Source organism: Formica exsecta, unplaced genomic scaffold (genome assembly GCF_003651465.1).
Source record: "Formica exsecta isolate Colony F162 unplaced genomic scaffold, ASM365146v1 scaffold47, whole genome shotgun sequence".
Lineage (NCBI taxonomy): Eukaryota > Metazoa > Arthropoda > Insecta > Hymenoptera > Formicidae > Formica > Formica exsecta.
The window spans coordinates 1,052,708-1,108,200 of record NW_021851936.1 but is presented as its reverse complement, the minus strand read 5'-3'; the positions used below and the strand labels follow the sequence as shown (position 1 = coordinate 1,108,200).

Sequence of the window (55,493 nt, the reverse complement as noted above, 5' to 3'; positions counted from 1 at the left end):
TATATATATTTAATCTTTCTCTTTAAAATTATGATATAATGAGATAATGAGATGTTAAATATGAGTAAAACAATAATTTAAAGAATATTTGCTTTTCTATTAATATTGCAAAAATCTTGGACATTTGTTATAATAATTATTGTTGCTATGATATTGATGGCGCAGACAAGATGTCGGAATCGGGCCAAAAATGGGGGAGGGAGACGCGGAAGCCATGAATTTGAACCCGTATATTTCTAATTTTAATTGAACGACGATCTGCTGTTCTTATTTTGATAATATTCCAAAAAGCCATAGAAATACAAAATCCAAAAATATCAATAAAATTGTATTTTAAAAATTAATATAATTTGAAACAATTTTCAATAATCATGTTGTATGAAATTTTATATCTTGTTTTATATATTCAACAGAACACACGTTATATTCTTACTGTATAGATATTTCACGTAAATATGTTTTTATCGATACATATCATCAATGTTTTCAAAATGTTTTCAAAAGTACATTTCCGAAATGATATTAATAGTTTAGAGTTTTTTGCAAATTTGAGATTTTTAATCGAGCCGATTATCGGTCTATCGGAGCACGCAAATCAACGTCAACGCGAACTTATCCATTATATCAAAATGTCGCAGAGAGACAGACATACGGCAATCGTGACATTGTATGCATATCAGACAGTTGGGCAATGGGAACTTGCATTTGTATCCACGCAATGACTTATGTACGCTTCCGATACATTTGTTAAACGAATACTTGACCGTGTATGTCGACTTGCTTGGCGCATTATTAGATATGGTCAAAGTTACATACATTTTTCATTACATCTTTGTTTTATTTAAACATTCTGGAAAAAAAATGTATTACTTAATTTTATGAAGATGATAATTAGAGTCCCAACTAATGGATTCCAACAAGTTGTAACATTATTATACAAAGCTTATACTGACTGATTTGTAGACTGATGTATCGTGTTTATATTTCTACGTTAATTTTCTTCGCATTATCGTAAAGACGAATAAAGTCTCTCAAAAGATCCGGAAGTCGTTCAAAGATCGCCGCCGACGACTACCTCGGGCTACCGGTTTCCTCGTGAGTTCCAAAATAAAAAGGTACGGAAGGGGTAGAGAAGAGAAGAACGGAACCAGTGAAATGCGTGAGAGGATCGACAGAGAGGAGAAAAAATCGACGATATAGACGAGTAGAGGAAAGGACGCCTTGTAGCCGCACATTCGGGACATCGTACGTCAGAGGGGCCCGAGCTCGTGGGAACACGAGATGCCTACAGGCCTGACAACGGGGGCCTTGCTCGAGGCCCCCCTGGGCCCGTGCTCCAGGTAGATAACAAGGGTCTGCCTAGACGAGTCGGACGACGAAGAGAGCACGGAGCTACAGAGGGAGACAGAACGAGTACACATGGGGGCGACAGAAGAGTGGGAGAAGGAATAGCGAGCCCCCCCCCCCCCCCCCCCCCACCTTCTCTGAGGTGACACCGCCGAAAAATGCCCGCCAGCATTCCTAGAGATTTTTTCGGCCTTTGTCGAGCGCGCGATTGTATGACGTCGCATCACGATCGGATCGAGATTTGATCATAACTCAATGTTGAGTTTCGCGTTGAGCTTAGAGAGAGCGTATTTTCTGACTAATACGGAAATTACTTTTTTAAAGTACTACGAGAAAAATTGAATGAAACACATAATTATTAAATTTATATCGAACATTAAAAGATTTCCGCGAAAGAAACTGGGATAAAGCGAGTAGAGAATTTTAATCGGACCCTCGATTTAATAATGCAGTTGATCTTTGGTGATTTTTCGCGAATCACTGTGCACCCGCCTTCTCGCGAGAGGGTTTTAATGGACGGCGAACCCTAACGATACGCTGAATACGCCAAATGAGACGTGACCGGAAAAACGAGTAGGGATCGAGCTGCTTGCCCATAGTAGGACTTTTAAAAGGAACCCACGTGCGCCTGACGATGCACCCGCGTAACTATTGTTATGCCGATGCGCTTCGGGAACAATCACAATGAGATAAATCATTTTGCTGCTTTAGGATTCTCTTTTTTAATCAAACAAATAAAGGCAACAGTCACTCGTTTATCCTCCATTTGGTACTCTTGTTTTTATGATATGTAGAAAATTAGTATCTAAATTAATTAATTTGCTTTTTTAACTTTTAACATTTAAAATATTATAAAAGATAATAATAATTGATTATAAAATATTAAAGTTAGGTTAAAAGTTAAATTAAATTAAATTCTATTTCTTCTGCAACTTTATAATTATTATACAATTTAATTGTATAATAATTATAAAGTTGCAGAAGGAATAGAATTTAATTTAATTTAACTTTTTTATAATTTGTAATAGAAGAGAAAATAAAATGATAAACAGTCTCTTACGAATTTAAGCAAAACTTAGAAAATGTGCTAGATCCTATGTTGTTCAATAAACGAAAGCGTCTGTATCGTTAGAACGGTGTAAGATGGAATCAAAGGATGCCCGCGAATAGAGTGCGAATCTCGTTGATGTCGGATCCATTCGCGAGACGCTCACCTCGTTGCGTTTTTGCTCTGCATAAATGATGAGCCCGAGTATTTTAATGAAGACATTCCGCAGCTGCTTGCCGGCTCCTTGGCGCACGAGAGAAAGAGGAAGGACAATCCCCTTGACTCGGATAGACATCATCTCATCGACGTCTCAATGACTCAGTAAACAATAACAAATTATAAGAACGACTTTTATTGATTGACTTTAATCTTCTGACAATTATAAATATAAATATTAAAGAGAGCACATAATAAATTACGAAAAAAATTAAATAATAAAACTAAAAATAAATTAAATCAAAGTTAAATAATATTGTTGAAATGATAAGTCATAAGTAAATCCTTTCTGATGACTGCGAATTTCTTTGAGTGATGCTTTATGGATAGATGATTTATTATAAATATTTGATTGCATAAATCTCATTAATACAAAAAATATATTACTTCTATTCTAGATTTTTAGTTTATTAATTGCCATTGTACAGTTTCACAAAATCTGTTGTAAGATAATTCTACCGTAATGTGTAACGAGCTTAACGGATATACCAGTGGCTTCCGGACTTCCGTCCTTGGAAAAGATGTCCTGCCGATCGCAGTTGACCGGCTGCATTCCTCGATTCGAGGATCGCGACGCCGTGGAATGCTCGAATCATGCTCCCTAATTCCTCGATGATCCAGGCCGACTATACGAAGATCTACCGCGATCTTCTACAATCTAATGCTTGAAGAGACATCCCGCGCGGCAGGTAGCCTCTTGCGCGAGAAGGAGGGAGAGACTTCTGTCAGCGTGGTCGATTATATCTATACGTTTATCTACGCCTATGTCAGCCACGAGAGATAACCGAATGTCCCTGTTCTATGTACGAGAGAACATGCGGCTCGTTTATGTAATAGGGGATTCCTACCGTGGACAGCATGCTGGTGGCAGGAGGACGGGGGAGAGGAGAGAGAGAGAGAGAGAGAGAGAGATCCTATATATTTCCCTGATCATAAATCTACCTCGTGGGAGAAGACGCTGATATCATGTGGGGTCCAGGGTGAAGACGAAGGTACATTGTGGCTGATGGTAATTTTGGGTAAAATAGGAATTTAAGTAAATCTAGGAGGGAAGCTTCCGATATTTTTTATTTCTTCATCTTTGTCCTGGCCACGTGAAAACTCTTAGAGTTATCAGTTATTAATTATAAATATTTCTTAGAAAAATTTAGTAACATCAAACGAAATAGTTACATAAAAAAAAAGCAGAAAAGTTATAGAAAAGATTATTTCTATAACTAAAATTGATCCAAAGATTGGAGATACGCAGCTTTTTTAATTCCGTTGTCATCAATTGCTCGATTTATGCAGACGGTAAATTTGGACTTTGACAAATGGTCGACAAATTCAAAGAAAAATTAATATTCATATTCACGGTCGAGCCATTTATTGTGCCGGTGCAATATCAACGATTCTCGACCCCCTTATATTATCCCAGTGAGTTACAATAAAGAGGGGAGCTCACGTGTATTTGGTATTTAATTACCGCGAAGTTTGAGGGGTGATTCGTACAAGAGTATTTGATTATTTATCCCACAAATATTTTGGTGTTTTCAATGTTTCAATCACACGAAAATTTAAGAAATTTTATTTTTTTACTATGTGTGTGACATTTTCTTCCAGTTGTAATTTCTTCAGAATAGTTAAATAATTTTAAAGATAATAATTTTAAAGATAAATGAATTGATGGACATAGGAAGCTGTTATTTATTTCAATATTTTAATTTCTTGATTTCGTTTTTAACGTCAATTTATGACGTCGTAGAAGAAAGTTCAATAGCGCGCTAATAAATTTGCATATGCGATCCTATCGCGGGCGTAATAGGAACAGTGAATAAACTATCGACCAAACAAAAGCCAGTTCGGTAATTACAACAGCATAGTATATTCTAGAGTCTGGCAATAAATCTCGCTTCTACTCTCCTTTCCTCTCTCCATCTTCCTTCAGAGCCTTCTCATCTTCCGTATATATACGGTGTTTCCACTATTATCTTTCTCGTTCATACTAAATTTCTTGAAAAATTTGGAACTTATTTATACTATTGTAAGTTATATTGCAAATAGCATTAAATTAATTGTAATTTAATTATTTATAATTAATTCTTTTATTGAATTTTTGCTAAGAAAATCAATTCCAATTATGTAAAGAGAATTGACACCCTATATATATTGGTCGTTCTCTTCTTATCCGAGAATCGAGATTAGGAACTCTCTTAGTTGTTGCCGTGCGAAGATTTATTTTATTATATGCTAGATTTAGTGGCGGCTACCGTTTATTGAAATCAAATCCCGATCTTAGATTACGAGGCAACAACGGGGCAACGTCCGCCGTCATTACGAGGTGCTTAATTACCACTAAAGCGAAACAAACTCAACAAAACCGACACGTTACAAAGGATATTTCTTCGGTAAACGCAAAGTTATCTCGCGCGCGATAAGCTCAGCAAAGTTTAATTGCATTCCAAAAATCATGTCTTGGAATTTAATTGTCATATCAATCTTGCATACAAAAAGATAATGGATCTATATTAATTGCGACAAATCAATCCTTTAACGATATAGATTTTTATAAAATTAATTTTTATTTTGTTTCATTAATCTGATAGATAAAATAAGATAATTGAAACTAAGATAATATTTTATCATCGATGAAAAATTAAATTATATATATTTTCTATGTACAAGAATGTCTATCTTTAAATATTTTTATAAAACTGTTAAAGATTATATTGTATATAAATATAATACGGATTTTCGTGTTGCAATTAATTTTAATATAATTTATATACATAAATTTATCGCCACACAAAGAGGGAAAATGAAATTATGCTAGTAATATATGTATCTAGAAATATGACAATGAAAACCAGGAAGCTCGGCATTTCGCCGTTCTTCACGTGGGTCTCACGTGGTTTCCGGTCGGTAGTTTTTCCGCGTCTAGCCACAGCATATGTACGATTGCGTAAGAAAACACGGGGATCATACGAAATGGTAGAAGAAACGGAACAGACTGATTTATGTATGTTGCCGGAGCGATGTCCCGACTAAAGTCGACGATGTTAAATTGCCGGATAAAACGCGATCCTTTACAGAACATTTATAGCATATATAAGCTGACATCACTGCTATACATGACACACTAAAAATATTCGAATTATTCTTTACAAAATATTCATAAAGTATTTATGCACTCGAATCTCAAGATATAATATATTTTTAATATGTCGTTTTAAATTATTGATTTGTTCTACCTTTTTGAATTATAAAAGAAAATTAAATAAAAACAAAATTGCGCGTATCTCAAAAACCGACTCTATTCTTGTATTGAACATGTTAAAAAGCAAGAGGTTTATTTTCTCTCCGGTGAAATTGAAATTGACTAGTTTCTTATAGCAAAACCATCCTATAAAGATTCTTGTTTTGAATGTAATATCGCTGAATCAAATAATGCCCCATAAAAACTCGAGATAGTAGTGATAATTTATTAAAGGCTATAAGACATATATGCACACACTATTTGTCTTAAAGCAGACGCGGACTATGAACGGCATATGCTTTACACGTGATAACGCGCGCGTCGATCATCTGCGCGTTTCCTTCTCGGTCGAAGTGACGAAGTTAATTGCTCGTTTTCTCATCTCGTTAGCGTTACTTCCGCCTGCGTCGGGAAAACAAATGCGCAAGCCCACGTGTTACGGGCTTAAATTAATACCCTCGAGTTATTAAGCTGCATGTAGAACATCGCGTTTTCTCTTAGAACCTCGAGCAGACAAAACGCCTCTTAGCATCTTCTTTGTTAATCGAAAATAATTTCTTCGAAAAAAATGCAGTATAAATGAGTATAAATTAAAATTTTAATACCAAAGTTTTAATAGTATACTTAATGTTATAATTTGCAATAATTTGCTTACCTGCATTTTTCAAGGCGAGATGGAAAGCCGTTGGACAGAAAACAAATTAAACTTCCTGTTCTTATTACGTGCTCGATTAACTTTCCGTGCCTGGAGCACCACTAAATCCAACGATGTGTAATTAACCAGGGTGAGCGTAACGAACCGCGAAAAACATAAAATCTTATTTCCCACGGCGGAAAATTGCTTTTAGGAACTAGATGATTAGAATTAATAAAAAGAAACATAAGAAATATATAAATTAATAAAATTAAATTATAAATCTCAAAACATATTTCTAGCCAAAAATGACAAATGTTATTCTTATTGATATTAATTTAATAAAATAATTGCAGAACGCAAGAAAATTAAGGATGTGAAACTCTAAAGATCGAAAAAAGTTTGAAAAATCGATCTTCGTTATAATGAGAAAAAAAATATGATATCGACGGTAAGTGAAAAAGAAGCAAATGATGTGATATGTGAATTATTTATTTAACAATTAGGCAGGCGATAACATGAGATGGATACGATGTGCTTAATGTAAGTAATACGATAGTGATTATACCGGACAGATACTAAACGGTGAAATAGCGGCCGAGAAAGATTTGAAAGATGAAGAGATAAGATGTACGTGGGGTGTAATTGGGGTGCAAAGAATAATAGTTGACTCGTCGGATAATAACTATTTTAATTCGCTAACTCTCTCGAGAAGATTTCATATCTGCAACGCCCATTGTTTATGATACATTAATAATAATAATAATAATAATAATTAATAATATATTTATATATATGGCAAGATCATTGGTCAATAAATACTTCACTTAAATCGGCAGCTAAATTTGCCAAATAATCATTTGCTAATCTTGAGTAATGTCTCGATTTGAATTCTAAAAGAAGAATCTCTTTCTCTCTCTCTTATATTTTTTAAATTCTTACCTTGCTTTTAATAAATAATTTATTGAATGCTCATAGGCTCTTCTCATTTAGCCACCGCATTCTTAATAAATTAAGAAATCCCAAGGTAATGTCTTATAGCAAAATCAAAGACATATTATATAATTATTTGGAAAATTTAGGTGTGCCTTGACGGTCTAGATCGCGCTACGCTATTGTACCAGCTGAAGACGATTCTCGGTCGCATTCTCACGGCCAATCTCTCTTTAATGTCAGACAGCAGTCACTATAAAGGTAATAGTGCGCGCAAATATAATTCGTCTAATACTATCTTTTTTATACTAGTAGTAGATCCTTAAAAGACGTAGGTAACATTATGTACAACGATGAACAAACGACAACGCGACGAACGCCCGGTCGTCATTTTTGCTCAACAATGTCCTCGTTCCTCTTACATTTGTATTTTTATACGATCTAATCGCGTCATTAAATTTTCTCATTAATCAAAACACAATCGTTCAGTCGTCCTCTGAATTTAAGGAAACCGCATGCCTCCTGCCGATCTCCATCGCTCGATCCTAGAACCAGTAGAGGTCCTTGGAATCCTGAACTTGAGACTCGAGTCCTGTAACACGGAACAAGAGAAATGTTCTTAAATATACAATCTTTTTTTAACCTATCAATATTTCTGATCTGTTCGTATAATAATTGAAATTAAAATTTTATTATGTGCTTACAGTGAAACATCCTATATATCTACAGTAAATCACACAATTCAAACACAGGTCTCTCGCATTTCTTTTATAATTACAGATAGGAAATATAGAAAGAGATTCTCAACCGTTTAATAATGCCTGACTTTTTATTATTTTTAAGTTAATTTCCAGATTTTTATTAAGATAATCATTAAAAATGACTATTTTTCACGTGTAAAATTCATGTCCGTGAATAAATTGTATAATCGCTTAAAAAAGATTGCACTTTACCATATTTCCGTTTGTCAGAGACATATTTCATTCGTCATAAGATGCTCGAATTGTATAATTCATCTTGTATACGCATATGAGAGTATTATTTGCTTAAAAAAAAAAAAAAAAAAAAATAAAACATTTCTCTATATTTTTCTCCAGATTTTAAATCAGCTGTTAAAATGTTTCATAAATTGTTCGAAAGCAACATTACCAAATAAAAGATCGATCTCATATAAAGAGGCTTCCGGCATTCCAGTGAGAGATTCCTAAACGTTATACAAACGATCAGCTGTTTGAAGCTGCTTTCTGATTTGAAAGGCGTCTCTTGTCGTTGCTTGAAATTATTTATCGGCAGTAATAAAAGGAGAGACAACGTTATGACGGATGCGAAGGTGCAGAACTGGTGATGGCACCCGCTGAGCAACACGGACGAACAAACGGACGGACGAACGAACGGAATAGACAGATGGGGCCCGATGTCACGAGACCGGTCAGTTAAGATCTCATGTCTCTTGCGACCGAATTTATCTCTTATCTCGATATACCGAAGATTGAAACGACAGATCATCGTCGCCGATACAGCATCCTTATATAGTCCGCATAGAGGATGCTCTATAATCGTTGAACAATTTCATGCTATGAATATGGAACACTTTGCGAAATACTTTTTTTATTTTCATTTGAAAGAACAGATTCATAATTCTTTATAATTATTTAAAAAAGAAGAAAGAAATTGAATTAATTATTTTAGAAAAAGATTAAAGATTGAATATCTTTTTTAAGAATATAAAAATGTGATATAAAAAGTCGTTTACATATATATATATATATTAAATTAAGTCATTACAACGATCAAAGGCATTAAAGCTGCAGATATCTTTTCAATTTCTTCTTTAATATTTCTTGATCGGATCAAGCGAGCTTCGCCTTCGATTATCGCGCAACACATCGACGTTTGATATTGTGAATTGCTAGCACGTGATACGGGAGATTGAGTTTGTATCCATCGATACGCACGTGTCGGCACGTGGACGTATCTACCTGCTTCAAAGTCAGCGTGCGACTCACGGAGTGTCACCGTATTGGCGCGCGAACGTATATGCACGGATGCGAGCACAAAAGACGCGGTCGTATGAGTAATCGTCGCATGGAACGCGAAGTATTATTTGATCGAGAGTCACTGAGCTGGAAAATGATCGAGAAAAAGGCATTGGTGGATAGGAAGGAAAACAATCTTCGAAAATTATCGCGACAAATCGACCCTCTATTGCGTACAGAAATATATGGTGACAAATTATATTTAATAATTAGTTATTACCTGAAATTAAGTCGAAAATTTATTATCATTTTGTAATTCTAATCTAGTGACTGTAAAAAATATAGTTTTATCTCAAGAATGCAATGAAATCATGATAGTCTCTCTTTTATGCAGACACATAATTATACTGCACAAATTAAACGCGATATATACATATATATATACACACAGACATGCATTGTGTGATCTTTAATATCATTAATTTGTGTGTATGTGTGTACATGATTTCTCTAAGTAATTTATAAATTATTGTGGCGTATTTGCAACGTTAATTTATCTAAAATGTTATTTTCTAAGATTAAATTTTTAGTAGGATAGAGTGAAGAGATTCTTGGCAATTTCCGACAAAACGTTTCGTTTCGCCGGTTTCCTTGGAGTTTGTACGCCTTCTTTGTCGGTAGGACTAAAGGGAATTCCTTCGCGCGGGATCTCGCACTGCTCTTTGATATCACGATATTGAATGTTGGAACATTCATAACAGGTGCGTCCGTCCGTAACTTTGTATTCCGCTGATTTGTGTGTGCGTTTGAGGTTTCAAACGGAAACATCCCGTTCTGCATTTCTTAAGAATATGATAAAATGCGGTATGCGATTTCTTCGCGAAATGTTACCCTAAACTTTATGCAAAAGTCAATTAGAAAATAAAATTAAATAACTTTATATTAATATTTACTGTCTTATTTTACACAATATTAGAATATATATAATTTACAAAAATTGTTATTAGTAAAATGTGCGCAATAAAACAAAGTATAGAGTATTAGAGGTGAGAGAAACGCGTCAATAAAAAGCTATGAATAATTAAATTAATATTACGAGATTTTCTGAGTAGAAGAGAGAATCAAATTTCATTCAAAATCATAAAATTCTCGATCATTCTATTAATAATGGGAATTCTCCTCGAGAAACGCGATAATCCACAGTGGTCATCAGTGTGGCGATCCCTATGACATCATTAATCCTTCACGAAAGTCCTAAATGGAAAGGCCAGCGTATAATCTTCATGGGAGAATGTCCTAATTCAATACGCCCTGCGATATCGCGAATGCCAAGCATAATGCGCCATAAGTGTCACCGGCTGGGACGATTTATGCGAATCGAGTATATACGCGCTTTCGCCGACGCACATGCGAAGCCAATACGACAGAGGGAAAATGGCGGCGCAAAGGGTGGCTTGGTAAATGGTGTGTCGAATAACCCGAACAATATTGCCCGATGTTTGCCATATTATCCTGAAGTCACCCTCCGATGTTTGCGACAAAAGAGCCACATGAGAGATCCCTAATTTCGAAGTGAATGTTTAACAGCTAATCGTGATTATCGGTTTTAGTCACGCTTAGCAGGTAGAAAATTTATTGTACATGGAAAAAAGTCCATGTAAAAATTTTGAAAGCTGTCTCTTTGATTCATAATATTTTAGACTATGATTGTATTTAAAAATTAAGATTCTTAAAAACAATTCTAAGGATCTCCATCAAATAATAAATCAAACAAGTCGCTTTCAAAATTTTAACTTCTTTAGACTTTTTTACATGTATAATAATTTTTTCTATTTGTTAAAATAAGAAAAATGTGTTACAATTGTTTTAAACTCAAGGACTGTTTTGCTTTTAGGAAATGTTTTATTTTTATAAGCACAGGTAAGCTTTCGTTTTCGTCTAAGAACGATGTGAAAGAAGGTGATTATTTCAATATGTGCAATATTGCGTCCGACGCACGTCGGTGATCCGGGAGAGATTTGGAAGGTTTAATTTGTAATTAATAGTCGCTCATCGATGCATACGAGCTCGCGAGGGGTGCCGGTCGACCAGGCTTACAACGAGTTCAAGTATATTGGATTCCAGAGACGGCGAGGGGTCTGACCCTTCCACCCCCATTGATAAGGGTCATCACAATACTCGCCCCGTGTGCGCGCATCTCCCGCCGGTGAAGGGATAGCAAGGGTCGACTCCTCACTTTTTGCAGAGCGAGGGTGTTCGATTTAATTTAATTTCGATGCCCTTGTTTCTGTATATTCGAGCGCATTCTTTACGCGGTGAGAAAAGCTCTCGTTTTACATTCAGTGTAAAAAGAGACGCAAAGAATTCAGAAAACAAGAAGATAACGAACCGAGAAATCGATAAGTCAAGATTTCTGGATTTAAAGATTTTTAATTATAAAAATTTAATATCTTTTATTTCAAAGCTAATATTTGAAAACTAGAGAATTCATGGAATAATCATCTCTATGAAATCTAGAAACCTAGATGAAAAAAATGAGAAAAAAATGCAACAATGTGTCGATCCACTTCCAAAATCCTAGATCAGGAAATTAAAAATCCGCGGCGAAAGGGGAACACCATGAATCTCTCTCGTTCGCCAATGCGGCGACCTGTCTGGTTCGCTTCGTTCGTAGCAAAGCAGAGCCGAGTTTGAGAGATCGATAGAACCAGCAACTGCTCGACCACTCCCTCCGTTCGCAGGCTGACCAATCGAGGATGGTCATCCCCGGCTCTGACCTGAGTCTGGTCTCTCTTTTCCCTTCTTCTCTTGGAACGGTGAATTACGTGACGTCATTGTACGACGCCATTTTCGAGGCGCGTGCCAGAAAGCGTACGAATGATCGGAGCACCCCGACGGATTACGTCGCGCGAGAATGTTCTATGAAGAATGTCATCCTAGACGCGAAAAGAAACTTATTATTCTTAAATCCTAAATTGGGCCTTAAATTTTTTGGATTCTAGATTTTTACATAGAGAGATATTGTAGATTTCTTAATTTTTCCCCCATCCTAGATTTCTTATATTTTGAATTAAAAAATTCTCATTTCTTCTTTTATATTTTGTTATCTTCTTCTTTGATTAAAATTATTTAGATTAATCAATTTTCCTAGATTAAAAGACCGCTTGAGAGTCCAGACTATATGGTTCCTGATTCGATAAATGCTAAATCCATAACATTCTTTGAACTTGCCTACCTTAGAACCTTGCAACGGTTGCTAAATGGATTAAAGCACAGCATCTTTAGATCCTGCTTCGGGTTCGCTGCATTCCGAACACAGTTCATTTATCAGAACAGTAAGAATGTTGAGCGTGTTTATCTAAAACCAGACTACACAGATTAGAATCGTACCTGTGTTTGTATTGCAAAAAAAATAATTCGTTTTATCGTATATTTTAAAATTAATTAATTTTAAAGCCCATCGAGGTCTCTTTTTATATCAAATGTAATTAATCTTTTAGAAAAGTTGCGCTAATTTATTTAAATTCAAATTGTAAATCTCAAAGTTGTGTACACGTGACAGAACGAATAATTCTCCGCACTCCATATCGAATTTGTCAATCTACTCTCTAAAAGTAAATTAATGGTAACTTCATAGAGAAGAGGTGTTTTAGCACACAGTTGTTTTAGCATGTTATTTATTCATGTTCTTCAACTGTGTATTCTAAATTCCATGAAGAAATGCAATATTCAGATTCCTTCAAATTTATTTAGACTTGAATACGAAAGATAATAATCGTCAAAATTAATCATTTCAACTAGAGCGATATACGTTGAATAATAGCTTAAATATAATTAACTTTATCGAGGAAGGAAATTATTAATAATAAAGATGGAATTTTTAAATCTTGAATATCTCAATGACGTGATTTATTTTAACAAAATTTTCAAAACTGAACTTAAGTTGTTTTCAAACCAGACAATTCAAGTAATTCACTCCACTATTTGACAATGTCAAACCGTTCTCCAATATTGAAGCTAACGTGACGGCGTCTCACGAGACGAACGGCAGGCCGCGAAATAAAAGCAGCATGACGGACATCTCGCCATGTTAAGACGCGGACGCGTCATCCGGTAATTGCGATTTATTTCTCTTAATCGTCGCGTAAACGGCAGCCGATTTATGCGATTCGAGTTAATTTCGCGCAATTATATAATTACCGAGCGCGGCGGCCATCGTGCGGGCAGCGAACCTAATCGGTCTGAATCGAGCGAAGCGCCGTAATGGCAGCACTTAAATTTAAAGGCATTTTGACGACTTTGCGCAACACTTTGCAACTCATCCCCGAGTGGTTTCAACTCGGCGCTAGTTTCACCCTCTATTATCTTTCGCGAGACCCTTGATCTTTCAAGAAGACGCGAGTTTCTGTTAAGTTCTTAACAGCTGTGAATTAAACTTTGTTTTCGCAAATTGATAATAATCAACGTTTTTCTTTGCAAAATTCTATATTATATACATATTTCTTTGAATTTATTTATATGTTAATTTCTAAAAATCGACAATTAAAGAGTTAACTTGTAATGTGTTTAATTAGTTACATAAAAAAAAAACTTAATTCGGAGACTTAATTTTTGTTAAATAATAAGACTATTCTCCCTTATACAAAGTATTTCTGCTGCCTTTCTTCTAAATTCTTTTCTCGTTTATGTACATATTTCTTTTTTAAACGTGCGAAACATTATATTTATTAACTTTTAGTTTTATTCCATTAGATTTTCCATCGTTTGAATGAGAGGGTATAGTAAGAGGGTTAGTAGAGGGTTGGGATTCATTTTGCGGCGCGATGCTTGGTCTCGGCGTATAGCAAAGTGAGGGTACAAAATCGATACTAGACCTCCTCTCCCTACTCGGGATGGATGTCACTGTTTCCGCGCTTGGCAGCCATGCCTTTCGTCTAAGGAGAAATTCAGATAGTCTTAGATCTTGACAGTCGCATTGAAGTTATATGGGATTCAGAAGATCTAAGAATTTTTGCAAAAGTAGAAATTACTTTCACATTTCATCGTGGAATAAAAATCCAAGCAATATAAAATTGAATCAAGAATTAAAGAAATTCACAATTCCAGAAAATTATGTATCAAGGAATATGCAAAAACTGTAGAAAGAGAATCTAAAAAATAACTAAAGCAGTCAATAAAAAATACGAAAATTATTGTATAATCCTTATTGAAAGTACAAGGTCAAAGAGAGAGGGCTAGATGTAGGTATAAAATCATGAAAATATAAAATAACGAAAATTCCAACATGTCGACGTATCGCAGACATTTCTGAAGACTATATGCGAAATTATGCGACTGCATCGAGGTGAGAGAAAGGTATACAAATGGGCGTGGTTTTTCACGGCTTGCTGCATCTGCATCCCATGTGCGGACAATTCGAATCTGTCACTTTTACCGAGGAATAAATTATTCGATTCGATTCGATAAAAGAACAAAAAAAAAATCAAATAAATATTTCTCCCCGATTTATGCAGGAATCGCAATATTATCGATCTGTTCTTTTCAGAATATTTCGCATATATAACTATACGAAGAGACGAAATATTTTAATAATATATTAGATTTGTTTCGGCTACGAATACGTCGGCGATTTTTCCTCGCAAAAAATTAGATCGGCGATGGAGAGAAATGCCATTTTTCTATGCCGCATAATTTAACGCTATTTTTCTGCCTCGCATAATTCACCGACAGAGGAGCGGCGCGTTCAAGGAACGAGGATGCGAGCGGCGGGATCCTGGCGGCGACAGGAGCGAAATGTTTTGCAGACGCGTCCGCGGCTTTTTGTCCTGCGGACGATTTCGGTGGGTGAACATCGAGCCGAAGGAGGACGCCGTATGGATCGCGGCTCCCATTAAGCCCTTATTAATTGCGAGCATCTAAAGGACCGACCGATCTTTCTTGCGCTACCTGCGTACCATTCCGTTGGCCGCGTAAAGCTCGTCCTGCTGTCGTTCGACACAGTCAGGACATGGTAGGATGCTTTGATGTACCGTCGATATGCCGACGATTCGTACGCGAGTATATCAGATGAAGTAATGAGGATTTGTGATAAATCAAGAATAAATCGGGAATCGCGTAATTTTCTTCAAGAATAAGTACTTAATTTGAAAGTTTTTCTTAAATAATTTAATTTATTATTTCATGGCTTTATACGAGTTTTGAATAATCGCGGTACTAAATTAAAAATTATAAATAATAATATCTTCTTTTGTTCGGTTCACGTAATTAAATTATCACACTTACGTTAAAATTTCGTTTATCAAGTTTATTCGCTGGCTCGACAAAGAGCTTATTTTTTTATTTTACGGTAAAATTAATATTAAAAATTCAAAACTCCACAACTTCTCCAAATTCAAAACAAAATTTTAATTTTAAATTACACGCTTTTCGAATATTCTGTTCTTCATTGTGCTAAAAGCAAACTTGACAATTTCGCGGTCAGTTTTTTTAACGACAAAAGACTGCCATTCATTTAAATAGACAATTACTTTTAGGCGAATCGTAAAGAGATGTGCTCTTGGAACGGAGCAGGTTTACTCTCGGAATCCATTCGCCGTTTGGTGAAACCAAAAGTCTACTTACTTACCGGAGAGGGGTGCGTAGTGGCCGTGAGGATAGGGCGGCGCCGACGAAGCGTCGACAAGGGACTGCGACGGCGTCGTCGACGTCCACTCCTTGTAGGATGCTGCAGCGTGCGCGTGATGCGCCGCATGGTGAGATGTGTGGTGGCCGAGGCTGCGTGCACCACCAAGCAGAAGGCCACTGTAACTCGCCGCCGCCGCCATATTGTGGTGGTGGTACTCGTGTACAGCTCTAAAAATAAAAATAAGAAAAAAAAATAAGGGAAAATTCGCGACCTGAAATGAGAACTGTGGATGATGATCTGCGATGATGCGAAGAAAAAGTGCTCCGAAATGGAGGACATACAAATTTTTGGGTCAGAGATAATTAAAATTAACCACTCATGACGTATGGAGATAGAGATGCGTTGCATCAAAGTGATATAAAAATAGTATCGCATACCTCGGCGTGCCAATATGGTTGTCTTAATTAAAGCGTGACTAGTATTTAGAAAGCAATGAGACACAAATTAATATTCGCCATCAGATCCAAGATGATTGTAAAGTTATATATATATAAAAAAATATGTAAAATAAAAAAAGAATCAATGTAACATTTTGGATAAGGGGCGCCCTAAAGAGGTGAGATGAAAGGTAAAGAAAAAAAGAGAGAAAAAGAGATGCAGCGAAGAAGAAGGATAGCGACGCGGTTTAAAAGCGAAAAGAAAGAGCACGAGCATGTGAAAAATACTGAAAACCGTCGGGAGCAGGTAACGCCGAGATCTTTAACACTGATCCGACTACGGCCACTCGTATAAATTACGAGTCTCTGTCACCGTCGCCGTAGGAAGAGGACGGAAGATATTGGCGACTTCTTTTTTTTTTCCTCTCATACAATTTTTCCCTCTTCGCTCCTCTTTCCCACGTGTAACTTTCTTTCGGGATTTTACATATCATGTATTTTAAAAATATTTTTATCTCGACGAGCATTTGCTTCTTAATCACATGTAGTACGCATGTACTAAATGTGATCGTCGGATGTTGAATTTGATTCTACTAACGGAAAGATTGCATTCAATTTTATCACATTTCGAGAATGTAGAATGGAAATATAAGCCATAAAAGACGGATCAATTTGCAATTGTGAAAAAGAAAAAAGAAATAATGAGTTATCAAACAATTAATCCGACTGAAGATTGTATTTAAAAAATGCACATGACGCATATCATCTCATTAATTAACGTTCGAGCTGCGTAGCATTTAATGGCGAGTTCGCTAGAAAAATCTTCAGAATGTGATCCCGGTTTTACGTCCTTACGGTGTGGTTGGATGCTGGGAGTCACACGCGATTACTCGTCGCACGCGTTTAAGAATCAATGAGACGTCACGGAACACGGCGCCGATATTCACGCAACATTGTAAAGAATGCTTATTAAGGGACGGAAAAAAAGTTATACTATTTATGTAAAACGAAGGATAGAGAAAGAGAGAGAAAATAGAGAAAAGCGACAATGATCGGTAACACTGACCTGTGGTGGTACTGCGGGTAATGCCACGGATCCGTCGGATACTCGTAGACATCACCGGGATGCTGACTATTCCAAAAGGAAGGGGGGAAATTCCTCATGGACATGGGAGAGATATTTTCTGCAATAAAAAAAGAAAACACAGTTTCAGCGGCGTGCGCTTTTAATGGACTGTGCGAGAAAACGCGTGCCTACGAAAAATCTTCAAGAAAGAAAGAGAGAAAAAGATAGAGAGAGAGAGAAATCTCTCGCCTCTCTTTATTTTCCTCTCTGGTGGACATTCTTCGTCTTCAGAAAATGTCCCAAATAATTAAAAGGTTTCATCGATTGTTTCTGTGTAATTTTAATCCTTTCCTCCCCGAACTCTTTGACACTTCTCCGGAATCTGATTAAGAAATATGTTACTTGCAATTATACAAATATCGCACCATTACTATTTTTTTTTTTTTCGATTAGAAGTCGATTGTTAAGAGTAACGATGTCTGGAGCAGGCAGCGTCATAAATACCGGTAACAAACCGATGATCCTTGAGTGATGAATTCTACCGATAACTCGTCGTGTTTCTTTTCCCCAGGGAGAGGACGATCTTCTCCCGGAAAACGGGTTCTCAAGCAGTCGCGCTTCCACCAGAAACCACTCGTCCTAACCGGCGGAAATAAATAACGCCGCTGGCCGGCTAAATCATCGTAGTTTGTAACGACGGAGTAAATTAGCAGCCGGTATGCCTCTCGTAGCAGATAATCGAAGTGACTTAGCCGGAGATGAAATCGCGCGCGCGCGCGCGCGCGGGAAGGGAATTGGAGGGCATAAATCGTGGACCGTACGGTCGACCTCGCGTTGGTCCACAACCTTCGGGCGCGCGTTTCGATTGGCCGGGGGGGATGGGTAAAAAAAAAGAGAGAAAAAAAAATAAAAAGGAGAAGAGGAATCCAACGTGAGCGAGGACCGCGCGAGAGGATTGCGGGAGGATACACGACAAGCTTCTGGCTTCAGAGTGGCCGCTTGTAAAACAACCGAGCGGTACCCTTCTGCCTTCCGCCGATTCGATCCCGTGGGATTCTGCTTGCCCGTTTAGCGAGGTCCTCTAAAATCCGTGGGAACGACGCGGAATATTTTAATAAAGCTTCATCAATCGATCGAACTATTATTGTCGTGATTATATTAATTAATTGCGTGAAGAGTAATATACGATTAATGCGCGATTTATATTAAATATATGCAATTAGATTAACATACATTTAATTTAATGTTACCAAGTTTTTTGCTGAAAATTAATTGAAAAGATTATTAGAAAATTAAAGAGTTATATATAAAGTCACCGAGAAATGTTCTTTAACAAAATTGAGAATACAGATATATTTCAGGAATTAATCGCAATTAGATTAACATACATTTAATTTACTTTTAAAGAGTAATTAAATGACAATTCAAAAATTCCATGTTGTCACCGTAAGTATGATACTTCAATTCTCGAGAGACGGAAACATAGCCGGGAACCTCGTGGGACCGATTGCGACCCCTCTCTCCTTTCCCGCCTAGTATCTACCTCGGTCCCGGTTGGCTGACTGTCCTTTATTTATTAACGCAATTAAAGAAACAGAGTGTCGACCGTCTGCGGCCGGCTTTATTCTTTGCCGATGCCGCGACCAAAGAGAGAAAGGGTATCGTTCTACGTAAAGGGGAACGAGGGGAGGGCAGGGGGTGGACCGGGTAGAAAGGGTTGTCGATGTTTGGTTCGCCAATAAGTATCCGCGTGTTCTTTAGAACTTTAGAAAACGCCGACGTTTTAATCGATGACTTGCGAATCTCGATATCGCTCTTGCAATCACACATTCTTAAATAGCGGAATCAATAGTAAAATATTCTCTCAGAGATTACGCAACGATAATACTCGAAAAAGACACTAATACACGTATATATAAAAAGTTTTACATTAAATTTATTTAATTATGAATTAATATTATTCTCTCGGTCGTTCACAATCCCAAAAATAACTGTCTTTCAATAGAAGAGTTTTTGTTTACTTCAAACCGGAACCCCGCCGTATTTTTTCAAGCCAATTATTCGAATTCCTTTTTAATTCCAAGAGCAAACCTTTCTCCATCCAGCCATCCCTCTTTGTTTTGGCAGTACGCGCGTTTAAGCTTAAAGCCGCTTCAGTCCTTGTACGTACGTTACCCGGCATTCCGCGGCTAAAACTGTCTCCCGCGATGTCACCCCTCTATCCCTCCTCCTTTTCCCTCACAATGTCTTTCCTCAGCCCTCCACCACCATCCCTCTTTTCCCAACGCAGAAGCTCTTAATTTACCTTTCGTACGAGAGCGGTCGCGGGAAGTTAACGCGCATCAGAAGAGAGAGAGAAAGAGAGAGGACGAAGGGCGAGGAAAAGGGGCGGGAGGGGCAGGGAAGTGGTGAGCCGTAACAATTAGGTCGTGTTGTCTTGAATTCTAAGCAGGCTACTGAACTGATCCTCGGCACCTCGTAGCCGGGATAAATGCGGCCTTAAACGACACCGATATAGACGAGCTTGCCGATCGCTTGCCAAACCCGCTCGCGTGCTGACAATCCTCCCTCCTATCCCGCCCTGCCTCCAATCCTCTCTTCGGCGGTCGGGATGTTCCCTCTGCTCTTTTCTCCCCACTGCTGTGCCCTGCCCTGCCCGCGTTTTAAGCTCGGCGCGAGTACGACAGGCGAGTTACAATTGTCACGAGGCTTGTTAGCCTTGTCGCCGACTAATGGCGTACTTTATTACCCGCTTCAGAAACGTTTGCTCGACTTCATCGAGATCGAAAAGATGGACTCCGATAAACAATGCGAACTTTAACCCTTTTAGAGCCCCCAAGGTAGCCACATATCCGTAAGTTTATAATATAAATATATAAGATACGTATTTTTTTTTAAATCAATTATCTCTCTTTCCTTCAATACAGAAATAGATAATTTTATCTAGATACCATTTATTTACTCACCCTTTAACTTGTCGTGAGCGAGGGCTCTCTGAAAGTGCTCCTCGACTTCCGACGCCGCGTCGCCTCGATAATGCGTGAACACGACGCAGTTCGCGTTAACGTATTGCGCCCTGCTCTCGCCGTCGTCGGAGTCCTCAGTAGCGGTACCAGCACCTACGCCTGCATTGATAGCATGATGCATTAAAATACATAAATATTAAACCGACGAAACGCACGTCGCTTCAAATTGAAACAATTAATCGTCCGCCTTACCGTCCGCCGATCTGTCATCGTCCAGTGTTCGCGAGGGTTGCGAGGTGGTGGTTGCGAGGGGTGGTCGCGGTTGCGGCGTTGGCCTTGGGGATGCGGGACTCGGCGCGGACCCTACGGAACCCGCGCTGCTCGGCTGACCTTGAGGGACGCTTCCGCCGGTGCCGCAGATCTCGATACCAGCTGCTTCCAACGACCTTTGATGAACATTTAGCTGCAATGAAACGCGATTCATGACATTAATCTCAGATGCAACGTTATCGATCCTTAAAATTTTATTCTTTACTCAGATTTGTTAGTCCGTTTTTACATTACAAAGATTTTTTGATCTTATATGCGAGGATCATAGTAAGTTTGTTAGTAAAATTCTGATTTGTTGACGAGAGTTAATAATGATTTTTAACTATATTTTGCAACAGAAAATAATGTGAAAGGTATGACAGTAAATTTTGGCTTTCGAATTACAAGTATTATTAAATATGATAAACACATCTATATGTTTCGAGATCATATATATTCGATTATGTACATATATCTTGATTATATATATATCCATATATTTTTATATTTCATTATTGATTTTATATCTCATTATTTTTATACTTGCTCTTGTTCTTGCTTTGTTTTACGAATTCCAAAGTTCTTGTGGTTGCAGTTGTAAAATTCTATCTCATAGAGTTAATTTCTATCAATTCTAATTCTCTCTCTATATCTGATATACTAAATTTCTTGATTTCACGCCATAAAATAGCATAAATTGCGGATTATCCCTTTAGTAAAATACAATGAATGACAAAATACAAATAAAAGATTTATCATAGAGAAAAATCATAATTGCTTATGATATGGAACACATGCGATCGCGCTGTTTATCGGTTATTAGGTTAACGATATCGCTTAACCGGTTAGCCACTTGACCAATCATTAATGATGACTATTCAACCGGTTTAATTAGTCGGTTGATACAAATTGCACGATCATTATGACTTTATAATTATTAAAGAGCGAAGGAAAACGTTGGAAAATCCGCTACAAATTTCGAATTCTGGAATGAGAGAAATTAAAAATTGCTTTAAAATAATATCCGGGACTTTAAATCGTTTAAATGCCTCTTCGATTTTCTAAATTTAATTTTCTCGAATCTCGAATCTTCACATCTATAAGGATATGGATCAAACTTTTCGACGATAGCAATGATACAATAATTTCTGATGTACACATCGTCTATTCGCACGATAAATGTTCTAAATTTTCATCTTCCTCGGCTTCCTCGATCATTCTGTATCTTCTAGAACATCAAGATCTTGTCACAGCCGATCGACGAAATTCTCGAACGGCAAATCGTGCGAGCCAAGGTGAAACGTGGTCGACGATCGCATTGCTCGCGTGACGCAGTGATCGCGATGATGGGACGACAAGAGAAATACGAGCGTGTAAATACCGGTGCGTTTTAACGGCGATAGCCGGGATTTTCCGCGTGACATCGAGGCCATGCGTTTTCTCGTGCGCTATAAAGAGAATGTCGACGACGGGAACGGCGACGAACGGTGGCCCATTGACTTCCACATTGTCGGCATGCTCACAATTCGACACCGCAACGGCCTAATGATTCAAGCCTTCCGGTCGTTGCGCGCATTCTTCAAGCGAACATTATTCCTAAAGATTAGATGGTGGCATATACAAGGGATGCCTGACGAAATCTGAAGTCGATCTTTCTTTGCACGAGGTTAATTTAAAAAAAGTTGAGGGACGTTATAAAAATATTTATTATCGGAAATCATAATCGATGGATTAGAGACTCGAGGAATTAAATAAATTTCTCTTCCGTCATAAATTAATTTTGATTGATGGGCATGTAAATTTACATTACTGTTTTAATACTGATTTTATCGCGCAGATACGTTTTTTAATTAGTTCCCCGATATGTTGCTGGAGCAAGAATGCGTATCGATGTCCAACAAATCACTGCGAATCGTGCTTTTCCTGCCCTCTCGTCGGCGGCGGGAACGACGAGCCGAGAGTTTCGTTCGCCACCCCGCCAATTACGTGCATGCATCAGCGATGCACGGAAATAAGCTGACGCTGATGTATGCGCCGGTCGGCGGAAGGGTGCGCGGGACGAGGGTAGAGGAAGCGATGAAGAAAAGGAAAAAGACAAACGACTACGCCTCCGAGAGAGAGAGAGAGAGAGAGAGAGAGAGAGAGAGATGCTATCGTTATCTACTCCAATAAACTCGGACTCGACGCGCTTCATGGTGCAGTACATCACCGTCCTGATGCACAAAGTGATGACGAGCGATGACCCGGAGAATAGGCGGGTCGTCGAATAAAACTATATTCGCTTGTCGTCTGCGGCCTTTGCGACTGCTGATTGGTAGGCGGTTCGCGATGAAAGGCGGAGTAGCTTTATAAGCTCGGCGCGCATAACATCTACGAATATTGTCGGACACTAGCGCGATTCGTTGGCGAACGGTCGATGGGTATTCCGGACGATTGCGTCAGAAATAACGAGCATTACATGATTCGCTTGTGCAACTATTAAAGCAATCGATGAGGCCATTCGATTTGAATTGACAATTGGGATTTATCTGAGATCAGGATGTAGGATTCGCGATTCTCCAGATCATATTTCACCGAATTTAGATTTCGCTGAGCAAAGTTATAGCAGAATGAACACAAAAAAAATCTCAAATCGAAAGATTATTATCTTCCGTTAATTTATCGAAAGCTTCAAGTATTTTTTATTCAGACTGACGCCCGTTCGATCGATGCCCGTTCAATCGCGCCGCGCGAAACTCACCTCTCTCGCGAGGATGAGAGCGCGCGTAGGAGATTAAATCAAGGGGAGCTGCGGGTCTTCCATAGATTACCGTGCACGGCGGAACATCCAGCGCCGGTCGGCCGGACGACAATGTGGTAATTAATTGAAGCAAGACCGTCCCCGACAGCCCCTCTTCCTCTTTTGCTTTTTCTCCCTTCTTCGCCTCGCAGCCAACAGGCAGCTCTAGTCAAGAGAGAAAGAGAAAAGGAAAGAGAAAGAGAGAGAGAGAGAGAGAGAGAGAGAGCTGCTCGCGGCCTTTCAAAGCATTCCAAAGCGCGAGTCCGCCCGTTCCTCTCCACGGCCTCCGCTCGCTTCTTCTTCTTCTTGCCCCTTCCCTCCCTCTCTCCCTCCCTTCCTCGTTCCCCTTCCTGCCGGTGTCGAGTCATTTCACGAAAGGCCCGAGAGACCGCATCTTTATTTCTTTCCCTTTTGTCTTATAGATCTCTGAGAGACCTACGATATATATCGTAGGATCTCTTAACTCTCTCACAGATCGTAGCTCCTGATCCTAGGCTCATTGGTTTCGAGAGTCCTTATATTTGAGGTTCACTGAACCGAATGTCACTTGATTCCCCTGATTCTCGATTCGTTAATTTCCACGGATGTTCCACGATTCCCTTCATCGTTCAGAAGTTTAAGACTGAGAGTGAGAGGGAGGAAGGAGGGAGGAAGAGAGGGAAGGTGCAAGCTGATGCTATTTATCGTCTCGCGCGGGTACGACGGGCAGCCGAAGGTGGTAACGAGCAGGTAAACCCTTTAGTCAAACCTGGGCCGCGCGTTTGCATTTATATCGCGAGCCGGCGATATTATTCACGGTGTGTATCTTTGCGGCGGGGCCGCATTAAGCGGATACCGGCGCGCTTCTTTCCTGCGGCGGAATACCCTTATCAGCGGGTGGCACACCGTTTACTCATTTGTGGACGTCTGGTAGCACTTAGCTGTTATTATGAAGCGAGGTCCCGCGGGAGATAAAGCGAATAGTACACGCTCAAGCCAGACGATTAGCTGGTATATCGCGAGGCGTGCAGGAATAGCGAATGTGGGAAGTAAAGGAGGAATAGGATGTAAAGGGTGTAAAGGACTCTCTCTCCCGGGATCTGGGAAAACCAGGGTCAAGGTTATTGAAAATGTGAAATGCCGAGTGTTCAACGATCACGATTCTAATACTGAATCTCTCATCCGGCACGCTGAAGAAGTTTTGAGTTTAAGAAACTTGAAACATGGAAAGTATAAAAATCGAGAATAATTCAGAATATATAGGATTTAACGTAACAAATAATATAAAAAATATATAAAATAATAAAATAAATACAATAATAACAAATATAAAATAGGTGAAAAAAATATTGTTAATTTAAGTTATAATTAGTGACAGGATCGAAACAGAAAGGACTGATGACCGAAACATAGTAAGCTCTCTCGTTACTCTGAGGTAGCATCGCGCTCATAAGATCCACCGCAGTGGCGATCGATCAAATCAGGAATCAAATAAGGAATTTCAGGCATCTAGCGACATGATGTTGTTTATCTCGAGACGCATTCGCAATCGCGGAGACCTCGCGTTGACACCGAGGGAAGGCTGTCGAAAATATTGTGGCGAGGAAGCGTTACACGCGTTTCTACGTTATCTTCTTGGATGATCGGCCGATGTTTTAGCATTCGCGTAAGATGCTAATTGAGACGAGCGATAGATACCTCCTAGAGGAATCCTTCGATTGACGCGTTTACCGTCTTCGCCAACACAACGTTAGCCGATAACTGTCCGCAAGAGTTTGTAAATCGTTGAATTAATTAGCGCGAGGCGCAAATATGATCGAAATTATGCGCCGTTAAATCCTGGCTGGAATCCGGCTCTATTTATCGGCTTTACGATTATGCTACTGGGCGAAATTCATAGGGTCAGTTTATTCGAACAGCGTCGAAATTCCCGCGAGTACGATACTTTCCGCGCGAACGATAACGATTATCGTCGCGTTTGCTCTCAATCTGAATTATTGTCACTCAGTTTAATTGCTAATTTTTCCCACTGCATACGATTTCCCATCGATAACAATGAGCTTCAATACATCATTTGTAGATTAAGAAAAATTAGATGCGGTTCAAGATAAATAATAAGCTTAAAAAAGAAATTAAAAAAAAAAGTTGAGAAAAAAAAACAAGTAGAATTTTTTTTCTGAAAGAGAGATTTAATTATTGGAGAAACAAGTATGTTTAATTTCTTACTATTAATTTTTCGTTTCTTTTATCAAGTCTAGTCCAAATAAATGTCTTTTAATGTTGAGGAATTTCTCGAGCTGGTGGAATTGCGTCGCATCGACATAGTGACGTCTGGTGCGATTTCGCTGTAATTTGTCGGCGAAATCGCGGCATCGTCCACCTGGCACAGCCGCTAATGAACTAAATTTAAAAGCGAAGGCAGCCCGTTCGCTCGGTGGCGTGGCTTATCGATAGTAGCAATCCCCACACTCGGGACGCCTCTCATCTTTATGGAAGATAGGAGAATCGCGTCGATGAATGGCCGTGTCTGGCAAACAAATTGCAAGATACGCCATGGCAGCTTGTTACCGGCTCCCTACTCCGAACCACTCGTCCTTCATCTTCTTCATAGAATAATCTCTCTCAGCCATTTTGGATTATTTCCCGATAAAGAAAGAGAGAAGGAGCCAACAATATAAAATATAAGAGATTAAAAGGAAGAGAAAATATTTCTGCCTTATTTTTTCAACGAATGGATAATTTTGAAAATTATTTCAATCTTGCGATTTCAATTATCGTTAACATAGTCTCTTTTATGTTTGTACTTGGCATCGGATCCTTTAATCTTCAAAATATCGAATGATTTATAGATTCAAGATAATATAAAGGATAAAAATAATATAGATATAAAATAATAGATAATAAATATGATCAAAAGAGATAAAAATCTGCGAGGATATAAAAATATAAAAGTAATATAGATATTAGGATGTTGGACTTAGGCATAAATATTCAAAATAATTAAAATCCTAGATTTGGACGTACTGTCAATTTTAGAGTTCAGATAATTAAAAATCTAGGAACGCCGAAGAGTCATAGCGGAACGCAGAAGAGCGCGGCAAGTTTCGCGGCAACGGTGAGCACAGCTGGGACGTAAACATCGCGTTTTTATTAGACAACATGCTCAACCGCGAACTTTCAATAAGCTGCCGAGGTACATAGTAATAAGCTGGTAATGGTCCTGGTCGACGAGAGTATAACCCACGGACGCTGCGGTAGGTAGCTGTCATTACTGGTCACCGTATCGGATCAGGTCTGATAAGAGAGCGTTAAAAGCGCCTCGCATCTCGGAACCTTCTCACCGTTTCTGTTCTTTTTTTTTTTCTTATCAGACATCGACCTTCGACTCAAAGTTCTTCGTTATATTTTTATCTATTCTACGGCCAGAATTACGAAACTGATGGTAGCTCTTAAATGGAAGCTTTTAAACGATGTTGTCCGAAAGAAAGTAAATCTGTCGATCTTAATTATCGGAAAAATTATTGAAATTAAATAACGTTCGAGTTTGATTCAATTAGAGAATCAAAAATATATTAATCTTGATTTAACGTGTTTTCGAAGTCATTACATGTCACCCGGAAGTGAACAATGGACGCCGAATACCGTCAAGAAATTACGAGTATGTGCAAATAATAAACTGCCGGATACTAAGACGTAACCGATCAGATTTCACGAATAATTCTCATCGATCGTGCCGGCGTTTTTCTCGCGTTTTTCTGATTCATTATAGCGAGGAACGAGCCGACCCGGAGATCGAGGAACGCGATTCACGGCGGCGCGACTCGATTAATATTGAACGCTCGACGACGGCGCGAGGCTACTGTCAATCGATCGAACCTAACTTTTCTCGCATAACTCGGAAACTTCTTCATCGCATGCTGCGGATCAATCATTTTTTTTCCGCGCATCCCATTACCCCCGATGCAAGGATATTGAGGACACTCGCCCGACTCGCGTCTCTGATGCAGCGAGGACTCTTATTACATCGAAGACAAGAAAACTCATCTGTCTCCCCCGTGTTAATAACTAGTTAGGTGTCTTTCTATTAAAATGCAATTGGAAGAACGTTTTAAGAAAATGAGTATTTAAAAAGATTTGATAAAGACACACTTTGTGAAGGATCTTTATCATTTCTTTTTCGATTTTTTTCCATAACATCGAGAGTGAAAATCAAGTGTCAAAAATGTTCACTAGAGTAAAATATCGATATCCTAATTCATCGTGAATAGATCCTCGAGTCTTTCCGTGCGGAATGCGTGCTCGCTGAGAGCGGGCGCGTGCGTGCGTGCGTGCGTGCGGAATAGCGGACGCGAAGCGTAGCGATGCGCGTGTCGCAAAGAATGGCGATCCTAGACTAAAAACAGAACAGCTCCAAGGAATGCAACGCATTGCGGCACACCTTGCTGCCGGCAGTTGACAGCGAATCCAACACTCGCGCGGCGACGGTCTTACGACTCGATCATCACGTGACGCGCGTGAGATATGGCAAAGTCGCGCCAATAATTGTCGCATATCCCGACAATTCCGACGACTATCTTGTCGACCAGCATAACATGTTACTTTCCGCAAAATTCCAGCAACGAACGTATGAGGACTCGAACTGATAAAGTTTCATAGAAAAATTCGATAAATAATTTAATAGAGTTTCCACTAAATTTAATTTATAGTCAAATTTATAAAACATTTAAAATAACGGAATAATGCGTCTGTTTAATTATATTGTAAGATAATACAACGTTTTACACTCTTTTCATAATTTAATAGAATTTCCACTTAATTTAATTTACAGACGATTTTATAAAATATTTAAAATAATAGAATAATGTGTGCGGTTGTTTTTAATTATACTGTGATATGATATAATGTTTTACATTCTTTTATAATTTCTTTTTGAAAAAATAATTATTGTAAAAAATTCATTTATAAATATAATTATTCTTTTTTGTTATGCGATTATATCTATGTGTCATGTACGAATCGCGTGTTCTTTTTCAATTGCCATTTCAATTACGTTCCGTGTGCGATACGTCAGTGTTCGACAATGTGGAGGCAACTAGGTTGAGAAATCTGTGCCGGGTAAATAGCGTCCGGTTGCCGATCATAAATAACAACAGGTCGCGTGGCTTCCGCGATTCTGCGAAGCGTCGGCGCCGATTTCGCTGCATAAAGGCGCGCGACGCGCGGCGATTATATTTCGCAGACACAAATCACGCTCTCAAGGATTGCCCATCTGATCGATCGATCTGATCGAAAGTCAGTACGGTAAAACGAAAGTAAGCGGCCATAGATGCCGGCAGTTCAATGAGAATTCCGAGCTGTTTGCGTGATGTTCAATGTTTGCGATTCTGTTATTCACTTGCCATTATCATCATGTTTTAATAATTATGATATTTATATTTACCAAACGATTATGGTAATAAGAATTTTATTGGAACAATTTGCAATAATGGATTATGACTTTCGAAATCGTTATATATGTATAAATAAGCGTTATATTATTTTATATTTTTTTATATATCTAACTTTTAACTTTATTAGCTTAATTTCATTTTATAATAGATTATTCATTGTTAAATTAATTAATATTAAACGCTCGCGCATGATGTGGATTGTATCTCAACTTCGAGAATTTTATCTGAAGAATTTCTCGCAAAAATGTTTCACAGTCGACGCCTATGATCCTAAAGGGAAGGAAAAAAGGCAAAAGGCGTCTCAATGGCGACACGAGCCCGCTCCGTGGAAACTGGCTCTCGAGGAAAACCTCATTCAATTCAATTCTAATGCCGCAGCAGAATCGAGTACTCGATCTCGAGATCGCAGCCTGCAGGCTATTCCGCTCGGCATTTACGACCGTTCCGAATGATGAGAGTATTCTCACTACGCGAAGATTGACGACGAATTGTAGTTTTTAAAAGGAATCCGGAAACTAGATTCCTGGAGAAGCTATGAAAGGTTCACTCTTGTAGAGTTCGCGGAATATATATATATGAAATATGCAAAGCAAATGCAAAATTCAAAGAATCTAAGGATCAAAGGAATGTTGAATTTTGGGATGAAGTAGCTTCCGTAAAATACTTGTAATAAATGTTAAGGCATTTATGACGTTTATTGTAGTATCGTAACCGTTTCAGATAGCTCGCGTCGAATCTGGCATTCGGGAAATGCACGGTCGCGCGAGTCTTCCCTCGAGTCGGCGGCGCGTCTCATCGCCTTTATTAACATTAACGTATACATTCATTACACCCACCGCACGCCGACGAGCAACATTGAGGCTCGTCGACATATTAGCGAATCTTGCGGAATGCTTATGATTTTACGAGCCTCTTTAATGTGCGTTTAGCTTCCGCCGGTAGCTCGGGCTCGCGATGCCTCCGGCTTTCTTCTCTCTCGTCGCGACCATCTCCTCCGACTGCCGCCTCCTCGGCATGCCTCCGTACGACATTTTCTGTTTAACCTTTGAACCCCCTCGAGCCCGGGGCGGCAAGTGCATTCCAGGCAGAGGCGGCGATCGTTGAAAAATCCGATCCACGGGCCCGGAAACATCTATATCGAATTCATGAGGAAAAAGAGAGCGATCCAATCGTAGTAGCTATATCGGGCATTACGATCGCGAAAAGAGATATTTTTTTGCGTGGAGAATTATATACTTTTCAAGTCTATTTTATAAATTTTTTTTCCTAGATTTTTCTTCGGTATTGTTAAGTCACTGAATCGCTAAAATACGTAAGAAAACTTTTAGTTCCCTAAATTTTTCGATCCTTGAAAAAGTACGGATCTCCCCGAATATTTGCCTCCGTAAAATTCGAAATGCAGATATTCAAGCTAAGTAGAAGACGCTCTGTCGTCTCGTTTTCAGTAGTACGTAGGCGACCACGGTTCACCATGGAGGAATTATGGACGAAATGCCGAGACTTTTCGCGGATCATTTTTCAATCCCGTAATCGCTCGTCTCATCTCGGCACTCGTGACATTGCACTAGCTGACAGTGACGAATCGACAGTCCTCGAGTCAATCCTTGAGTCATCGAGCAGCGCCAGTGTCTTTCTGTCCGTCGCGTCTCGTGACTAATGAAAATGTCCTGCTAGATCGGAAATGAGAAATAAGAGGGATCATTCTCATATTGTCTTTCGCGCGATTGCGTAGCGCGATTGCGTAGCGCGATTAACGATTAGTAATAGTAAAAAACATTGAAATAAATTTGTGCTTTGTGCCATTTTAAACTGGACAAAAGACAAAATAATATACGATATATATAAATATTATGCTCGATTTCTATAAATTTAATTTTTTTACATCCGACAATGTGATAATAAAAACGCTTATCAAGTTATAAATGTGTCGATATTTTTAATTATTTTAAACATTGTATCTCTGAAACCAAAATTTATAAAATAATGTTAAAATGCAGCAAATTGTTTCAATTAGCATTAATATCGTAAGATGACCTCCGCCATCTTTTTGGAATAAATAATTCTATCAAAAATGCAAGTCGCGGCTGCCATACTTGTTGAAACGCGCAGACGCGGTAATTGTGAGACACACAATATAATTGCACAATGTAATTGCCCCTTTGTTTCTTCAATTACACGTCTAGACCAACGGTTGGCGCGTATGTGGCTGAAGGGGAAAAAAAGGGAATAAAACGCCTCGTCGCGAAGAAGAAAAGGCGAGATACGCGGCCGCTAAAAATTTATAATGGCTAAAATTTTTTATAAAATTATCTTTCCCCCTTTTCTTTCTTTTTCCGTATGTTAATACTTGCGCGAAAAAATGTTACAAAAATAAAGAGAATATTATCTGTTAGCGCAAAATAAAAATCTATAAGTCTCAAGCCGATTCTCTTAAATGCTCGAATCTCACGGTTATGGCAATTTCATGTTCGAGATCTTATATTGTTATCGATTATTTATCTTGTAAAACACTAGCAAAAGTTTATTTAAAATATTTAAAATATTTATATATAAAATATTAAAAAAAATTCATCTCTCTCTCTCTCTCTCTCTCCACAATAAATGCTAATTTTTATCTAAATAAATAAAATTTGATCGCTATTTTAATTACAACGACTATCAATATTTGTTAATAATTTTGCAGCTTTGCGCTTAAAGCTCGATTCTTCAGATTCTTGGAATATTGGCTCTTTCGGTCCACGACTTGTTGAGTCCTTGAATTCTCGGATCATCGTATCCTAACATGTGCAGTAACTCAATGAGTTAATCTCCGATCAATTAACAGTGAATTCTGTGTTTGCGCAGGTACTTAGGTAAGAATTTCAATTAGTGGACGAGGGAGATGGAGAGGAAGGGAGGAGGAGGGACACGATCGAAGACTAAGACAATTAACGGAGAGTTCGCCGAACAGGGTCGCGCTTCCGGGTTCTAACGAATCAACTGCAGATTAATCGGATTCGCAATTTTCTTTGCACGCAAACTTTCTTTTTCTCGATTAAGTGTCAAACGAGCAGCCGCATAATTGAGCCATCGTCGGCCTCTCTAACCGCATTTATTACGAGATATGTCGAGATACTTTCATACGCTTTCAGGTATGTATCTCATCTTTTTGTATTACCACACTTAAGAGATTTTCTCAGATCTAAATAATTTCCAACGCAATAAAAATTCTTTTGCTTTTTATTTTTCTTATTATACTAGAGAATAGCAGAAAAATATAAAAATTAAAATATTTTCATATTAAATTATTTATTTAATTGTTTGTCAATAAAGAATTGTATCGTTGATAACTGATAAGGCTGACAGAGTTGCCTCGTTCTAGCAGTATTTTTATGCTTCTTACCAAATTATAAGTTGCATCGACAGGCGGTAAGGGTAAAGAAGACGCAGAGGAAAGGGTGCTTTGTGGTAAGTTTTTCGGCGAAAATGGGGAAATTTGCTGGCTGATGAAGCGAGCGGAGGAAAGTTTATGAGTCCGTCCGGATGGGCGGCTAATTTTTAAACAAAGCCTAATTTCCGCAACTTCATAGCATAGTCGCGGTCGTTATTACTTGCCGGGATAATAAATGATTATTACGCCGTCGCGAAGAAAGGGCAAGATGGGGATGTGGGGGATAAAACGAAGGTGGGTAAAGCGCTTTGATGTATTCTCGCTCGGATGAAGGCAAGTCGAGCGACAAACTCTTCGATATTCGGACGATGAAGAGCACTTTCTCGTCCTATAGGGGGAAGGCGAAAGATCGCGGCGCGGATGCTTAGAGTCCTTTCCCTTCCCCTTCCCTCCCATCCACCCTCTAACAACTGATTATCCCTTCCGCGATCCTTCGTGGCAAATATTTCGGAGTGTACATTGTCAGATTGCACTTTCATTGTGCTCTCTTTATAATCTCGATGTTCCCTTGCGCGATTTCGTTCCCAAAATACACGGTTCTGTTCCCCCTCTCAATCTCTCTTTCTCTCTTTCTCGCCCTTTTCCTCGCCGACAGGTCGTCAATGAAATAGCTGCGAGCGGTGCTGCGAGACACGTGAAATTGATGAAAGTATGCGCTCCGCGCGCATTCCGCTCGGGTTTGCCGTCGAGCGGAGCGAAGCGGACTCACGCGAGCACCTACGACGACGATTCCCCAGTGCTCTCTCTTTCTCTCTTCTCTCTCTTCTTTATTAATGAAGGAACATTCCCGGCGAGATTCGCGGCTGGATGAGCGAATCGCGCGCGAACGAAGAGGCGAGGAATCTCGTGCGCGGAAATCAACTCGTTCGCGCGAATGAATGAAAAACAGATGGGTACGCGAGAACCAAAAAAAAAAAAAAATCCATCTCTCGCTCTCGTCTTTTGATCCTGAACGGGGGCGAGACCAGGCGGGGCCGCCATACGCATTTTAATGTCGACGGCTTTGGATACATCCAATTACGAAGAGCATTGCGGTCTCGCGAGTTATTCGCGTCAGCCAGAATTTGCATCGATCATGTCTCGCAAGCCGCTAACAAAAATCGAACGCCGACCAAGTATTTTGTCAAGGGCCTGACGTGACGCGTCGCGAGCATCCGCGTTAATTTCCTCCTGTGTTATTATACGAATAATTTCAAACGAAAATCGTACGATCCAAAAATCTTAACAGAATTTTTCTTTTCAATCGAAAATATTTAAAAAGACAGAATTTAACAATTAAGATACATTGAATCTAGTTAGAAGAGATTAAGAGCTAGAGGTAATTTATTATCTAAAACGCAACATTTTCTCTGTTTAAGCAGAGGTTGATGCATTCACTTCTCTCACTTAACTTCAAAGGTGAAGGGTCAAAATTTCACGGCGAAAGAGTCGACACTTCATCTTCCTGGGACAAACTGGAAGGAAAGAGACAAAAACCAAAGAGAGAAAGAAAGATAGAGAGAAAGAGAGAGAGAGAGAGAGAGGGAGGACGCAGTTTCGGCCTTCGGGCCTCGCGGAGACCCGCTGCGCAAAGATGTACGGATAAGGGGATATAAATGGGTCCTCGCCGCAGTCCGAGGGCAAATATAGACCAGCATAGGACATCAAGGGGAAAAGATTCCCGATGGGCCAAACGGGACCGAATAGCACCGGTATGGAAATGCGATCGGCCTTTAAACGTCGAACCGCGCGCAGCTATGTTAATTCCCGCGCGTGTTAGCCAAGGTGTAACTTCTGTTTATCTTCGTATCGGTCCCCGGCCAGATTTAACGAATACGGACAGACCACCTTCGAGAAACGAGAAAATCAGCCGCACCGTTCTCGGTAAAATCGCGTAATTCCTTGTCCATCTGTAGTATGAATACATCTTACTTGTTTGACGCAAGATGTGAAGTTTTCAGAGAGTATGCTCAATATATTTTGCGTTTATTCTTCTCCGTTACATAAATTTAGATTTCAGAGTTGTAGAAAAATCAGAAAGTCTATCAATAGGCTATTAAAAAGTCTATCAATAGGCTATTATAAAAATCAGAAAGTCTATCAATAATAAAAAATGTAATAATCTACGAAATCGAAGATGAACGTGAATTTCAGATACTAAAATAGATATTAAATCAATTTTTTAACAGAAAAGATTTCAAAATTAACTTTTGCCGAAAAATAATGATATGCAACTATTATTAATTGATAATTGATTAATTTTTTCAGATCTTTCTTATCTGTTTTAAATATCCTAAAATTATGTGTATAAAATATTGCACGAAATTTCGAAATATCTCGGAGTCGTGTGTGACACATGAAAAATGTCAGCTCGTACGATTCTTGCATCCGGATCTTCACGCGCGTGCTCATTCATTGTTGCGGGCTCGGTGGATCTCGCCTACCGATCGGATCAGACGTGATGGATTCACTTCGCGTGGAATGGAAACGCGAGTGACGGCTACGAGCGGCGACTAAGAACGGAAAACGAATACACGACAATCGTCCTTTTTCTCGCGTGTCTCTTCAGTACACGGCTCGCAAAGTATAACTTATGGCAAAAGGAGGGAACTCTCCTTGTAAAGCAGATACAGCTAAGAACCGACATTAATGGCCCCATTTGTATGCCGCGTGGCAAGTACTTTGCGATAATACGAGATCGTCGAAATACATAATCTCGCAGAGTTGAATTCGGATAATTAATTGTTGTTCATGCACCATCATTCATTAACGACAATCGACAATCTCTCTCTCTCTCTCTCTCTCTCTCTCTCTCTCTTGTGTAACGCATTCAATGTAGCGAAAATACGGTGTACAATGTAAACTTTGTTTCACGTCTCTTTGATCGCTTATTGGGAAATTATTTCACGCGCCCTTGCAAATTTAACGTTATCTCTCTCTCTCTCTCTCGTAATACCTCTTTAAACCTGGCCGCCATTTTAACAATCAATTTCACAAATATCATCCAGGCTAGAAAAAACGGTTATTTAATTGTTCACCGGATAGCCCCGCGCGGTCAAGCGGAAAACACTAGCATCTGATGTTCACGTTTTTGCGAGTGAAAATTCAATGTAGCGCGAATTATCGATGCGCAAAAATTAAAAGTAACGCATAAAAATAAAACGCGTTTTATTTGGAAACATTTATCGTAAAGTTGTATTTACCGACATTTCGCGAAAACTAGATAAATAAAAATATTGTTTTTATTGCGAATTAACAAAATGCAAAGTCGCGTGAAACGAGATAATGAGATATTGCTTAATAGGAAGAATTCAGTGAAAATAAATATAAATTTAGTCAATTTTTTCTGCATCATTAACAAACTTCTTTTTTTGATCAATAAAATAATATTTAATATTAAAATTTAATTTACATATTATATCTGTAATAAATGTTTAAATGCAATAAATTTAACGATAAAATAATATTTAATATTTAAAAAATATAAATGTAATATGTTTATGCTTTTATTAAAAAATCACCAGTCGATATAAATTTATCTAATTTTATTCAATCGCTTTTCTAAAAATGTGTATCAATCTCTTGTAACTAAATCTAACTTAAATGATATTTATTTAAATCATATATTTTTTTCTTTATATCATTAGATACATTTAACAATAAGATACAGATATCGTATTTTAATTAACATTTTATTTTGTATACAAGAGAAAGAGAAAGGGTTTTAAATTGTCCTATGAAAGAATTAATTGTTATTGTACCCTATCGGTTTCCCACAATGCATGGCCTAACTTACGTAAACGCGAATGCCCGATAAACACATATCGTCATCTGTTGACTGCGGCGACTGAAACGGATATATTTTCGGCGCGTTTCTTTCTATCATCGACGTTAACGAACTTTTGCGGTTAGGCAATTACAAGCCGGCTGACCGTGGACGCGCATAAAAAAACATCATATTATCTTTTTTCTCCTCCTCTCTCCACCCTCCACCCCCCCAACCCCCCTCCCCTGTCTACCGTTGCAAAACTGCTGCGACATTGAACGATCGAGTGTATACGTAAACCGGTATGCGGAAGCGATATGTAATACGTACATATTCACATATATGTACGTATATACGCGCGCCAGTTATGTATAGTTGTCCGCGAATTTGCACGCGTATATACATACATATATCGCGAGGATAGTCCACGAGAGCCCGCCCGCAACCCCGTTTTATCCCGCTTGGAAAATTTTGGGTGGTGCTGCTGGTGACCGCTTTAAACCTTACTAAAGCGACTCGACACTCTCTCTCTCTCTCTCTCTCTCTCTCTCTCTCTCTCTCTCTCTCTCTCTCTCTCTCTCTCTCTAATTGCTATAATTTTGATAATATTTTTAATTTGAAGACTCGAATCTGAGAACGTTAAATTCCACAAACATGATAAATTTGAACTCTAATGGAGTGAAGAATCTAAAAATCGGATTTACGAAAGCGAAAGTCTAAAAGATGTGTAAAAGCAAAAGTCGAAAAACTGGAAATCTCAGCACAAGAAATATTGATGATCCAAGGAATGCAGCATCTAAAGAATTTAAATATATATTTGTAATTTGACGGAAGTTTATATATTTTATGGAAATATTAACAAATTGCAAAGTGTCTTCTTCCACGTAGGAATTATTGTAAAAACAGCATTCCCTTTCTACATAGATGTTTAAAAGTGATGTACGCTATAATGTGTGTGCATATCGGGTCGGTAACGGATTTATTAAGAGAACGTAAAAAATGAAAATGCTTCGTGCGTGAAGTAGGCAGCTGCTGCGACTATTTGAAAGGAATTTCGAGATTAGAGGAGATGCCGTTGCGGCCGATGAATCATGCCGGGCACGCGATTTCTGGCATTCAAAGGAGGCGTTAAGTGATTAAACGACCAGTTGTCATCGGTGACATTAACATATTACGTTCTCCGCACGTAGAGTTAATGTCTTGTATCCATCCAAGCCGTCTGCCGTCACGCGGGGAAAAGAATTATATATGATGGAGATGACAGTTCTCCAAGAAAGCGTCGAAATGATTGTCAACAAAGAGAAAGGGAGGTCTGATACTGGTAAAAAGCATCGGGCAGCTAGTACACATTCTTAGGCAATCAGATAAATAACTTTCTAGCTGAAGGTACATACTCGATGCAATTTGCATATGTAACTTAGCTTCTCAAATGGGTAATAATGGTCAAAATGAAAAGTTTGTAATCAGTAGATAAAGACGCGATATCAGACTGTGTGAAAAATATCCATTTTATATAAAAAAAAATTTCAAAGTTGTTCAAATAAATTTATTATTCGACACCGTACAAATTCTATAAAATATGTTACATAATATATTTTTTTTTTTTCCAGATAATATCATGTCATTTTGGCGCTCTCATAATACGTTTTGAATAAACTATTTTATAACAAGACAACCGTTCATATAAAATTCTGACAAGAAAAATTTATAGGATGAATTAATTGCAATTTTTGTTTTAAACATGTCAAAATATGCAGTTTAAATTCACGAGCAAGTATCGATGGATAAAGGGAATACTGCAAATAAAGATTCAATGCGTTAGAAACAAGAGTAAGGCTTGTAGCAAGGCTTGGACTTAATTTAATGGAAAGCACGATGTTGGCGTAAAGTGAGTTAATATAGAGGTCCTCCTTCTATGAGGTGCGAACGCTCCTCTCTAGTTTCTCGGGATAATACAGACACCGCACGCTACGATGCGTGCAATTAAGGGCACACGCGAGAAGGATCCAAGGAACTTGTAATCACAGAATGTCTAGTGGAGGATGTCAACTTATTGCAAAGACTCATCCAATATTATATGTACAAGACGTCACACTAAGATATAAAAAATATCAACTATTTGATAAAAAAAAATAAAATAATTAAAAAATTGTTTTCAATAATAAATTTTATACGGATCATTAAATTACTTATGAAAACCTGAAAATATATAATTATCGATCGCAGATTTGTACGATTTTTAGTTTAGAGTTCAGCGACATTTGTATCTTTTTGCTTCGATCTTGTTCATTTATGAGATTAAAGAAGACTATGAAACACGAGGTGACAGCTTATCTCCCGAAAAGTGATTTATGTCGACATGACTAGTTACCGGCTAACTTATGGTGTTTACCGATTCAATTAGGGATACAACCGGCGGTCCCTTAAAACGAGATACATTTGCTTCGACATTAATTTACGAAAACGACCCGCTGTCATAACAAAACTATAATAGACCTTTGGTCGGTTGGCGTACCGCCAAGCTTTAGTGGTCGCATAAAATGCACCGGAATGTTTGCCCACTACATTGTCCTCGACCACATCGTATTATAAATTCAATCGTCGAACTATTTTTATCCTAATCGTATTTGTCTTAATCGCGAATATTGTCTTATCGCGAAATATTGCGTACAAAATCGCCGCATCTCGAAATAAAAATTATGAAATAGGGAAATAGTTACGTAAAAGGAATGCTTGATAAGCGTAACGATAAAATTATTATGCTATTAGTTAACGAGATTTGTACTGTCTTGATTAATCCTTGTATCAAGTAATTCCTAAAGTTTTTTGTAATAATATATTAATAAAGCATAGTATTATAATACATACATTCTTCAATAAATTGAAAAATGTATGTATTATAAACATATATATTTTCTACTAATGTAAAAATTAATATTGATAATATTTTAATATTATATGTTGTCAGTCATTATCTCGTCACAGCTACGGATACTCTATTGTTCTTTGCTAGCTTCCTAGTTCTCCTGCTTGAAACAAAATGTTGTTTGTTAGTTTAAGCTGTCGGAGAACGTCATGAAAAAGGAACAAAATGTCGGCAAGCATGCGGCGTTTTTGTAGCTAAGACAATGTCTGAGTATTCTTCCTTCAGCACGACGACGCCGGGACGTCGAACAACGCGTCGCCTCTATATTTACATGCCCCAAAGTCAGTGGCCCGCTCGAGTGATTCATCATGGAAACAGATGCTGGGATCCTAGACCATCCCAATGTTAAATTTTTAGACCGATCCTGAGTCGCGTAGAGAATCGAGGAAGTTTAAGTTCCTTGGGATTCTGAATCTTTCGCATCCTAGATTTCTAGGAATATCTTGAATTTTTCTTCTCTTCCTTTCTTACATCTTTTTTTTTGAAATTTAAATCGATTAAGTTTCTCTTACATGTCAAGTTGAAACGTTCCTCGAGAATCGAAAGGTTAATAATCTTCGCTAAATAACGAAGCAACGAGAAGAAATAAGAAGCGACCGGACAAAAATATTTTTGCCGGGTTAAACGTTCATCGTTGACGAAAAATCTGCGGCAACACGAGGACGGCAGCTGGTTGGCGATGCGACAAATCATAGCCTACTGGACAGCCTACACGTCGACTGGCGCTCGAGCGTCCCGCGCAAAACCGAGCGAGCACGTGCAAGACGAACATAGCAGTGTAACCGGTGGCAAATCTCTAAACCGAGCGAGCACGTGCAAGACGAACATAGCAGTGTAACCGGTGGCGAATCTCTAAACTCTCTCTCTCTCTCTCTCTTCCCGTCTCATGAGTCCTTTGACTGATCGCCCTTAAATTTATGAGGCGCCGTTTTGGTCTTACACTCATCTACTTAAACAACCAAAGTGTCTCAGCATTCTCGACGAGTTCTCAAACGGGCAAAAAACATATAGCTAGTCTATTAAGAGTGTCTAAAACTACTGGTGAACAGTATGGTAACAGAGGATCCTTGGACGAATTTGAGAAATATCTTTGAAGAATTTCCCTCAGGATTTGATGATTGGCTAGAATCGCGAACTTTTCGAGGACAAACAGACGCTGCGTCCTGATCGGTTGCATTCGGGTCGCGCGGAGCGATTAATTAGAAATTGTTCGATGATATCTAAGCGAGAGATCGAGCAGCGGACGAGCGACATTCGTCGGTATCTCTTTGATACGTCAACTGCCCAACCGGACCAGTTCTCTGCTTGCCGTCCGGTCGAAATAATATCTGGCCCGGCACACGTGTCACGTGGTAGTCGGCAGCCAGAAAGAGCCGGCGAAATGCCTATCGATGCATTGAGCGATCGAGGATCCAGAGTTCGATCATTCTCTTCGACGTATCCGTATATAGGATATTTTGACGGAGGACTGTGAATCTTAACAACGCAGAATCTTAGCATTATTCTCATTCTCGTTAACGACAGGTAGCCAAAATATTTAAGCTCGAGAACGCAAAAGTCGCATATAAATATACAAAACGTAATCATCTTTACAGTTAGTGCTTCCATCTCCAGAGACGTTCAACTTTTGCTGAACAAGTATCGGTCCCAGCTCTCGAAGAGTGGAGAATTCTCCTACAGATTCTCGTCTTCCTCAGGAACACGCCGTCTATTAGTTTCCCAAATGCGACGGGTTAATACAATCACATTCCATTAGTATTCCGTTAACGGAATTGCCTAACTAGAGGAAGAGAAGAGAGAGAGAGAGAGAGAGAGAGAGAGAGAGAAAGAAAGAGAGTGCTGCAAAACGGGGTCCGCGTCGGCGAGAGAAAATAGACAACTCGCCGCGCAGAAAGGCGGCACCGGGAGAAGTAAAAGGGAGAAATCCTGAAGAGAGAGGCGAGAGAATTCCGCGGGGTTAAACAGCCGGTATTTCAATAATGGAGTCTTATCGCCGGCTACCGCAGGAGTCCGATTCCTCGCCGGCGACGAAGTCGGCAGCTGGTGCATTCGAGCCTCAGACTCCCGAGTCTCTCAAGTCGCGAGTCACCGAGCCTCGACGGTGTTTATTAATTTCCGCCAATTACCGCGCATACGCGCGGCTCGTTTCTTCCGATAGAGATGAGAAAATAAGCCGCGTTTATACATCCCCTTAAATTACGTAGCCGCGCTAATCCTCGACGAGGTCGCCGTCAAAATTGCCATGTCGTAAATACGTTTGCGATATGATTAACTGTAAATGCAAAGCGATTGTTTAAATTTTTATCAATTGCACTTGAAACATTTAAATACCACTATGTGGATCCTGGAGAACCTGTAATGTTTTTTTACATTTATATTTTTCGTGAGGTATTGGATTTATCATATAATTTCTGCCGCTAATAAATATTATTGCATATCTACAAGGATGATAGATTTCAAGTCTCTTTCATGGATCCTTAGAGTTAGCAGGCATGTAGACGACGATGTCATGGTCTCATCCCGAACTGCGAGAAGCGCGTCTCTCACCGCAACGCGTGTTCATCAAGAATCGCGAGAAGTTATAATAATGTACGGTGAGAGATACCCGACGTCTGGATTCCAGACTTCTGACTTTGCCCGATGTTTGCGGCAGTTAATCTCGCGCGTTTCGGCGGGATTACCGGGCGCGGCCGCTCTCTTGTGCGTAATTGCGTTTAAATATACTCGAGCGTGTGGCCGCGCGCGAGGAAGAGTTCGGCGGACGAGGACACGCGGCGAGGGATGCAACGGTGATGCGGCGTGTGATTTGTGGCTTCGGCTTCGTAACAAATAGACACGCGGGCATTTTCTCGGACACCGGGTGCGCAAAGTGAACAAAGACAAATGGCCGAGACGCGCGGCTCACGTGACTAACGACGAGCGGGCTGATAGCTGACGCGAGATTTTTTTTTCCCCTCCAAAAGATTCGATCGCCATCGATTCCTCAACCTGATGAGCCGATAACCCAAAGGGATCAGGATAATTTTAAGCCTTTCGCGCTTTTTAGGTAGCAGGTGAAACCATCGAAAATTCGAACGATTTAGGGAATATTAGAAAAATGTCAAAGTACGCGATATAATCTTTCCTTATAGAGTATATGTACAATTTTTTTTCTTTGTTCTTTTCTTTATTCAGGATATCTGAAGATCCTAGAATACGAACGTCTCTTTTTCGTATTTAAACAATGATAAAAACTACTGATATAATGATACTCGAGTCCTTTACGAAATATTTTTTTTAAGGAATTAAATGTGTCTGCGGTTCTCCAAAAAATCGCGCAGCTTCCGCGACACTCCGTATATCATTCTTCGCGAGTGGAGTTCTCGCCACGAGTTAAACACTCGCTCGTTTACTCGGCCAAGCGAGCGAGAGCGATAAAGCATGGCGGTTTCGGTGCGTCCCATGAGAAAACGACGCGCATTTTTAACGTGCGTCACGTCGGTACGCGCCTTCGTACGCATGCACGTTGCGGCCGACACACTGCGAAAAACACTAGAGCGCGGCTATTAATTCAGAGACCAGGGGACACAGAGAGTAGAGGCCGGGCAAAGGAGCAAAATGAGCGGCGTTTCTCGCGGCTCCTCAGGGCCCTAAATAAAAAGAGCAGGAGAGAGATTTAAATAAAAGTAAACTCGTGTCGCGCCGCATTCGCGTGAACTACCCGGGCCCCGAGGATATGAGCCGGTGTGAGCCCCTCGGCGCTCCCTCTTCTTCCCTCGGGGGAGCCTCCTTCGTGGAGAACCTGTCCTGTCTGGCTGTCCGGGATCGGCTTTCCCTCCTTTCCTCCTCTTCGCTCGTATCGCGCGCGCTTAACGCTCTTGCCGGATGTTATCTCGCGATCGCGAGACCACGGGAGAGAAAGAGAAAAGTGGCGCGGAAGATTTCCAGGGTCTCCGAACGTTTTTTTTTTTTCTGCTGTCGCAACAAGCGACCGCGAGTTCGTCCATGGACATGTCCATCTGTCCGCGCGCGATCTGCAATTCAATGCAACCGCCTCGAGCAGAAACCCATCCGCGCTCTTTGACGAGGAGGACACCAATCCGACGGCACAAAAGAAGCGGCTGCCGCTTCCGCGATACTTCCTTCTCCTTGCTCGTCTTCCGCCTCGTATTCGCCCTTGGATATCATTCCCATTTGCCAACGATTTTATTTATTAATAATTTTAGTAATAATTTAATAATTTTATTAATAATTTAATAATATTATTTTTTTTCAGATAAAAATCTTCTATTGCTTTCAATTGCGATTATATTATGACAAATTATAATGACAAATTATAAATAACAAATTATTATAATAATTATAACAAGTTATAATGACTCCCCATTATCAAAATGTTATAAAAGTATTGCATACAAATAGTAAATGGATTATTAATTACTGTTTTACGATATGATTTCAAAATCATTTTGTACCCGCGATTATGCCACGTGGTACGTTAGATTGGAAGAATCCTAAGAAACGGATAGTATTCGCGAGCGGTTACGACAGAATCATCATCATTCCGGTCTTTGGGCAGCCAGATCAGGTCTTATACCAGGAGCGGCCCGATCGTTTTTTTGCCCGATGAGCAACGGATTGTCCGGCGCGGTGTGTTGTCTTTACCTGGCGCGCGCTCGTGGTACCCGATTCCCGATACCTGGACGCCGTTTTATCTCAGCCACGCGGTCGCCGATCTCCGCCGCCGCGCTGGGTCACGTATTAATTTTTTCGTTTAAACCGGTAAGGCGAGTTCACCTCGATTTCGCGACGATTCGGTGAAAGTTTTGCGCGTCCCTTCTTAGCGCGCCGTGTCACTGTGCAACTGACCGCCGTTTCTTTTGTGTGTCCCGTAAAAGATAACGTCGATAACTCACAAGTCGAGTAAATCAGATATTTTTAATCATGCGATTTGTTCTAGAAAGAATTATATATAGTAAGCAGTGAACTACATATACCTACCGCAAAATTTAAAATATTATAGTTTCCTCTTCATAAATAAAAGAATTAATAATTTATGAAGTTCATAACTTTTTTATTTCAGATAAAAATTCTTCGTTTTGCGCATTAAAAAGTATTCGAGAAATTTATTTATTCGATGGAAGAAGGCGCGAGAGAGCGCCAAGTGTTTTCTGAAAATAAATAAACAATAGATAACATTTATTGCATAATATATGCACGCGGGGTCAGATGCCGGGAGGTTGGCAGAAACACCATTTTCCCGTTTAACTGGCGATAAAAAAGTCAACGACTCTCGGACTTCCAGATCCTGAATTTATCGAGACCTCGCAACACCCCTACTTACGGCTCTCTTTCTATCCGTACCGCACCGTTTGATCGTACCGCGGTCGAGGATGCCGTTGCTGTACCGGTCTGAAGTATCATCGTCGTCATGGCGAGCGTCTCTCGATATTACCCCGTCGTGTGTCTTTTATTTTCAATTTTTCTTCCTTTTTATCTCTTAACACACATTGGCGTGCAACAAGGAAAAATCAGTGCACAGATTCTACCAGCTATACCAAGTTTCTTTCGACGAATAAACTGCATGAAGTGCCCACCATTGTCACAAATTATTATCTATTTAATGAAATTAGAATCTATGTATCATTTATAAGATGGACTTATTGTTAAAATATTTGGAAACGTTTAGAATCTCTCGTAGATTTTAATATATAATATCAAGATATATGTAATTGAAGCGCTCCTGAGAATATGCAAAATTTAAAATCAAAAGCATCGACGAAATAAAACACTATGCAATTCCTCAAATTTAAGATTTGAAACATCCTTAATGTAAATCTAAAAAGCAAAATTATCCAGGAACAGTTATATTTTAGATTCCAAAGGAATCTAGGATCCATGACATTCTTGATTAACTTCCAATTTAAACGTCTAATAATTCGATAATTTAATTTTAAAAATATAATTGTGTTCGGTATTTCATTTTGCAAATGACCGACCAATGCGCTACACGTTGATTTTCGCAGATGATAGAGCGAGAAGAGTCACACGGAGAGAGAAGCTTTTGCCGATGTCGATGTTCCCTGCTCGGCCGAGCACGACGAAAACGGCGATCGTAGCTCATACCCGGTATAGTAACGCCTTCTCGACTTCGACAGGGTCAGCCGGTTGAACGGGCTGGCTTTTACGACGCGTAGATTGATCGTAATTAATTCGTTTTTCCTACGCGCTACGTGGTGTACCCGGCGAGATATCGAAATGCCACGCCGGTACCAGATACTCGCGTGATCGCGCCGGCAAATATTGAAGGCGATTCATGTGATGGGAGGGCAGGAAGACTCCCTCCTGATCTCGCGTCGGAAAAATGTTGCTGTGCTCATCGTATGGTCAAGGGGTTAAGTAAAGACGTAAGCGTAAAGTCTTGCGTGCTTCTCTCTGGGAACTCCCGTGCGCCCGGGAAGCGTTTAAATGCACCGCTCGCCTCGCTTCTTCTTTCTTTTACGGACGAGTGCGCGGTCGTTCCGCGCGCTTTATGGGCGAATTTTCTGCGTGGCTCGCACAGTGGCGTAGATCCCCGAAATATAGATCCAGGAAACGCTCTTGCGAGAGATCGATGATGAAGGAGGGCCACCGAAATTCGAGTTTGTTTCATTGAATTAAACGAATGAAAATATGTGACAGAAATATGCGAAAGAAACACATGTATTTATGGGACATTATTATTAAAATCATCTGGATATGTCTTGCGATAATACATATGTTGTTCCAGATATCTGTCTCTTGAGGTCTCGATACAATCTTTGATTCGTACATTGACTAATAATACAAAGATATTGTATAAAGAATATAAATTATTGGCGGATCAAAAATGTTTAAGCGATGCCAATGCATCAGGCTGCATAATCGCTGTCATACTTTCTTTTCTCATTAGTAAGCGCGATCGTTAATCTTTATTCGCGGGTGATTTGAGATGCACGAGATTGTATAAGTCCGCTTTCTTGACTTATAATAATTTTATGGAATTTTAATCGGCTTCCCGCCTCGCGACTTCGCGATCAACAGGTCGAGTTCCATTCGGCTGCCGGGATCGTTCCGCGGTTTTAGAAATCGGCGTCGCATTCTGCGGTGATTTTCCACGACAGGTTGTATAAGCGTTTGCGACAGCGATCTCATAGATGGAATGCAAAGACGGCAGGGGGAAGGGCGCGCAGGGCTTCGGCGATCTGGCCGAGAAACTAGTCCCGGTGGAAATTTATTCCGGCGAAGCGAGAACAACAAATTACCGGACAGTAGTCGATCTCTCCTAATACGACGCGACGGAAATGCCAGAGCTTGAAACTCGACGCGGTGTCGACACTGCGTGAAAGATATGACAACATATTGACAGTTCGTTGAAAAGCAAATCGATCGCTTCAACGATGGTCTCGTTAATTATTAATTACGAGAGCAATAGTGGCAAGTGAATCAAATTATGGAAACGTAATGCGTTAAAAATATGAAGAAAATTTAGGAAGGAAGCCTGGAGAAAATTTGAGACATCAAAATTGCCGCATAAAAATTAAACATGCATTCTTATACGATCAAAGGGAATTATTAATGAAATCAATTTTATACACATTGAATGAGATAATATACTTCTAATCATTCCTTCACGCGGGATGAAAGATTGATAAAGCAATCCTGCTTATCGTTACTGCTATTATTTTTCCTTTCCGAAACAGCACCGCGACTAGCATAAGTCAAATTGATGAACATGCAGTTGGCAAAGCGGCGTCCTTCGTTCTTTAATCGCGAGGGCAACGAGGACGAAGAAGAGATACACGTGAGGAAAGGAGGGAGGAAAGGGGGAGAATGAGAAATATAATAAAAGAAACCGTGGCAGGAGGTTGCTTTAGCCAGGCCAGATCCCGCCGGAACGATAACACGAGGACACATCGCCACCTCGACGCGACGATCGTAAAACTTGGTCAGGTAAAGGCGCGGTCCGTTTGAGACCTGCTGCTAGGAGGACGGACAGGAGCTGGTTATAGGATAGGTATTATAGTCTTGGACCGCGTTGTCGGTCTATCTCTCGCGAGGGATGCGCGTCCCGTACGCGCATCCTTCGGGGTGGTCCTGGCGACGACATCGGTTCATTAATCGGCCAGATACCCGAGAAAAATGCGCTTTTACGACTACTCTCTCTTCCTCACTCTATCTCGCCTTTGCTCTTCGCTCGCTCGCTCTCGCTCCCAATCTTTCCTTCTTTTTCTCGATCGTTGCCATAGTGTGTGTCACGGTGTCTCTACCAGTTTCGTGAAGGAGGCGCCCGGTGGCTTATTATCGTTCGCCGAGAAGGGAAACCAGGTAATTACTGGGTAGAACTCGATTAACGCGATACTTGACAACGTTGTTTCGGTTTCATTCGCGATCGACGGTCGATACGTCGCATCGAGCTCCGAATTACACGAGTTCATAAAATTCTCTACCCTTAAGTGCCCTAGATTCTAAATATTTTGAATTCTATTAGCTCGGAGTTTAAATTCTTCAAATCCCGGATATATCTTGGATCCTAGTGTCCGTAGTTGCCTGGATGCTAGATCTTTCCTCTTCAATTTTGAAGCCTTCGCGAGCAGGTGCTTTGAGTTTCAATACTTTTTTAATTTTATATATCGCGAAGACAGTAGATTAGGTGTTAAAGTAAAATAAATACTGATAAAATATTCTAAATTCCTTAAACCTCGTACACTTTTTAAGATAGATACGCACTCGTCGTTCAGTACATTAAATCGTCTTTACATCTACTGGCCCTATATTCGTTAGCTGACTCTCGAGTGACATAACTTGAGACGATGTTGCAAGACTGCCCGTACAGCGATGCAGTCTTCGCATCTGTGCATTCGCTGCGCGTAGAAGAAACGGCAGTCGAGTAACGAGAGTGCTAATGAAGGATAGCCGGGTTCTTGTGGGCTTCTCCTGCGACCAGCACCTGCCTCTTCCTTGGCGCACGCGTTTCTCCGACGAAACGATCGTGCGCGCTCCGATCTCTGAATTTCTTTCTCTATTGCCTAATTTCTTGCGAGCCTTCGCATTATGCGAAGATGATATCAGCTGATGATATCAGTTTACGAATTCTATGGTTATTCTTAATAAGGCTCTATTTCATTTCAAGGAATATAATTATATATTCGTACACATCGAGTTCTCTTAATTAATTCTCTCTTTTTCGTATTTAAACAATGATAAAAACTACTGATATAATGATACTCGAGTCCTTTACGAAATATTTTTTTTAAGGAATTAAATGTGTCTGCGGTTCTCCAAAAAATCGCGCAGCTTCCGCGACACTCCGTATATCATTCTTCGCGAGTGGAGTTCTCGCCACGAGTTAAACACTCGCTCGTTTACTCGGCCAAGCGAGCGAGAGCGATAAAGCATGGCGGTTTCGGTGCGTCCCATGAGAAAACGACGCGCATTTTTAACGTGCGTCACGTCGGTACGCGCCTTCGTACGCATGCACGTTGCGGCCGACACACTGCGAAAAACACTAGAGCGCGGCTATTAATTCAGAGACCAGGGGACACAGAGAGTAGAGGCCGGGCAAAGGAGCAAAATGAGCGGCGTTTCTCGCGGCTCCTCAGGGCCCTAAATAAAAAGAGCAGGAGAGAGATTTAAATAAAAGTAAACTCGTGTCGCGCCGCATTCGCGTGAACTACCCGGGCCCCGAGGATATGAGCCGGTGTGAGCCCCTCGGCGCTCCCTCTTCTTCCCTCGGGGGAGCCTCCTTCGTGGAGAACCTGTCCTGTCTGGCTGTCCGGGATCGGCTTTCCCTCCTTTCCTCCTCTTCGCTCGTATCGCGCGCGCTTAACGCTCTTGCCGGATGTTATCTCGCGATCGCGAGACCACGGGAGAGAAAGAGAAAAGTGGCGAGAACGTCGGGACGTTCGTGTTTCTACAATGTCGCTGGGAGATTGATAGATAAATGGGCCAACGATGCTCATAACTATATATCTTGGAAGAAGAGAAAGAGAGATAGCCGGCTTTCCTTGATTAATTAAACTCTGGTCAATCTAAAATTATATTTTAAATAAATTTCTGAAGAAGAATTTACATACGTTATGTAGACTAGAAAAATTAAAGATTTCAAATACCCAGGAAAATAAGAAATCTTTAGCATTCTGAAATTATAAATAAAACTTACAAAACTAAAAAAAAATTGCATTAATCTAAATATCCTCTGCCAGGATTGAATTTTAAATTTTACAAAAGTTTTTAATTTTGCACAATTTTTAACTTTACTTTTGAAAAATGTAAAGCCCGCTTTTTCCTTCTTTTTCTTCTTCTCATTCCAGCCACTAAATTTCAGAAGCTTTTATTTTATTGAGATTGTAAATGTGATATGTGTTTTATTTTATGAGAGAGATGGAATCTCCCATTACACAATTTTTTACTTTTTGATAACATTTCCGAAGTGTAATATATAATATATACTAATTATCTCTCTCTCTCTCCCTCTCAAATAATATTTAAAAAATACTAAAAAAAAATTTTCTCACACATTTTCATTCTTAAAATATCTTCGTTTTCCGAAGAGCTAATGCTCTCAAGAATTTCTCGGTTTGCATCATTAATTACAAGTTAAATTTTATCTAAGCAAGAGATTTGATACTGAAAAAAAAAAAAAACGTTACTTTCCCACCGAGCCGGAAAAGATAGCGAAACGGCGCTCGACACCCTACGATGCACGCACGGGTGCATGAATGCAGAAGCACGCCTGATCTCCCAGCAGACAAATTAAAATGATGCACGGACGATTCCACGCGTTACCCGAGAAAACTTCCTTCTTGTCTTGATCTCGAAACTATTTCAGGATGAGCGTAGTTGGGCGCAATATTATTCCGGTGACAGTGTTCCTCGATTTCTAAGAAAGGCCACTGGGCGATATTCGCGGATACGAAGGACCGAGGATTCGAGAATCGAGTGATTCGAAGGACTACTTGCTATTCGGCAACTCGGGGAACTCGCTATACGATCTGAGAGTCGGCAGATTAAATAAAAACCGAGAAAAAAAGGACCGAGAATTAGGAATTCAAGAGAATTTAATGTATCAAAAATTCAAAGAAATATAATATTTTTAGCCATAATTAAATCATGTTTGTATGTAAATGATACGAAATTTCGAATCAAACAAACATTTACCTTCCTTAACAATGTATTTTATCTTACTCTTTCTCTCTCTTCCATCATTGTACTATTTCCCATATAAGATATAAATAAAAAAAGTATATATTTTGTAAGAAATGTAAGTTATATATAAAGTTATTTCCTTAATTTAATTTATATGGCAGTAAAGAGTGTTTGTTGGCCATAAATAGAGACGTAGTTTTTTTTTTACCAAACACGTCAAACTTAATGACTAACGCAGGCGGATCTGTTTTTAATTGCTTTGGGCAGTTTAAGGATACAAGCGTTCTACAGCGGGGTTATAAAACTGTGCTGATAAACCACCTTAAAAATGTGGGCGTTTTGACGTATTCTATTAGCACCTTCGCACAATTTTCTGTCTCGTCTATTAACGACAGATTTTATCTCGTATCGTAACATCATTAAGTAAATTGGTCAATCAATCGAGTAATCTATCTATTTTACTTATTTCAATTATTATATATAGAGAGAGACTGTGTGAATTAGCTTCGTAACTTTATATCACTTATAATTATCATTTCTAATTTAACTTATTAATGATTTTTATACAAATTATTGAGATTGACAAGAAGCTTGCGTTTCTCTTATCTCAAAACCAATGAATTCCGGTAAGAATGTTAAACCAATGATCGAAATAAAAGAAACGTAGACTCACCCTGTCATACTGATGCGTCGCCGTAGCCGCCGGGAAGGGTTGAAAGGGCGCCGGCCTAGCCGGGCTGTGGTGGGCCGCGTGCGGATTGGCATGGGGATGGCTGTGCGGGGCCGCATGGGGATGGGTTGGATGCGGCGGCGGTGGCCGGTGGGTCTGGTAAAGATAAGGATAATATTGATACATCACATCGGAGCAGCTCATCACCCCGCCCGGGCCCGGCACCCCAGAGCTGGCCTGCAGACTTGCGTACCCGAACGTCGCACCACCCTTTTGAATAACACCACTCCTTAACTCGTCCTCCAACTCCGTCGATGGCGCACCGCGATCGGCTTAAGCGTGAAGAATCATTCGGAATCACTAGATTCGACAGTGAAGTAGTTTAATATATTGTTGTCAACTGTTCTGAGAGATATATGTGTATATCTTGGATAATTTTACTTTCTTCGATGGCTCGACACGATCAATGATTTAAATATTATTTGAAATATTTAAAATTATTCACGATCTACAGATACATTAAATCAACGCTGTAATTAACAGCATATTGTGCAGTTCATAAAAAATTCGATGGTATGTTGTTGAATGCTGCTGTTAACAGTCATGTCCTCTTTTATATTCTTTTTACACCAATTATTTCGATTGTCCGAGATACGTTTATTTAAAAATTTATCAAGTCACTAAATTAACACATAGGGATGATAATAAACATATTTCTATTATATAATACTTAATTCCGATATTTATAATTTTAAAATATGTCTCGCGTGCGTTCATCCATCAAAATCACAACTTATTTTTGTTTAGTTATATTATTATAAAGAAATGTTTAATTTTTTTCAGCGCTATATCACAATCACAAAATGCTTCATGCATATATCGCGAAGAAAACAGAAGAAATAATAATTAAATTACGAAAGATTAGGCATCTACGTTGATCACAGTATAAAATATGCTCATCAATTTCGTCCAGACACAATTCTATCCACTTTTATTAAAATGCAGCAGAATTTTTTTAGCAGATGATAAACAATTCCACGCGTTCTTTCTTATTTCTCGAGAACCAATGAACTACAATGAATACACGCAATTAATTCTTCAAGATAGCTGAAGCGATGCAAGAGGTTGCACAAGTCGATCGCTCTCCTTTCTTTTGCCTTGGTAAGCGCGTTGTGCAAATGCGAAAAGACTCAGATAATTGTCATCAGCTAGATATGTCAAATTGCGACATATATATATATATATATATATATCTTACTCTTATATATATATCTCTTACTTACGAAGAATTCTACGAAGATGGACAAGATAAACGAAGGCATATGCTAGGCATATGCCTGGTAACAGTCCTCATAAAACTTTTTTTCTTCTGTGATCTTGCTTTCAGAAATTTTTCCGAATTTGTCTTATGCCGATAATTAATACTTGTAAAGTTTCCTTTTCTATCCAAAACTTTTTTTCTTTCGGATATCTTTTTTCAAAATTTTTCGATACGGATCAATTATCACTGATCTACAACTTGTCATATAAGATCACTTGTACTGACACACACAATATTCTCCATGAGTCTTAGCTTGACAAATTTTAATTATCTATTGCAGTTCGATAAAGCATACTGTCTAATTGTCACGCTGTCTAATTTTTTTTTCGTTATTAACACTTCATTGTCACTTCACTTAGCTAGTAACAAAAACTGTTGTCACCGCTTTCGACACTTCATTTCATACGTCGTACGCAGGACCACCTGCAGTCCAAGATGACATGTACAACTCGTCTCACAATTTATCCCACGGATTTTTCCGCCAATCTAAGACTCCGATCGCGATGTGTTTGAATTCAACGCGGAAGACAAATGGCAAAGGACAACCAGTTGGCGAGTGAAAAACGAGCCCTCACCCTCGCAACGTGAGCGGAGCGTGTCGCCGCTGGTTGTGTGTCTCTCATGGGTGAACACAGACTGAAACCCCCCAGACACGACACCGTGTGTCACCCTCTCTCTCCCTGGAACTTGTCGCTGTCTTTTTCTGAACCGTCCCCGTCGCCGTCCTTTTCGAGCGAGCGGCGACGCCGCATGTCCTCTTCCTCTTTTCCGCCACCCCAACATGTTGGGTTCGTGGCGACAGAACCCGCCTCCTGGTAGTGCCGGTGCTGGCCAATCGCCGTGCCCAATTGTTGGAGCCAATCGCACTTGGCCTGCCACTACCACGGGTTCTCCCCGTATTGATCCCACAATGAACCCGACTACAGCTGTGGTATTAAGAAGTTCGTACTCGGGTTAAACCACCCCCGCCTACCATCTCCGCTCCCTGCCACTTTCTACCCCTTCCTCCGGCTTCTTCGTGGTCTTCATCCTCCGCTACGGCCACCTTCCTTCCATCCCAGGCAACCATCCCCCGCAGCGCGCATAATGAGTCTTAATTAACAGTTTCGTGGTGTTTTGGGAAGCTTAATTTGCCGTGGCGAAAGGGAGAGAAAGGGGGAGGAGAAGATGGCGTCTTCAGGATGGAATTCCTACGGAAATGTTGCTGTCGTGGAAATCGCATTTTCACGTGGCACCGATCGACCGACTTATGGTTTGATTTCAGCTACATTAGGCACGGTCTTCAAAATGAACTTGAATTTACACAAGGATGAGCGAGAAGAAGGCAAAAGGTGTTGAGTCGATCCTTAATGTTACAGGTGGATAATTTATATTTGTAAATAAATGTGAAAATATTAGAGAGGGATATTTCTTCAGATATTAAAACAATTCAGAGAAAATTGAACATGGTTCTCATACAAGGATGATATGCAAAACCGTATATTTTCTTCGATGAAAACATATATTAAAATATTTTTTCAAATATCTTTTATTATGTAGTATCATTGTGCTGAATAATCATGTTGCATATATTAGAATAACATCACTAGAAAGTATTACTAGAATAAATACAAGAAAAAATAATTAAATATATTAAATACATTGAGAATGTTTGACGAACACTCAGTCATTTTAATCACGTTTATGATCATTGATTAAATTTCATCTCTTTGCTCGTCTTTTTACATCCTCGGCCTTTTCAATTTGCTCGACTTTCTAAAACAGATACCAGCGGTAGCGTTGAGAAAAAGCTGTATTTCATGGTCCCTCTTTGTTAAAAATCCACGACACCATTCGATAAAACAGTTCTTGCACAATTGCTTCTTGGCCTCGACACAATTCGGCTGCACGTGTCGATCGGTTTCTCTTCTTCAACAGAACCTATCACCAATTTTAAAATTTTGAACGTAGTCACTAACTCAAAACTATTGTATACCTTGAAATAATCACTTTCGCTTACCGGATTCTCAACTGGACATTATGATCCAAATTCATACTAGCATCTTCAATAAGAAATTAACAATTATTTCTTCATTGTCAAATAGATGAATGTTTCAATTGGTATCCATAGATGCTTATGGTATATTACTATTTGCTAGTAGAAGGATCGATTTCTGATGTATGAATGTGAGCTACAAATGATACTTATTTTATTAAAATTGAGTTTAGTTTTTCGTATGTTAATATTATATATTTGTATATTGTAATACAGATAATTTTTTCTATAAACTTAAAATAGTGATAAAACTTGTTTACAATATTATTACATTTATATTGCAAAAATATGAATAACTAATAACATTATTATAATTTATACATGTACTACGCAAAAAAATTAAAGGGCCACTTTTTTCCTTCTACAGAAAAGACAATTTTCAAGAGGCTGCAATTTTATCACATATAATCGGATTGAGATCAATAAAAAAGCGTTACAAAGCTTGAAGTTTTTAGTTTCAGAATCTTTTAATCGAGTTCAATTCTTTTTATTTGTTACAAAATTACATTATGAAAAAGTGATGTCCGTCAATTGATCAAAATCCGTAAATTTTTCAAAAGTTTGTCAAAGTGTGCCGAAGAAAAAAAAATTATAACACAATTTTGTTAACTGAATTTTAAAGAGCAGAGTTTTATCTTTAATTTAATTAATTAACCTTTAATTAATTTCCTTTTTTAATGAATGTCCTACGATTTTGTTCGCCGAGTTATTCACTGCTGAAATAAAAACAATCTATTGACTTAACTAGTGAAAAAATTATCGCACAATGATTATTAAAAAAGTAAAAAAGTCGGCATTTTAAAATACACTAATTGCTTCGGCCTTTTGCACGAGTAATTGGGATACTTTTTACTTGTAAATATTGTAAAGTTCATAAAAATGTTAGCGTTTTTTCATTAATTTGCATTGATTTAAATAAAAAAGGATAAAAGTGCAATTTTTACTTGATTTTAAAGTAATGATTACACTTTAACAATGGATATTAATTGAAAAAGCAATTAGTACATGTTAAAGTGCCGACTTTTCTCTTTAAATTGCTTTTTTAATGATCATTGTGCGATAATTTTTTCACTAGTTAAGTCAATAGATTGTTTTTATTTCAGCAGTGAATAACTCGGCGAACAAAATCGTAGGACATTCATTAAAAAAGCAAATTAAAGATAAAACTCTGCTCTTTAAAATCCAATTAACGAAATTGTGCTACAATTTTTTTTTCTTCGG

General features: G+C 39.2%; 2 protein-coding genes and 1 long non-coding RNA gene across 4 annotated transcripts; 1 reads left to right on the top strand and 2 right to left on the bottom strand.

Moving 5' to 3' along the window:
- Window positions 1–5,790: 5,790 nt before the first annotated feature.
- On the bottom strand, window positions 5,791–52,869 carry LOC115241194 (protein vestigial). 2 transcript variants are annotated; one of them, XM_029816844.1, is made up of 6 exons: window positions 50,920–52,869; window positions 20,736–20,946; window positions 20,484–20,642; window positions 17,518–17,635; window positions 16,011–16,241; window positions 5,791–8,005 (listed from the first exon to the last, which is right to left on the bottom strand). In XM_029816844.1, exons 1-6 carry the CDS (start codon window positions 51,118–51,120, stop codon window positions 7,867–7,869), a joined length of 1,059 nt encoding a protein of 352 aa, XP_029672704.1. In that variant the 5' UTR covers window positions 51,121–52,869; the 3' UTR covers window positions 5,791–7,866. The 2 variants fall into 2 exon arrangements, with proteins under 2 accessions (XP_029672704.1, XP_029672705.1); XM_029816845.1 differs by having other exon boundaries at window positions 16,015–16,241.
- Window positions 33,951–35,102, top strand: LOC115241195. Its single transcript, XM_029816846.1, has 2 exons — window positions 33,951–34,286; window positions 34,678–35,102. Exons 1-2 carry the CDS (start codon window positions 34,026–34,028, stop codon window positions 34,924–34,926), a joined length of 510 nt encoding a protein of 169 aa, XP_029672706.1. The 5' UTR covers window positions 33,951–34,025; the 3' UTR covers window positions 34,927–35,102.
- An 884-nt stretch (window positions 52,870–53,753) lies between the features above and the next one.
- LOC115241240 lies at window positions 53,754–54,365 on the bottom strand. Its single transcript, XR_003884875.1, has 2 exons — window positions 54,237–54,365; window positions 53,754–54,157 (listed from the first exon to the last, which is right to left on the bottom strand). It is a non-coding gene; the product is annotated as an uncharacterized LOC115241240 (long non-coding RNA).
- Window positions 54,366–55,493: the final 1,128 nt, after the last annotated feature.

Coding starts and splice junctions, on each gene's coding strand:
- LOC115241195 (XM_029816846.1), top strand. CDS start 34,026: ATGGGTCCTCGCCGCAGTCCGAGGGCAAATATAGACCAGCATAGGACA. Junction 34,287..34,677: donor ACGAGAAAATCAGCCGCACC/GTTCTCGGTAAA, acceptor TAATTTTTTCAG/ATCTTTCTTATCTGTTTTAA.
- LOC115241194 (XM_029816844.1), bottom strand. CDS start 51,120: ATGAGCTGCTCCGATGTGATGTATCAATATTATCCTTATCTTTACCAG. Junction 20,947..50,919: donor CGACGCATCAGTATGACAGG/GTGAGTCTACGT, acceptor GTTTCATTGCAG/CTAAATGTTCATCAAAGGTC. Junction 8,006..16,010: donor TACGCACCCCTCTCCGGTAA/GTAAGTAGACTT, acceptor TCCGTGTTACAG/GACTCGAGTCTCAAGTTCAG.